Source organism: Cydia strobilella, chromosome 17, assembly GCF_947568885.1.
Source record: "Cydia strobilella chromosome 17, ilCydStro3.1, whole genome shotgun sequence".
Taxonomy (NCBI): Eukaryota; Metazoa; Arthropoda; class Insecta; order Lepidoptera; family Tortricidae; genus Cydia; species Cydia strobilella.
Window position 1 is genome coordinate 15,798,546 of NC_086057.1, and position 52,305 is coordinate 15,850,850.

General features: G+C 39.8%; 5 protein-coding genes across 5 annotated transcripts; 4 read left to right on the forward strand and 1 right to left on the reverse strand.

Annotated features, from left to right (window-relative positions):
* Positions 1–1,189: 1,189 nt before the first annotated feature.
* Positions 1,190–2,521, reverse strand: LOC134748912 (kynureninase-like). Its single transcript, XM_063683783.1, has one exon. The coding sequence runs from the start codon at positions 2,475–2,477 to the stop codon at positions 1,191–1,193; it is 1,287 nt and encodes a 428-aa protein (XP_063539853.1). The 5' UTR covers positions 2,478–2,521; the 3' UTR covers position 1,190.
* Positions 2,522–8,926: 6,405 nt separating this feature from the next.
* On the forward strand, positions 8,927–18,856 carry LOC134749115 (cytochrome b-c1 complex subunit 2, mitochondrial-like). Its single transcript, XM_063684019.1, has 9 exons — positions 8,927–9,136; positions 12,763–12,857; positions 13,501–13,635; positions 14,024–14,312; positions 15,301–15,431; positions 16,486–16,655; positions 17,008–17,127; positions 17,737–17,904; positions 18,759–18,856. Exons 1-9 carry the CDS (start codon positions 8,927–8,929, stop codon positions 18,833–18,835), a joined length of 1,395 nt encoding a protein of 464 aa, XP_063540089.1. The 3' UTR covers positions 18,836–18,856.
* A 1,025-nt stretch (positions 18,857–19,881) lies between these two features.
* On the forward strand, positions 19,882–23,378 carry LOC134749143 (uncharacterized). Its single transcript, XM_063684049.1, has 3 exons — positions 19,882–20,040; positions 20,115–20,497; positions 23,114–23,378. Exons 1-3 carry the CDS (start codon positions 20,010–20,012, stop codon positions 23,351–23,353), a joined length of 654 nt encoding a protein of 217 aa, XP_063540119.1. The 5' UTR covers positions 19,882–20,009; the 3' UTR covers positions 23,354–23,378.
* A 13,026-nt stretch (positions 23,379–36,404) lies between these two features.
* LOC134749116 (uncharacterized) lies at positions 36,405–42,275 on the forward strand. The gene has a single exon (XM_063684020.1). The coding sequence runs from the start codon at positions 36,405–36,407 to the stop codon at positions 42,273–42,275; it is 5,871 nt and encodes a 1,956-aa protein (XP_063540090.1).
* A 446-nt stretch (positions 42,276–42,721) lies between these two features.
* On the forward strand, positions 42,722–45,463 carry LOC134748950 (uncharacterized). Its single transcript, XM_063683817.1, has one exon. It carries the CDS (start codon positions 42,821–42,823, stop codon positions 43,541–43,543), a length of 723 nt encoding a protein of 240 aa, XP_063539887.1. The 5' UTR covers positions 42,722–42,820; the 3' UTR covers positions 43,544–45,463.
* The last annotated feature ends 6,842 nt before the right edge of the window (positions 45,464–52,305 follow it).

A 52,305-nucleotide genomic window follows, 5' to 3' on the forward strand; every position in this document is an offset into this window, starting at 1 on the left:
CACGTGACTCGCACGGCGAGCAAGGCAGTCTCGACTCTTAGTGCGCGTACTTATGGTACATTTCTTTTCGTCCTGAGCAGCAGGTATTATTATTAAGATTTTGTAGCCTATTATAGCGTAGGTATTTTCGCTTTTGTATGGGAATGATGTATCTGTTACGTAGTAACTATTTATTAATCTGTGGTTTGGGGCTATGTCGATCTGTGTAAGATTGTCCCCAAATATTTAAAAAAAAAATATTAAAAAAGGAAACTAATAAAAATTACAGCGTATTTCAAAACCGATGTAGTGCATAATTGTTTTTCATCGTATTTTCTCGGAAGCGTTCGTATTTGTCATGCTATTTCAGTCAACCTCGGTACTTTTTAGGGTTCCGTACCTCAAAAGAAAAACGGAACCCTTATAGGATCACCCGTGCGCCTGTCTGTCCCATCTGTCACAGCCTATTTTCTCCAAAACTACTGGACCAATTAAGTTGAAATTTGGTACACATAGTATGTTTGTGACCCAAAGACGGACTTGTAACGTAAACAAATGAATTTTAAACATGGACCACTTTTGGGGGGTAAATGAGAAAATTAAAAAATAAAGTTTTTAAAAATATATCGTGTTGAATATCAAATAAAAGAGCTCGTTATGAAAATCTCATTTTTTTTGTAATTTTTAAATCAATAGTTTAGAAGTTATTTAAGAAAATAGCCAAAAAATGATCATTCCCCCTTTGTCTCTGAAACTACTGGTATAAAGTTTTGAAAAAATTATGCAAAATAGCTCTTTACCTCTGGATCACAGGAAAACCTATTAGAAATGTGCAGTCAAGCGTAAGTCGGGCTTAATTACTTAGTTTTTGATCCGACCCCTACGGATTTTTTTTAAACATCTCACGTTTCACATAAAAAATAGATAGATAGATAAAACATTTATTTGGATGCTGCAAAACACACAATTTTAGTGTAAAGTATAAGTAGGTACATTGCAGTCAGAACAAAACTTAAGTACTAAATTAAATAATAATTAATAATAGATACATTGTTAAAAATTGTGTATTGTACGGAACCCTTGGAACGATCCTACACGTTTTTACTGGTAATGTATGAATATTTTTACAATTATTTAAGTGTTATTGATAATAAAAACTCATTTTAATATTTTTTCAATAAATGCATATTTATGGTTAATAAATCACATTTTTAAACAACAAAATTCCTCTTCGCACTAAACTCCTTATGCGCTTCCCTTTCCATGATGTCTATCAAAATAGCCACCATATCGTATACTTCTACATAGCTAGTATAAAACGCTATAGGCGCCAAACGGATCACATTCGGTTCTCTAAAATCTGGCACAACTCCTTGCGATTTCAATGCCATGCTGATCCTATAAGCTTCCTCGTGTTCCAAGCATACGTGACCGCCACGTCTCGAATCTTCCCTAAGATTGCCGATAGAAAACCCAAAAGAACTAAGCTTCCTTTCAATTAAAAACATTAAATAGGAAGTTAAGCATAGAGATTTCATACGAATGTTAGACATACCGGCTTCGTGAAACATCTTCAATGCACCTTCGATTGGAGCCATCGACAATATAGATGGGGAACCAATCTGCCACCCACTCCCGTCCTGATTATGCTCAAACTCCTGTCGTAGCAAAAACTGTGTTTCCGGCTTGTTTCCGAACCATCCTGCTAAACCTGGTAAATTCTTGAAATGCTTCCTATTTATATATAACGCGGCTGTGGATCCCGGCCCTCCATTTAAGTATTTATAGGTGCACCATACTGCGAAGTCACAGTCAAGAGACCCTAAATCAATTTCTACACAGCCTATAGCATGGCATAAGTCCCAACCGATGATTATACCACGCTCTTTTGCAGCATTTGTTACTTTCTTCATGTCTAGAACTTGTGCACTTCTGTAAAGTACTGTTGGAAGTAGAATAATTGCCACATCATCCGTCATTGCTTCGATGATTTTGTCTTCATCTAGAAACTTCCCATCTTGACTTTTTACGACCTTAACTGCTTCTGAAGGTTCGAAACCTTTTAATCGCACTTGGCTGTCGACGGCGTAGCGATCAGTTGGGAAATTTAAATCATCCACAAGAATCTTAAATCTCTTATTTGTTGGTTTATAAAAGGTACTTATCGTCTGATGTATAGACATTGTTGTAGACCCTGTCACTGCTATCTCGTCTTCGTCAACGCCAATTAAAGGAGACATGAGCTTAGCTAAGTATTTGGAATACAAGAAATACTTGCTGTCGTCCACGTTCCATATTTTAATGCTTTCTTCTTTCCATTTCTCAACCGCAATTTGAAGAGTTTCTTCTGCATCTTTAGAAGCTAATCCGAGTGAGTTACCAGACATGTATATGACGCCTTTCTGAATGTAGAAGCGTTGTCTGTAGTGCCCGAGACAATCATTGTTGTCGAGTTCCTTAGGATATTCTGAGCCTTCTTCAAATTTCAACTTGTCCATCTTGAAACCTTCAACGCTGGGCGCTGAAATGTTTCTGAAACTACTACGGCAAGCCTTCCTTTTAAATGCCACCAGTGCATGCAATGCGATGTTTGAATAGGTAAGATTGACAAGTTAATCGAAAATTGTATTTGTTCTTGGGTTTAGTTTCGCCTAATTATCATTGACATTATGCGGTTACACCAAGGTGACACACGCAAAGTCGCTGCAGACCATTTTGCGAAAGAAATTAATATCGTCAAAGTTAATGTTATAATTAATATTAAGTACTTATGAAATATTCGGTTCCTCTATGGCCTGACCACCGGCTGCTTGGGCCCAGCCCCGCTGTCGAGGCGGCACCCTACTCTACTAGGACTGGTAATAGGTAGGTAAAAGTAATTAAGGTTTTTTCCGCGACAAAGATGGGCGGACGATATCACAAAAGTAATCGGCAAAAACTGTAGCCCAGGACAGAAAGAGGTGGAAGAATCTGGAGGCATATACCCTACAAAAGGGGCCCCTATAAAATAAAATAAAATATGTAATAATTTGGTAGGTACATATAAATTAGGTATCTAATTATGTGTTTATGTATATTTTGTATTGTTTGCGTATACGGATTTTCTATTTAACTTTTATATGCATGTAATAAAACGACCTAAGAAGATAAATACTTAAATAAAGATTATAAAATAAAATTAAAATAGGTGTTGATCCAAATAATCCATATCCATACTAATATTATAAATGCGAAAGTATGTCTGTCTGTCTGTGTGTTCCCTCTTCACGCTTACACCGCTGAATCGATTTAGATGAAATTTGGCATAGAGGTTGAGTCCCTGAGAAGGACATAGGATAGTTTTTATCGCGAAAATCATCCCTTAAGAAAGTAAATAGCGGGGTGGAATTGATTTAATTAATGAAGTGTCTGCTAATTTGTGTGCATAATATGCTCAAATTGAATAATTGCTATAAGACTTTCTCCAGGCGCTATTCTTACTCTGGCTGGGGTTACTAAGTCCACGCAGACGAAGTCGCGGGCAAAAGCTAGTTTCTTATAATTTGAACCTATAATTGTACTCAAAATAGGACCTTACGTACTATAAATTCGAATAGCATATAAAAAGTTTTCAAGAGTTTTTACAAACAAAATCGTATATAATTATATAAATAAACGTCTGAAAGACCCTTTGCAAAATCATAGGGTAACCACACAACACCATTGTCCTAGGACATATTTTTTACTGAAACTAGTTTATTTTATGGAGTGCTTGCCTAAGCAAGCCATTAAAAGGGTAACTAATTACCCTTTTAATACATAATTATAAATTAAAATAGAACAAATTTTCATAATATCCTATCCTACCTAATACCATGTAAGATGTCCTCTAATATTAATTTATTTAATTAGACTGTGACAGATACTTATGGACGCGAACTGTAGAGATATTATATTCCCTTTTAGAAAGCATTTCTGGGTGGCAGATACCTACTTTTAGTGCGTTGCACGTTGTTTCATCCAGCGATTTTGGTAGGTTTTAAATATATAACGCGTGCACAGTCTTGGCTATTAAAACCTCTGCCAACTTAGCTTGGTCTAATTATGATGATTGTAGGTTCTTCAAACCAATCCCATGTCAAACGCTAATAAACGTAGACATTGTCGTACAAAAAACACTTGTCGTCAACGCATAATTTGTGACAATTATTAGTCTTTTGTTAACTGCTAATTTGCTAATAATCAATGCGTGCCGCACGGAGCCTTCAAGCTCCTTAGACTTCACTAATGATAATCTAGCTGTTTCCCATTAAAATACAATTTGATTAGAATGTAGTAGCAAACTATTTAACCTCTTCGTCCCACCCCACCGTCCTAATACTAATACTAGTCCTAATAGAAGGTATTACTGCAATGTTCTGCCGCCAGAGTGCAGCACTAGCACTTCTCGTAAATCATAAAGTAACTTATACATACCGCGCCTTAAACAGTTTTTTGACAAGTTTTCACAGATAATATGTTACGATACGAATAAATATGATATCAATTGGTGCATCAGGGCGGTTTGTTTACAGAGGGCCTGCCGCGAAACCCGAAAATTGACATTTACCTATTTTATTTTTCGAATATGCAAGTGATAGAGAGACAGATAACGAATTTTCATGTTTTACGGTAGGCCCTCTGTTTGTGCTAGTGGCGCCCCTACGCAGAGTTTTGCGTAGCTAATATTCCCTATTAGGTACCTTCAATGGAATTTAAATCATTATTTAATGGAACAGAGTTGCTTATTATTATTCAAGACGAACTGGACTTAGTGCCAGTTGCACCATCCGCACTTAATCGACAGACTGATATATTAGTCACCCGGCGCGCCGCGGCGGTTTACTATGAAACTTTCCGTACAATAAAGCGAACTCTTTAACGATGACAAACAGTTTGGTGCATCTCATCAAGTTGCTTTTATTTTATTTACTTCGATATTGGAACAAAACATTTAATTCTGCTTTTTAATACCATTGATTCAAAGACAGTGGAACACTAGGAAAAAAACTACTGCAACAGCAACTATGGACTACTGCAATGGCTGGAAAGTTTGGATCAGGGATTATTCCGGGTAAGAAAATAGATGGATTTGAACTGCCGAGGCGGACATGGTGTAACCTTAATAGATTGCGCATCGGCCACGGTCGCTGTGCCCTATATAAATATCGTTGCGGGTGGGTGGAGTCTCCTGCATGTCACTGTGGTGCCGACGAACAGAGTATCCGACATATTTTCCAAGAGTGCCCATCTACTCGATATACTGGAGGCCCCCCGGAAGACCTGATAAAACTGAACGACGAAGCTATCAAGTGGATTAATTCTCTGGAGTTAGATTTATGATTTCTCTGTATCTGTATACATTAACATAATGCCATACGATTAAATAAAATAAAAAAACAATAAATTAATAACGCATCATACTTGTCCTGAATCTCTTGAAAGTTTCAATCACATATGGTCACAACGTAGATTAGAACGTTGTTTATGACAATTATGTTATGACGCCATTATGACGCATACCTGACAATTACAGATACGGGGAATAAACTGTGATTATATCATAAAAGTGATAAGCTGTTTGCCACTTTCACCGCTATCTATCTAATTTCGCCCTGAAGCTGTATGGATACCTCTTAGTTCGATCGATGGATTGTACCTACAGTCGCCATCAAATATATCGGATTAGCCAAGGTGCTCAAAAATATCTGAACGTGCACTTTAATTTGACGTCTTGATAGCCAAGTAGCATACGTCACTATGACATCAGCGACGTCATTATTACGTCATTATGACGTGGCTGACGTCACTTTGCTACCTGGGTAATAGACCTTTGGTAGGTAATAGGGAGAGGTTTTGTTTAAATATTTGTGAACATGTTTTCGATGTCTAAAGACGAATTCTGCTGTAAAGCGCCACCATCTTCAGCTGACCAACTCAGGGCAGGTTTTTTTTTTCTTAGATTTTACACATCTATTAGGTTCAAAACATTATCCTTGACTCAAAATATACTTTGTTCACCAGCAAATTAAACTACTGGCAAAGTGAACTTTTTAGAACGAAGCTAATCCCAGAGTAAGCTTCAGAAGGCTTGTGATGTGGGTATACTCAGACAACAATATATATATATAATATACAAATACATAAATACATAGAAAACACCCAAGACTTGGGAACAAATATCTGTGCTCATCACACAAATAAATGCCCTTACCGGGATTCGAACCCAGGACCATCGGCTTCACAGGCAGGGTCACTAACTACCCACTATTAGGCCAGAGTGGCCAGACCAGTCGTCAAATTAAGTTTCAAAATATTGATATATTTCCGGTAATGCCTGACCGAAGTTTCGGCCGAAGGATCGGTTTTGGCCGAAACTAGAGCAAAACGGAACCTTCGCTTGCGGCAAAAATTACGGTTTCGGTCGGACACTGACACTATATATGTAGGTAAATAACAGCCTCCGAATCGGTGAACTTACATTTAAAAAAGTTTCCATGAATTGAAAACCTTTTTTAAACCTTTTTTGCGCTACATACTGTAACACATGAGGTAATTAATGTATTTGTATAATCAGGCAATGGCAGGCCTCCTTCACTCGCTCAAGGACACGCGCTATATGCCTACCGCTCGTCGTATCGTCGACGATACAACCGACAGAGGGCCGCCGAACGCCCGCCTGAGCGCTCGCACCGCACGTTTCCCGCGCCTACGCTTAGAAATGCCGAAACCACGTAATTAGTATTGTGCAGTAGATGGGTGTAAAGGTCAAAAAACAAAGGAAAATTTGTTGTTTTTTCATTTCCGAGAGACAAAGAAAGGTGAGTAGTATTTTAAATCTATCTTTATGAATTTTGTCACCATTTATTTCTTTGAACATAAGTAGGTAAATCGTAAATTAAGGAGTTTTTTGAGTCAGGTATTATGTTGTTTTTAAATATTTGATTGACTAATAAAAAATATGGTTGATTCGCAACATTCGTTTTATTACTATAATAGCATAAGTAACAGTACAATGACGCGTTGGCACGTGACTCGCACGGCGAGCAAGGCAGTCTCGACTCTTAGTGCGCGTACTTATGGTACATTTCTTTTCGTCCTGAGCAGCAGGTATTATTATTAAGATTTTGTAGGCTATTATAGCGTAGGTATTTTCGCTTTTGTATGGGAATGATGTATCTGTTACGTAGTAACTACCTATATTTATTAATCTGTGCTCTTGTTGTTCTAGGAAAAGCAAACACGGAATAACGTATTAATACCTAATAGATATTATGTATTAATGTACCTACCTAAAAATTGACTTAAGTAATTAACTACAATTATTACGAAACAGAACGATATAAACGTATTATATTGCGTATAATGAATTTAAAATACATCCCGACGTTTCGATTTCTTTACAGTGCAGCGTTCGTGGTCACTGTAATTTTCCATTGTTTTGGCAGATAATAATTAAGTGATTTGCCCAAGAGCCCCTGTTTCTCGCTCATGAGATCGGGATTTATTATCCGTTCCTCCCTTCCGAAGCTAAATCATGGACGTTCGGTAGGTACTATAATACTATAACTTTTTCTGTCCTATCAATGAGAATTAAGAAGACATAGAGTGCTCACTGCATACATCGGTTTTGTTACCAGAAAGACTATTATTTTCGTAGTCTACATCTAGCGTCAAGTAGCGGAACTATCAGTACTGCTACTTGACACTAGATGTCCCATGTGTCGCGACTGATGAAAAGTGTATTGCTCAACAATTAATAACTAATATTATAAGCAGAAGGAATTGAAAATAAAGTTCCGGTTAATCCGGTTATAATATTAGCTGAAAATTGTTGAGTAGTAGTAGTAGTGATGTGGTGGCGTCTCCTCTAGCTGCCACTGTCGACGTCATCGAACAGATGGCGTTAGGGAGCTAGAACGCAATTAGCTAGAAGCCTACATCGCGGTTACGAAGTTTCAAATGTCACTTACTATATATACTCCTTCTGACTAACTCTCAGTGGACTTCGGTCCCCAGGCATAACACCCGCCTGGAGAGAGTACTCTCTAGTGGCCCTCTCTCTACACCTACCACATTGGTGACCTTCCGACATTGGACAGCTATGAAGACCTCAAGATCCTGATGACGCCGCCTCGCAGCAAAAACAGTTTCCTCTCTGTGTGCCACCTTGCATGCCTCTGTTACAGTTCTGTACATATGTATTATATCCTGTAAATATCTTGTAAATATTCATGCCTGGCACTCAACTTCTCTCTCTCCGCTCGCCGCTCTGGCTCTGAGCAACTGCGCTCGTCACACTGGCTCTGAGCAGCTCCGCTCGCCTGTGACTCTGAGCATTTTCGCTCGCCACACTGGCTCGAGCACACACCTGGTTTCGCTGCACGCTTCATACGTCGTCGCTGACCCCTCCGCTCAAAGGGGGGCTGATGTGGTGGCGTCTCCTCTAGCTGCCACTGTCGACGTCATCGAACAGATGGCGTTAGGGAGCTAGAACGCAATTAGCTAGAAGCCTACATCGCGGTTACGAAGTTTCAAATGTCACTTACTATATATACTCCTTCTGACTAACTCTCAGTGGACTTCGGTCCCCAGGCATAACACCCGCCTGGAGAGAGTACTCTCTAGTGGCCCTCTCTCTACACCTACCACAGTACTGAGAGTTCCGCTACTCGACGCTAGATGTAGACTACGAAAATAATAGTCCTTTTGGTAACAAAACCGATGTATGGAGTGAGCACTCAGCTTCTTAATTCTATTTGGTGCTATAAGCAGAACTGTTCTGTGTCCATAACAAGTTCATAATAATAAAGGGCATAGAGGTAGGTATAATTGAATAACAAACTTATTCTCACTCATCAAAAGCAGTCATAGCATTTAACCTTTTTACAAACAAATCTTCTTTCACATTGACATTGACAACATCACAATGAACAAACTACGCCTAATTTCTCCTCAATTTTCCACTCTCCGAGCATTTTCCACCAGCCCCAGTCGCCAAGCCAGCTTAGGGGCATGCGGCATGAAACCGGATTACGGCCCGTTGGAGATCGGACGGTGTACTCTCAGGAACGGCATTCAGCTGGTGTCAGCGAGGCCCTTTGGGGCGCCGATGGCAGCTTGCACCATACTTTATCAGGTATACAGCTAATACCTAGGTCCTAAGTACCTAATACATTTTATTTTAATTTCAGCCTATTTGGTATCACAAGAAACTATTGATATATTGTTATCGTAAATAACACTTATGTAAGCATGTAACATGCTTATTTAAGTGTATCATTTATGTCGAAATATTTTTTGAGATTTTTTTATAAGTAACGCTATGCGAGCTGCGTCTTTCAGTGTTATTCTACAGTGTAGGTAAGTAATTTTACAGTACATATGGTGCTACTTTCTCGCACTAGTGCGTAAAAGAGCACTTTTCGTGCATATGTCGAAAGTTTAAAGGGCCATATGTAGTATATGTACTGTAAAATGTTGTACGATACACGTGCGAATAGGTAATTCGCAACTCGTGTCGATTTAAAACACTTCTTACGGTCGTGTTTTAATTTATCGCCACTCATTTCGAATTTCCTCTTTTCCGTACTTGTATCGTAAATAACTATTATTAAGTACTTCAACAGCTAAATTTTTTGTACTTTTTGTTAATAAATATAATAGTATTTTACAAGACAAAAAAGTACCTAGGTACGTACTGAATGAGTGCCTCCAGCTCCGGGCCAACCATAGACAAAGTATATACAAGTAGTTATAGACGCGCCACCGAGCGCGAAGAGCAAGAAAAGCGAAGAGAAAAAATATTCATATAAAATTTGGGCAGCATAGGATTTTTTCTCTTTCACTCTTATAAATTTCGGTATTTCGCCATCGCCTCCTACCTGTGATGCCATCCGGTCGGTGATAAGGACAAAGCGTGACACTATTTTTTCTTTCCTCTTATAGGAATCGCAATAAGACTATCTTTCTCTATCAAAGAGTGTCAGGCCCTTGGGGCCAACCCTCGAGTGCCTCGAGTTCTACCGCACTTTGAGAGTCCCACAAAATGCGGGGCAAATATTTAAGAATATAAATATCAAATAGGTATAAATTAATTGTCGTCGATTAAATGGGAATTATTCGTAAAGGAACTTATAACACACATTAACATACATACATACATACATACATACATTAAATGTAAGTGAACATAAAAACTTTTTAAATTTGTGTGGCAACGCAGGTCGCAGGAAAACCTCGGGAAAACCTCAGAATAATGACTAAAGCAAAGAAGCCGGGCAAAAATAAAAGCTTGGTAAAAGATATCGTATTCACAACACGTTATTACTTTTTGTCTATGAGTGAGTGAGACAACAATCCGCAAGTTCTTTCGTTTTTTTCAGTATTGTCATAAGATGAACTGAGGGAAATGTCAAATGGTCCTATAATATAATCCAGCCAAATAAAATATAAGTTCGTTATTTCACAGGTAGGTGTCAACTGTAACAACTTGACATAGTCGTATTATTTTAGTTGAAATATTTCGGGATGTTTCAGCGGTCATCTTGGTTTATTTTAATTATATTCTTGCTATTCCTGAAAGATTGTTGGAAAACGTGTTGAGTTTTTATTTGTAATGGTTTGAAGTTCCTTTGTGATAATGTCTTGTGTGATCGAGGGCTGTAAATCGCATACAGGAAGAAAAGAAAATACGCACGAACCGATAACCTTTAATCGGTGAGTTTTGTTCAATTTTGAAGAAATTAATTTATAGGACCTGACCCTAAACATAGAAATCGATATATTGTTTATGTAATTATTACTTGCATTCAAGTCTATATAGATTTTTGCATAAATTTTCGAACTTTTCTGCTAAGTATGAAAGGTTATATTTTTGGCATAGTGATGTATCGACCTCAGATCAATAACCTATCGACATTTACAGCTTTCTTATAGTTTGGCCTTTCTTATAGTCTCATTTTAATTGATGAGTACAGTCAAGGGCATAAATATATATACATTCCCAGTCTCAAAAATATGTGTACGCTCAGACAATAAAATCGTGTTCACATATTTTTAAGCCATTTGTCTGGATCGATATTTTTGCCTTCGACTGTACCTATAGTTTTCTTTGTTCTTACTTACTGACAGATTGTGTTTGCCAGACTATAGTTTAATACTAAAAACCGGTCAAGTGCGGGTCGGACGCGCGCACCAAGGGGACCGTACTTTTTAGTATTTGTTGTTATAGCGGCAACAGAAATACATCATCTGTGAAAATTTCAACTGTCTAGCTATCACGGTTCATGAGATACAGCCTGGTGACAGACAGACGGACAGCGAAGTATTAGTAATAGGGTCCCGTCTTTACCCTTTGGGTACGGAACTCTAATAAAAAAGACATTAATGATCATTGATGAATGTTCCTTTTATTAATATTGTTGGTCACAAAACTCAACTTTTTATTTCAGATTTCCAAAGGACGAGGAATAGGGGATATTACTGCAATGTTCTGCCACCAGAGTGCAGCACTAGCTTTTTTAGTGCACCGTATCGTAACTTATTCATACTGTTCCTTTAACAGGTTTTTGACAAGTTTTCAGGGGACCTACCGGAAAACTCGAATCCGAAATTTCGTTATCTAGCTGCCTCTTTATCGCTCGAATACGCAAGAGTGACAGAGATGTTAGATAACGAAAGTTCGATTTTCTTGTTTCGCGATAGACCCTCAGATTGTGATAGTGGCACCACCTACGCCGAGTTTCGCGTAATATTCCCTATTATTAAATAAAAAAAATATATTACACGAACATTTTTTTTTTCATTTCCTATTTGGTACAGTCAGCTGCACAGAAAAGGTACCCCACGTCCATACTAATTTACAGAACTTTGTATGCAGGGGGGGTGCCTTTTCTCTGCAGCTGACTGTACATGACTAGAAACTATACTTAGTCTTTTAGCATTAGAAAAAACGGTAAACCATTTCCACGTGTCTTTTTATTGACAAGTTTTTTTATAAATATAGCAATATTTTACTTATGAAAGCAAAAGTATGTAAATGATCGTATATTATATTTGTTGTGACTTATTTTCAAAGTGTTTTTCGATAAAACGACACGTTAAGATCGCTCGCCTTCTTTCTAATGATAAAAAAACGAGAGGTATAGTTAGACGGTTCTGAGTGGTAGACTGCAAATGAGATAAAAGCTATATTAGGTACATGCATTAATCCTCATATCAGGCGGCTCTTTGATTCCAAGGATTGCATAATTTTTATACTTTTTAATGATTTTTAGAATATGAAAATTATAAAAAGTATAAAAGTTATGCAATCCTTGTATTCCACGCATTTCATTTCATTTCAACGAGCCGCCTGCTACAGATTTCTTGAAATTGCCGCGTTTTTTCAGGTTCAACTTTCATTAGCCAGATCAATTTGCCAATTTCGTGATTATTCTTTTACACGGCACATAAACTTATGCATAATTTATCGATATAAAAAGTCGACACAGTCACATCCCTAGCAAATTATCAAACTTATGACACCGTACGTAAATGAGAAATAACAAGCATATATGCATCTCTTTTCGGCACATTATCTAATTCGTAAGGAAGTAAAGTACGGGTATACATATTTGCGAAGCATTTTTGCCCGACTTCTATGCTTTAGTCATTATTCTGAGGGGAAAACAAACTAGGTCTAATGTTGCCATACCGGCCGTGCTAGTGATGTAATCGTTTCTGAATCGGTAATATTGTAGCGATTTTTGCCTTGTCCGACAGAGCGGTTCCCGCTTCGAGTATGACGACCAGCTCGGAGCGACCCATTTCCTGCGAACATGTTCAAACACTGCTGGCTGTTCTTATACTACCTTCAGGTAAACCGGCTAAATACATTGTGACAAAACGGCTTTAACCCTTGTCAAATTTATCACCCCTTTAAAGTGCATAATATAATAGCCGACTCTCACTACGAATTCAAGCTTCCATGACGCTCGATTGTCTGTATGAATCTCGTTAGAAAAAAAAATGCAAAAAGAGGGTCATATTAAAAAAAATACGAGATTTATTAGTTGCATATTTAATATTTATGCTTCATCATTGTGGAAGAATATCATTTCATTTATTTGCATAATCAGGTACATTACAATATACAGGTGTTATTTGTAAAGTAGGACTAGGAGGATAGATGCTCGTTTATTACTGGTATTTGTACATTACAAGTAGCCGCGCCTGTGTGCGCGCGGACGCACACATGCAAATACACCACAGAGGTACATGATACCTGTTATGTATGTATATTGGTGGGTAGGGTTAAGTCTCCCCGCGCGCCCTTATTGTAATGTCACTGTCACTTGTCAGTCCGGTAATAAACCTATGTACTGAACGCACGGTCTTCTGCTCTTCCATCCCCGATAACCCTCCGTACCATCCCCTGGGCTTATATATACCAATACCCTGTCAGGGCATTTCCAAAGTCTGTCTTATGTTGATCACAACTTCTTGTTTTCTTAATTACAGTAAAACTAGAGTGCTACAGCAGCTTGGCTCGTACATAACTGTCAACTCAGACCGACAAAGCGTCGCGTTCACCCTACGATGTCCCGTCCCCGCGTTCCATGACGTTAAATACTACTTGCTGGATATCGCAGCCCGGTATGTCACATGTTACAATGACCTTTAGGATGGTCACTAATAAAACGGTTTCTTAAAAGACTGCTCAGTGTTTTGAGTTTAGAAGATTGGTAGATCTAATGATCGCCACCACCACTAACCCTCAATGACCTGATTCTGATTCAAAATTGCTTTTTCGTCCTACCACTTCCCTATTCCACTCACACACCTCTTTTAGAATGCACTTCGTAGTATTTTTAGTAAGTTACCTAATGACCTCAATCTTCATAGATCGACCGACAACCTCCTCTTTGCCCTATTGTGCCCACGCCCCTCTTGTGGCATGCCATCTTTCTGTATGCATGTATAATGTGGTGGTCGCCGACCCAGTTCTAATCATTGACTTAATTTTAATTGAACTATTTGGCAGAACGTGCTTCCGCCAACACGAGATTGACGCATACAAGCCCCAACTCAAACGGGACTTGCAAAACATTCACCCAGAAGTTCTCGTGATGGACCTGATCCAGAAAGCTTGCTGGGGCGGCGGACTGAACAACTCCGTCTTCTGCGAGAAGGAACGTATTGACAGCATGTCCTCGACTGAATTGGACGTGTTTTCGGCGCTACATATGCGCTCTGATACGTGTGCGGTGGGCAGCTATGGCTTGCCGCATGATGAGGTCATGGCTTTTGCCGAAATGATTGAATACAAACGGGTTAGTATACTTCATTATAATGGGCTTAGGTGTGCATTCGTATTCTATAATTTCGTTTGCAATAGTTTAATTTTCCGTAATAATTATGGTATTTTTTCAGCTGCCGTGCTTACCTATATTATGTCTTTGTAATTGAAATAGCCGGATAGCCGAGCGGTTCAGGCACCTGTCCGGTAAACGGGGTACGCTGGTTCGATTCCAGCTCTGGACACTGGAGGCTTTGGTCATTTTTTCCTTCGTATATGATATTTATTTCAGTTTATAATTAAAATAGTAGTGTGTCTACTTGAAAAACCACAAATTAAAATATTTTCATAGAAAATAATTTAATTTGTTCTTAGAGTCTTTGTAATTAATTACGTATTTTACATGCTTATGTCTAACATACTTATTTTCATTTAAGTAAATTATTTATTAGGTGTCATATTAATTTCTAAGGATTACCACAAAACGAATTAGTGCAAATGAAATTATGGAATACTTTATAGAACTTTCAAACAGAAGAGCCTACGGTTGACAACGTACATATGCCGTATGAAGAATTGATGCTATTTAATAGGAAGATTGATTTTAATCCGGTAGGTAATTGCTATTCACTTATTCAATCTTTAGCTTCAATCGAAAACATCACCAGTTAAAAGCTTGATTTTTATTTATACTACAATTGGTATGCCGTTTAATTTCTCCACCGTATTTCCTACAAAGTGCCAGACCAAGGTAACTGCACCGACTTGGCAACCACCAACGCAATCATAAATGTAAAATTCCTGTGCAAATATGATGTTTATACGCATTTCATCACTTCGTTTTTTTTTGTAGCCTAATTTAGTGTCCCACTGCTGGGCAAAGGCCTCCCCTCGCTTCCTCCACTCGACCCTGTTGTTTGTAGTTTCCCGACTTCGTCTTTACGCAAAATAAACTTTGCAGAAGATAAAATATTTTAAAATGCGATGAAATATTTCATGGTTCAAGTTTTCAACGGTTACAGGAGCTGCCAGTGAGCCCACGATGTTATCCACCTTCGTTCGCTCGCGGCGGCTTTGAGTACCACGACCTGGGTCCGGACTCTGATACGTGGATCGCTGTTGCCGTTCCTGGCTGTGGAAACACGGACCTCCCGTAAGATGCTCTAACATTAATCAATCATTATTATTCACAACGACGGGACTTAATCGCAGACGTCGGAGGTAAATTTAAAACTTATTTTACGCGATTAAGTCCCGTCGTTGTGAATAATAATGAGTAAAAATCGTGAAAGTTTAAATCAGTGTCATTAATCAATTAATATAGAGGTTGAATAAATGCCTATAGATTAAGTACTAATTGAAACTTAATTATGAATCGTTTGTCTTTATCTGTCATTTTGACTTATATATTTGTAAGAAAGGGATAAAATATAATTTAACTGAATCAGGCCAGTCAAGTTTTATGAATAAGGGGCTTAGTATGATAGTCCATTTTTTTTGTTTTGATACGAGCTTTGCTACTATCCTCAAGTTCAATAATTTGGCTCATAAACTTAATATTTAAACTAAAATTATTATGAAATAAAACTATGAAAACGGATTATATCGCGTATATTGAATTTATAATACATCCCGACGTTTCGAACCCTTTACAGCGTTCGTGGTTAACGGGTGACTCAATATACGCGATATAATCCGTTTTCATAGTTTTATTTCATGAGTAACTATCGCGGTAACCGAAGACAATATTAAAATTATTATTGCATAATTATTAATTATTATTTGTATAATTATTATTATAGTTGGTCAAGCTAATCTTGTCAATAGAAAAAGGCGCGAAATTCAAATTTTCTATGGAATGATAACCCTTCGCGCCTACAATTTTTAAATTTGCCGCCTTTTTTTACTGACAAGATTTGCTTCACCAACTATAATTATTTTTATTGTGTTTTCTGTATTCGCTGTTGTGGCAATAAATACATATTCATTCATTCATTCAAAATAACGTGCGGCTGTATACTCTACTCAGTTGGTATAGTGACTGATTTAAAAACCGCGCCGCAAAATTCTGATGCTGTACTTACCTTTTTTTACACATCTAATATTGTATTATAATAAAGTTATTAATTTAATACTTCTGCTTTTTAATTTAACCAAGATTCTGCAACAGCTTAAGTTAAAAAGCTTTAAATTTTGTTTGGTTCCAGCTGTCTAATGTCGCACAACATCATCGCGTCAGCTTGCGGCACGGGCAACAATTCTCGCGGGCAACACGACGAGGACCGCGTGCCGCAGCCCCCGTTAGGGGGCTACGCTACTGATGTCTCCACGATGTTCAGGGCTTTCAATATATCTTATGCGGATTCTGGAGTATTTGGTGAGTTTTCATTTAGTTAACATGACCAGGACCGTGTGCCGCAGCCGCCGTTAGGGGGCTACGCTACTGATGTCTCCACGAAGTTTAGGGCTTTTAATATATGCGGATTCTCGAGTGTTTGGTAAATTTCGACTTTAGAGTTACTTAGTTAGAAAATGCCCAAACTTCTAAAGCGTCACTCGTGAATTATTACCTAATGTAGTGACAAGGTGTGGGAGTGTCACCATAAATTTAAAATTTATATGAGAATATAACGTTTGTTGTGCCACTTCTATATATGTCAGATTTGGTGCAAAATTAGCTTCGACAGACTGTTATCATGGATTTTTTACTTTCAATGAATGTTTTACAGGTATCCTCGTGAAGACACGGTCTTGTAACGCATGCTCGGCTGCCTTAATTGCTGCGAGCTTCTTGAAAAAGCTAGGAGAACTAACAGCCTATCAGATTTGCATTGGAAAGCAGAGGCTAAGTACGAATATTTTATTTCACATGAAAATGCAATAGTCAGATACCCTTTCTCTCTGCTAGCTGCCACCTGAGTCTAAATAATTAGCTTGCACTGCAACGCTGGACGGCTACTTTAAAAATCTAAATTAGTCAAAGTCGATCTCTATCTTTATTGCACTTGCAGAAGTTGCAGATATTATATAAATAGATAGACAATTTTTGAGTTTAAATGTTCGCGGAACCCATCAGATCTCCCCCTCTACATTCTTATCAGCTGGATTATCTATATATTAAGTAGACACTGTTATGACATAATACTTACTTGGGAATACCATAACCTCGGAAATAAATCCATGGTCGGTTGATTTTAATCACGAAGACTTCTAAACCATTTTGTCCTCACGCTGAAATAACCAATGGGGTTGGAAACTGGCAAAGGTTTGCAGAGATGGCGCCGTCATAGCTTGCCCCTTTTTCTATGAGATTTGGCTTAAAGGGCTGGCATCCAGGGCATTAAAAAAAAATAAAAAATTGACACAATTCTAGGGATTGACAGGGTAAGCTATGCTGGCGTCATCTGCTAATTATTTCGACCGGCCAAACCCATTCAACGCCTTTGTTTTGTTTACAGAATTGGATATAGCTCTTCAAGAAGAAGACTGTGTAAGCATCTCCGAAGGCATGGCGCTGCAGGCGGCGTGTTGCGCGCGCCTCGACAACGCCTATGAAACCATCAAATTGTTGAATACTGTCACTGACCAGGAGGTCTTTGCTACTGCTAAGTGTTTGGCCAGCAAATGTATGCGTTTTCATGTTATTTAAACATTTTATAAGCAAACTATCTCTGCCTAATAATAATACCAGTCGTGACGATCATATCATACTCTTATCCTACGTCTTGCTTTTGGAGAGGATACAAAAAGTATTTCTCCGGTTCTTATATAAAAAAATATTCTTTATTCTTTATTGTATTGCAGTCATGTTCATAATACATTAGGTGTTACAGTTTGAGGATGCATGTTTGTTATTCGGGTATTATTCGTTTTTATACCCAACCAAATACTTGCTGGGTTCTTTAGGCTTGAACTCTTTGGAGGTAAGACAAAATTTTAAGCTCCTTACGACAGCCTGTTGTGTCTTGCGAGGTGAATCGGACTGTGCCGAACTGGTGGCGCAATTACTTCGTCTTTTTGTCCCTACGCCGACCAGAGTCAACTTCCGGCCTCGGGACCGTGGTCTACTTGTAGGCCCGATATCGCGAACCGTGTCTCGCAGAAAATCCCCACTTGTTCGCCCTTTACCCCTTCTGAATGCGCTCTTAGCATCAGCGCCCGAGTGTGATTTATTTGCTGGCAGGTGGAGCGATGTGCGAGATGATTGTTGAGGTTCTGTGAGAAGATGGATGCACGTCCTTCAACAGTTTGAATGTGCTTATTGTATGTTGCATCTTAGGGTGGTAAGGCTGCCTGTCAACTGTATAACCCGGTAATCGGTATTTCTTTCGGTGATAATGATATAATTATATGTTTTTTATAAGCAAGTGGCACGACTTCATCGGTTGGCTTAAGAAAGTATTTGTGACGGACCTTAAAATATCCACTCCATAGAATATCAACTTATAAATTCGAAATTTACTCGCATTTATTTTTCCAGGTAATAAAATGGCCGTGGCTGTCGTCGGCGACGTTCAAGCAGTTTCTCATGATAGGGAGCTACTCTGTGCTTGTTAATAACAAAAATTATGTGATATTTTGTATGTCGGATAACTTCACAACGACGATATCGGCCTGTCACTTGTTCGGAACTGTAAATTTTTTGTTCTAACTGACAGGCCGATTTCGTCCGGCGGACTAATAGACAGTGGGCCCCTTTACATTTATTTACGTTGGTTATTTTAAATGGAATATTAAAGCTAAAATATTTGAAGTTCTTCTAAGATTTTCTTTTATCTTCTACTTTTTTGGATGTCAGTTAAAATGGAGCTTTGTCGCTCCCACTGCATAGGTAAGTAAAATAATCCATTCATTAAAATCGTCCTAGTATCTTTGATTTGAATTTGAATATCATAGGTATCATATCGTAACTTTTCCTGCTGTATGTGATGTGATGTTCCTGCCGGTGAGTAAGGTTGTCAGAGCTCAACGAGGGAGAGGAGTGTTAGGGTCGGCAACGCGCATGTAACTCTTCTGGAGTTGCAGGCGTACATAGCCTACGGAGACTGTTTAACATCAGGCGGGCCGTATGCTTGTGCAGTGGAAACTGACGTAGTATAAAAAAACAAATGTGCTAAAATCCATACTATCCATATCCATACTAACCATACTAATATCAAAGATAGATATAACTCCATAAGTTACTCTATGCGAATAAATGCGAAAGTGTGTGTCTGTCTATTACCTCTTCACGCTTAAACCGCTGAACCAATTTAGTTAAAATTTGGTATAGAGATAGTTTGAGTTCCGGGGAAGGACGTAGGGTAGTTTTTGTCCCAGAAGTCATGTTTTAATGGGGTGAAAAGGGGGGGTGGAAGTTTGTATGGGGTATCGATAAAAAGTAGATTGGATACAAAATAATCTACCCAAATTACTAACTCCACGCAGACGAAGTCGCGGGCAAAAGCTAGTTCAAAACAATTCTTTTCCGTGATAGATCTCGATGTAAGTATTATATTCTTTGATCTCGATTTCCGAAAACCGAACATTTATGTTGCACAGCACTAACAGATATTTAACTGATATTATTACTTTATTACATGGCAACACTTTTCGTCAAATGTCAGATCAAACGTCACTGAGCCCAGCAATATTTCATTTACGATATTATTGTATAAAATCATTAAATAACACTAATAGTATAATGTCTTAAAAATAAATTAATGAAAAAAGTTAACCCCGATTCATCATCATGATGAATTCTCTACAAAACACCGCTAAATGTAAGTACCGTTTGAGGTTATGTCACAATCCTTATTTTTAGCGATTTGACTGAAATAACTGTTTTATATTCCAGATTTGCGGTTGATAAACATCAAAACAGCTCTAAATACGCTAAAGGAATGTAAACCATCAAATATAAAACCAGTTTCGGTGTCTAAACACGATGTTTTCCCAAAGGCTAGAGTAATTTCTTTTTCTCCAAGAGAAATCGGTGTAGAGATTAATGAAAAGCCGATAATAGCCAGGATTAAGCAGGATCCTATTCCGTACATCCCTATAATCAACCCGCGGTCAATTCTGCCTCTAGTAGAAGACTGGAGAAAGGATGAAGTGGGGCTGCCAGCGATTAAGCAAGATGAGATTCAGGCAGCTCGGCTGATTGTTATTAGGAGGAAGAAAATGAAGAAGCATCATAGGAGGAAGCTCTGGAAGAGGATGAGGCATCGCTGGGCAAGGGTGAGTGTTTTGCACTGATATTTATGGGTAAATCAACTTTTTTCTGTCACTTGTTGCCATGATTAGATTTAACTCTTTAAAACTTGATAAAGTTTTTTTTTTTTTTTTTTATTTATTGTTGGGGTGTTGTGGGCCTGTGAGTGTCACGTCGACCAAGCAGTGATCTATTGTGACGGCCCTTTAAAGTTCGTTACTAATGCCCGTTGAGTCCAGAAAATTCCAGATTCTTTGGGCCGTAATGTTCTGTACCTCATATTGTTGCAGTATGTGCCGCCCTAAGTGGATACTTCTTTTTGACATTAGTGGTCCACAGGAACAGAGAATGTGCATTGCAGTCTCCTCTGATTCCTGGCAGAACCTGCATGTCGCATCCTGTTTCTTCCCAATTCGGAACATGTGTTTGTTCAACTTACAGTGTCCAGTCAATATTCTAGTCACTGCGCAGGTTTTATATCTTTTGAGCCTTAGAAGCTCCTTAGCAGTTTTGCCGTTGAACCCTTTGATTAGAGCTTTCGAGTGTTCTTGTCCTTTGACGAACTTCCACCAATCGATTGCTCTCGTTTTTTCTATGTTGCTGAGCAGAGAGTATGCATCCCGTTTTGTGATTCCACAGAACGGTTCTGGGCCGACCAGGGGTGTGTCTGCGCCCTTTCTAGCAAGTTCGTCCGCTTCTTCGTTTCCGTTAATGTCGGAGTGCCCTGGTACCCATCTAAGTATGACTTTGTTGGAGTTAGCCAGTGCATTTAGGTTTGTTTTACAGTTCTGGACTAGTTTTGAGTTTGACTCGAGGGAATCTAGTGCCAGCAGAGCAGCCTGGCTGTCTGAGTTGATGTAGATATGATGGTGTCTTAGGTTTCTATCCAGGTTAAGCTCCGCACATTTGTTGATGGCGAAGACTTCTGCCTGGAAGATTGATGCCTGTGTGCCCATGCTGACGCTAGCTCTGAGCTTAGGTCTCTCACCATAGATCCCACATCCTACATCATTGCCTTTCTTGGAACCATCCGTGTACCAAATATGGCTTCCCTCTTCGACGTACATTTGGTCGTTGGTCCATTTGTCTCTAGGAGGGATTTCTACTGTGTACAGTTTGGTAAAATGACATTCGGTGTGCGTGTCATCAGTGGGCATGCTAAGGGTTCTATTTGCAAATACCCAGGCCTTTAGTTTGGTTAGTGCTTGAGAGCGTGATAAAGTTTAAGGCATTGACCTTCTTGTGGTAATCATATGACCAGGGCCGGATCTAGGGTAGAGCGAGTGGAGTGGCCGCTCTAGGCGCCGGATGGCAAGGGGGGCGCCAAAATAGCAAATGAAAAAAAAAATGTTTTAAAAGATGCGAGTGTGATGCAGGCCCAAAATACGGTTCGTTTTGGTTTTGGGTAAGAAGCTTCAACGAAGGGCGCCAAAACCCAATTTCGCTCTACCCTGATCTATGACTCGGGCCGGCACTGATCTTATCCCCTTTCGTAAAGGGCCATCTATCAAGTGTGTTAGTAGAACATGGTATAAAATTTCTTGTAACAAAAACTGCCCTACTTTGGTCCCCTACCTGACAGGACAGAATAACAACATGAAATACTTTTTTTAAATCTTTATTAATAAGCTTTCGCTTAACGATTATGTCGCTCCATATAATCAACAAACAATCACACTCACTTACAATTACTTAGGCATATATTTATTAGCTTGAACAGTGCTCCGGCCTCATCTGTCAATGGAAAAGCCAGGGCACTATTGCACCCACCAACATTGTTAAAAATATTACATGATATTTTCAGTTGGCTCCTAAAGGATTCGTCCCGCACACGTTCCACCAATACGTGGTACATGTCCTCAATCAAATATTATAATATTTGCCACGGTCTTATTTGTAGAGCCATAAGGCCGTGTCTCATATTTTTGCGGCCTTTGCAGAGTAACATATTATTGCAGGTGACTTTAACCCATGCTCCATGTAAATGTGACATTTTCAACTACTTTTAGTTGTGGTACCTTTGTACGACATTGTCGGTTGTTGATAAGGTTGATTTCAAATTAAATTTTTATGGAAGTAGCACCTTATTGATAAGCGACAATAAGTACCCTTTTGATTGAGAATGGCACAAATACAGAAGGTCGGTAGACCAGAAGAAGCGAAACTTTTCCTTTTTAGCTGTTTTTGAGCAAAGTCTATATACAAAATATGAAAGATTTCCGCAATTTAATAAACTTTGTAAGTAAATCTATGAAACATGATCATTGATTAAACCTAAAATCCAAAATGTATACAGGGTGGCTAAAAAATTAGTGCATTCCCATTGCCAGGAAGGTTTTGAGAATATACTGAGCAACTTTTACTATGGGATCAACCACGAAATACCGAAAAAAAATGTACCTTTCCAGCCAAAATGTATGAAATAGCCAAATTTTCCTTCGCTATTTCGGGGTTGATCCCATAGTAAAAGTTGCTCAGTATAATCCCAAAAGCTCCCTGGCAACGGGAATGCACTTATTTTTTAGCCACCGTGTATGTTATCAAGTCTGTCAAAGTTAGTTAGTAGTTAACTACTCCTCTTCTACAATGACTTTTAGGTTTTAATTTTTATTTGTACTTAAAAACTTAATCCTAATTTACAGATAAAGCAACGCCGCCGCCAAATCAAGGAGAAGGCCTTCCAAAACGAACTTCTGGCCCTCATCAAGAATGCCAACGAATTCTCAGCCGAACAGTACGTGGCCAGCAAACTGGAGAAGGCTAACCACACCCCGCTACCCACCAGGTGGCGCCACAAGCGTTTGCCTGAGTTTATTATACGGCAATTGCTTGGTATTGATAAGAAGATCAATTATAAACACAATGACAAGTATAAGGCTTGAGTGTGACGTAGTAAAATAAAGTAGAAATATATAGTAATTATAGTTTTATTTTAGACTAGCTTCTGCTCGCGACTTCGTCTGCGTGGAATGATGATGATTGATAAAAACTACCTACCGTATATCTACCTAAATTCATCTTAATTAGTTCAGCGGTTAAAGCGTAAATAAAAAAATAAAAATAAAAAAGCCTTTTATTTCCAATTTACAATTGTTTTACATTAGAAGTTTTAGCGTATTGGTTAGTAAGTTTCTTATAGTTAGTAGTTAGTGTTAGGTTTATGTATTCTATTTACTATCTAATTATTTAATTTGGACCCCTCTTTGGCTCCTCCAATTCTCTCCATTTCTGCCTGTCTTCCGCTTTGTTTAGCCAGTCTTTCCCTGCAATTTCTTTTATATCGTCCAGCCATCGTTTATATGGCTTTCCTACTTTCCTTTTGCCACTTGGGCCTTTCCATTTCGTTGCCAATATTGTCCATCTATGGTCTTTGTACCGTGCGATGTGTCCTGCCCACCGCCATTTTAATTTGAGGGCTTGAGTTAGTGCGTCTTGTAACTTTGTTTTTTCTCTTATAGATGTACTCTTTATTTTTTGTATCTTTTTTATGTTGAGCATGCTCCTCTCCATGGCTCTTTGGGTGGTTCTTATCTTTCTCTTTATTTTATCTGTAAAAGTCCATGTTTGGCACCCATAGAGCAGGCTCGGTAGAAGGCATGTATCTGCCACTATCTTTTTTAGGTTTAAGCTGTATTTGCCTTTTAGGATTTCTTGCAGTGACCAGAATTTCCTCCAGGTTATGTTGGCTCTCCTTTCTACCTCTTCTTCGTTGTTTGTTGTTGTAAAGGACAGTTGCTTTCCTAGATATATATATATATATAAAAGGTTAAAGCGTAAAGAGGTGACAAACGCTACAAACAGTACCCCCTTGAGGGATGATTTTCGGGATAAAAACTATCCTATGTCCTTCCCCGGGACTCAAACTATCTCCATACCAAATTTCAATACAATTGGTTCAGCAGTTTAAGCGTGAAGAGGTAACAGACAGACACACTCGCATTTATGATATTACTAGCTTTTGCCCGCGACTTCGTCTGCGTGGACTTAGTAACCGCAGCTAGAGTAAGAATAGCGCCTGGAAAAAATTTCATAGCAATGTAAATTTGAGCATATTATGCACACAAATTAGCAGGCACTTCGTTAATTATCTCAATTCCACCCCGCTTTTTACATGTCCTTCTCAGGGACTCAACCTATCTCTATGCCAAATTTCATCTAAATCGATTCAGCGGTTTAAGCGTGAAGAGGGAACACACAGACAGACAGACTTTCGCATTTATAATATTAGTATGGATTAGTATGGATGGATTAAGTAGAGATTTCATATTTGTAGCGACATATACAACACGAAAAAAAAAATTTTCACACAAGGTGTGAAAACTAAGTTAAGCGCCATCTATACGATGGTTGTGGTACTACTATGATGAAGCCAAAGCTACTAAGTAAGGAAGGATCCAGTTCTCCATGTTGACTACATTGTCTATAGTTACGAAAACTTACGCTAGATGGTGCAAATTGTTTAAAATAATTAGTTCTTAATTATTAATCCCTAAGAACCCGGTCAATGATTTCAAAAGCAAAGATAGGCCCGTTCATATAATTTCAACCGAACATTCTCGTTTGGTGTGCCTGGGTGGAATGCTACAATGCGAATTTAGTATATTCGATCGATTCGATACGATTTATGGATTTTTTTACGCTTGCCATTTGGTAAATAGGCAATGTATATACACGAATACCTATTTTGCACATCATTTTGAAGTTCGATATATCTGTTAAATTAACAAGTAAAATGCACAAAAAACTGTTACCCGACTACGACTTAGCGGTATAATTTTGAGTCGATTTTGTATACAATTGTATGGAAAAAATTACGAGTGCCTAAATAGTTATGAACGGTATAGTGTTGTTAATAGGTATTACCGAGGTCTACGTACCCATTTGTCCAAGAACGACACAAAACATATACCTACCAGCCGGGCTAGCACATGATTGGCGCGAGAGTATCTCGCCGCGAGATAGACTACCCGTCCCCCTTTAATTCATACAGTTAGTAAAAGTAGGGTCGTCTATCTCGCGGCGAGATACTCTCGCGCCAATCATGTGCTCGGCCTACAGACCCTATAACCGAGGTTAATCACAACTCGCGATCCCAATACCAACTTCGCTAACAAAATAAATAAACATCCGGCGAATTTATGTCGGCCAACTTTTTACGGGGCAACTTTGCCTGCAAAGTTCGCGGCTGATTTATGCTCCGCGGCAATGATTTGTGGCTAATTTCATTGCCTAAGTAGGGGAGATGAGCTCATGAATATAGGTAAAGAGAATATATAGGATAGAGGGGTGCTGTCATAGCGGAGATGTAGGTCTGATATAGGGGTTTGACATTTGTTTGTGTAGGGTTCCATATCATTTACTAAACTACTTATATATTAGGTAAATTCAGCATTATTTGAATTTTGTAGAAATTAAGATTATAGTTTATATTTATACGTGGTGTTCGTGTTTGATTTAACAATCATATAGATAAGAACCCACACCGCTAAAACAACAAATACTAAAAAGTACGGAACCCTCGGTGGGCGAGTCCGACTCGGACTTGTCCGGTTTTTTTATCGCAAAGATAGAGGGTTACTGTCATAGTAATTTTTGTAGTCACAGTAAATTTACTTGCCATCTATAGACACATGATGAAAACATAAAAATGAAAATGTATAGGTATATATGGATAATTTTTATTTTTATTTGTAAGTGTTTATTATTTTTATATGATTTTGACCCAACTTCTTTCACTGATATGTGTTGAAAATGTTAAATATCAATCGGGGTCGTCAACGCCTTCAGCCGAGAATAGGCCAAAGGTATAGGCGCCATCTGTCCGAGAATCAATTTTTCTTGATTTCCGAGGCACGTGTTTTTCTTTAGACTATGTATTCATCTTAAACGGAGTTACATAAGTCTTTGTTTATAGGTACTTTGCGGCAATGATTTGTGGCGCACAGCCTTGTCATAGGGTCCATAGGGACGACCATCCTTTTGCGGTTGTTCTGTCTTCAGAACAGACTTCGGTACCTACAAATATATTTTTAATTAAATTAATAGGAAATAGGCATGTTACAACGAATATATACTTAATACTATATATAATATAAATTTACATTTTCCTTTGTTTTTATTAACTTTGTTCGTGTTCCGGACGGACCCGGAATGATTTTCCGACAGTTATTTACCTATCTTATATACCTACCTTATGTAGGGTCAAAACACTTTGAACCTTCTCATTGTTTTGTGAATTTTACATTGTATTTTTGGCGTCATCCAATTAGTTCGACCATTAAAGTTTCTAAAGTTAATTGAAAGGAAGTAAGTAAAAGTCCGTGCAAGCTAATTAGCTCCATGCATGAATTTATTTTTATTTTTGGATTCATAATTTATATCGTTGGAACACCGGAAATGATAAAAATACTTTTGTAAACCTTAACATTATTTTATTAAAAAATATTTAAAATGTTGAAAATTTTTGAGCGGTTGAAACGCTCATAATTTTTGGCGCGAATTCGACAGAGCGTGATGACGTCACACGTTGGGCGGCCCAACTGACGTTTGCTACTAATGACACTAATCTGTCGAACGCGTGACGTCACGTGGCTTTTCGAGCGTTTCGCTCACTAGCTTTTCGCGGGCAAATTTTTGTACTTTTTATTTATAATTTGAAGTGATTAAATGGTAATTTAAAAACGGAAATGCATTTGTAACTTGATATAACGGTAACAAACATCCGAATAAAACATATTTCGTTCAAATATAAACTTCAGGCATGAGGCTAATTCTGCAAAGAGTATGATGTGATAATGTAATTGTATTTTCGTAGTAATTTGACATTTAAGAGTCCGCAGCAAGCTTGGTTCTCCATAGAAACGTAGTTACTAGATACTCTGAAACTTTGTAGGTACTTAGTAATTAGTTTATATAGCTTAAGATACCTTAAGGCCTTTCCATTCAAAAATTTAAGTTTCTCATACAAAACTTGTTTTTGCTCTATTTCGATCGTATTATAAGCTAGAGCTATAGAAACAAACTAATTACAGGTATAGATGTACTTCATGTCACTGTACATATGTGCAAAGTTTCATTACAATTCAACACGTAGTTTTAAAATAAAAACGAAACTCCGTTTGTATGAGAAGGTGAAATTCGACCGAGCTTGCTGCGGACGCTTAAGATGACACTTCCATACTTTGACGCTGCAGTCTGTGCTGAGGTAGCTTGGTCTCTAATTTTCGTTTACACCAAGCGAAAATAGGTCAATAATCATTATCTTTCAAAACCATTTCTCTAAGCTTAAACATAAAACTCTAAAAGCTCCTGCATTTAAAATCCAACCTTAATACCGTTTAAAGTCATTATTCAGAAGAAAATGCAATAATAAAATGGCTAATTCGATTGGGAATCCATTGCGGGATTGCGGGCTTCCCGGCTTCGCCCGGACCGATAAATCGGGATTGCGTACGGCGAATCACCGGGTTAGTGTTGCTGAGGAAATCCTTTCCGGTAGGTTACGACCGCGTTTAATTCAACCCCTTCTTGGAGTTTTATTCCTTTGTTGGTTTAAGTTGGGGTTTAAATAAATCAGGATGAAACGGCGTTTGTGAGGTGATTTACATTAGAATGTTGGCGGAAAAGTGTTAAATCTCTTAAATATATTGTGTGTTCGTCGAATGTGTCCCTTACTTAGTGTCCTAATCTATTGTATAGACACTAAACTGTCGTGTTTTGTAGACATATTTAGTGATTTAACTAGGTCTAACGCGATGTTCATTCATTATATTTACTGTATCCGACGTTTCGGCTGGGTTGAGTATCCGTGACCACAGCTGGTGAAACCCAGCTGAATCGTCGGATAAGGTAAAACTAATGAAATGATATCTCGTTAGATCCGGTTTAATCACTAAATTTAGTATAGTCTAGACGATTTTATAAACAAGGAGAGTAACTACCATACCTAAATATTCACTTTCCAGATATCTTAATATTAACGGTGACCGAAGAGCTGGCCGGCTTCCTCGCACAACGTATCAGCATTGCGATACGAGGAAATGCCGCCAGCATCCTTGGTACAATGCCTCAAGGGCCTATATTAGATTTAAGCTAGTTATTAATTTAGTTTAGTAGTGCCACTGTATATATATATCTTGTATTTAAATAAATTACTTTTCCCCTCACTAGCTCGGAAAGCCGTCTTTTATCCTTTAAAACAAGCGGGGAAAAACGCATTTTATCCACTAGTGGGGAAAGTAATTTGACCTTGGATGGAGCGTGTTTAAGTAGCTTGACAGATAACAAAACGTAAAACGCTCATAATAATGGTTCGTTCGATATTAATTATCATTAAATAAATGGTTTGAGAATTTAATAAAAAATACCAAATTTAGCTTTATTTACTGATTTTAAGTCATAAACCTTAAAATTCCATAAGAAACGTTTGTTTTCTAATAATGATCTATACATATAATAAAGCGGAAGACGGTCGAAAGTCTGTACATGGAAGATATTCTAAAAAAAATTGGCTGGGGATACTTAGAATCGATAACAGAACACATTCCAACAGTTTTTAGAATTTTTGTCTGTTTATCTGTTTATCTGTTTATCTGTTTGTCTGTTTATTTGACCGCGCATAAAACGAAAACGGCTGAACGGATTTTGATGCAAACTTTACTAATCTGTCGAAAAAATCCACGGCCAGGTTATAGGCTATAAAAATTTGAGAAATTTTACCCCTAAGGGGGTTAAAAAGGAGATGAAAGTTTGTATGGGGTTCAAGATTTATTTTAAGCTAGCAATTTGAAACTTCGTAAGAAGATATATTATTGAAATACAAGAAAACTAATTTCAGCGTTTTTGAAAATTCATCCCCTAAGGAGGTGAAATAGAGGTTGAAAGTTTGTATGGAGATCAATTTTTTTTTAGTGCGTTACTTGAAACTGTATAATGGGCATATTATTATAATACAGGAAAAGTTATTTTAGCGTTTTCAAGAATTCGTCCCCTAACAGGGTTAAAGGGGGTTGAAAGTTTGAAACCATTACAAATGCTTTGAAACTTCTTAGAAAGGTATGATAGACGATTACAAAAAAACTAATTTTGACGTTTTTGGAAATTTAACCCCTCAGGGGTTGAAAAGGGGATGAAAGTTTGTTTTGGGGTGCAAATTTTATTTTAAGCTAGGAACTTAAAACTTTGCAAAACGTTAATTATATTAAAAAGCAAGAATTTTTTTTCAGCGTTTTTAAAAATTCATCCCCCATGGTGGTGAAAAAGGGGTTAAAAACTTTATCTTGATAACTATATCAATTTAGCTACTAGCCCAAGTTAGGTATCGTATTTGTATAAATCGGGTATGCCGAATTTATTTATGATATCAAAATGACACCATTCCCGAGTGAAAACACAAAAATTATGAAAAAAACTTTTTTTTAATTTCTCTTTACGCTTAAACCGCTAAACCGATTTAGATAAAATTTGGTATAGAGATAGTTTGAGTCCCTTGGAAGAACATAGGGTAGTTTTTATCCAAAAAATGGAGACTGCGTTTGCATGGAGAAGCGGCCGTGCCCTTTCCTCTTAATAATGGTCACGAAGGTGGGTACTTTAAAAAAAAACATTTTTCAGTAAATGTCAAACGATTTGGGACTTATACGCGTTACCATGCCTTCCCGAAAAAAATCGAATCTTTCGCGAAAGTCTCGCAGGCAGGTCGCTTCGCTTTCGGCTGAAACGGCAAGCCAGCGCGAGTCTCGATTGTGATCCCAAATACATCGTACGCAATACATATGTAGGCGCAGATCCTGACGGAGTGTGGCGCCGGAGAAGCCGTGTTCATCCTGCGTATCCCCCTCATTCCGGGCAACTTCCCGTTCCGCTTCAAGCGCCTACAAGTCCCTGTGAGCGTCTGCTTCGCTATGACCATCAACAAATCGTAGGGGCAGACGCTACGCAGTTGCATTTCCCACTCCGAAAACAAAAAAAAGGGGCAAACGCTGCCCGCCGCCGGCGTCATGCTTAGACTGATTTGTCTGGAGGACCGATTTTGATGACATGATTTTGATGGTAACACCCAAATATTCCGAAATACGTTTTTCCGATTTTTATAACCACGACTTTCATAATCCCGATTATTTATAAGTCCGAAATATCAAAATTACGATTTTTAAAAACACGATGGAATAAAATCACGAATGTGCTATTTTCGAAAACTTTAAATCCGATTGCCACTTGACAGAAAGCTTAAAGTTCCGATTTTAGACTTTTCTGAAAATATTTTTTTCCGAATTCCTAAATTCCGAAAAATCATTGTCCGATCGGAAATAAAATAATTCGGTATTCAGAAATTCGGTTTTTTACAAGATCGGAAAAATGAAATCCGTGATATTCAAATGAAGACTCACGTTTTAGTAATTATTACGGGTACCTGTCGTGCCGCGTCATGTTAAATTCGGCATAAAATATCGTTGACATAAAAATTCGGCATAAATAAATTAGACAGAACTGCGAACCCGAACTGTTGCTAGAAGTGGGTTAGGTTAAGTTAGAACTGCGACCCCCAAGAAAACGAACTGTTGCCAGAAGTGGGTTAGGTTAGGTTAGAATTGCGACCCCCAAGAAAACGAACTGTTGCCAGAAAAGTGGGTTAGGTTAGGTTAGAACTGCGACCCCCAAGAAAACGAACTGTTGCCAGAAAAGTTGGAATATTTAAAATAGGAATCACGTTAATTCGGAATAAGGGCAATTCCGAATTCGTGATTTTGAAAATCGTAAATGTTAAATTCGGTGTTTGCCACCATCGGAATTGTTATAGTCGGAATTATGTAGTTCGGAATTTACAATATTCGGCTTTTTGGGTTTTCGGAAATATAAATCTTCATCATTCGTAATTATGACAGTGGGAATTTTGATGGGTCGAGCATTTAAAAATCGGAATGTGAAAATTCGACATTCTAAAATTCGGAATAAAAAATTTCGGAATTATGTAGTATTATTTGCATAGGTACAGTCAAGGACGTAAAAATACAAAAATGGTACTGTATCGTTCGATATACACCTAACTATGCCGTTTAAATCACGTCAAAAATTTGAATAAGGGCAAAAAAATATTCATTTTGGAGTGTAATTTTATTTAGTGGTAGCAAAGAGGATATATATTATAGAGCGGTACTGTCATAGTAAATTTTGTAACCACAGTAAATTCACTGCCATCTATAGATACACTTTAAAACTAAAAATGAAGATTTATTAAAATACGATAAAATGTATTTAAATATGGATAAATGATCTTTTTTATTTGCATTAATTATTTTTATTATTTTGACCCATGTTCTTTCACTGATATGCGTTAAAATTGTTAAATAATAACAAACGAAACCGTCAACGCCCTCTATACAAGAGTAGGCAAAAGGTAGTAGCGACATCTGATCGAGAATCAAATTTTCGTGATTTTCGAGGCACGTTTTTTCCTTAGACTGTATCCATCTATTACGGAGTTATATCTATCTTTGGTGGTAGGTACCTAATTGTAAAATATTTTATCTGGACTACAGTCCTCTAGCGTATCCATCTGTCAACTTTACTTTAAGTTCTGTCTCCAGGGGACAGGGAGATAAATTAGGGGTGAATTAGCCGCTTACTGACACAGACCGAATTCCACGCAGGCGAAGCCGCGGGCACAGCTAGTGTTAAATAACGCGCAAATTCTGCACGCACAAGTTGAGTCGACGCAATTTCAAAACGCATCATTGACATTTCATACGTCAGAAATGTCAACATTGTAAACAAAATTTTTACTTTAAAACTTCTCACGTAAAAATACAGAATTTCCAGAGTTTATTGTTATAATATCGTAAAAACATTAGTGATTCCAGTGATGAAGATGATCTAACGCCTGTGGATGTTGCACTTTCCTCGCTATAGTGACGCGAAAAGTTTTGTGTTACACACGGGTGCAAATGTATTTTACTTCTCGTGTGTTGAAACACTAGCTACGCTCAGGATTCTATTTTAGAACCACTCGCTTCGCTCGTGGTTCAACTATAGAATCCTTTCACTTGCTCGTGTTTCAATTCCACACTCGCTGGTAAAATACAACTTTGCACCCTTGTATAACAAATAACTATATTATTTTATTATCATATTGAGCTATTGAAAGATCATCACCTATACGAGTAACAACTGTGTAGAGAAAAGCAAAAGTGGTAAGCATACGAATACGAGCATTATCACTATTATTAGTTTAGACAATCATCTAGCTGTCAGTAGTAATTTACGGTTGAACTTTTAGGTACAAAAACTTTAAATTCTAGGCATAAAATCACGAGATTCTAGTAGAAAGAGCTCATTTTAATTCTTAATTTACAAAAACGAAAGGTACATAATTTACATAAGTACAGGACTTTTTTAAAACGGTAATTTATATATTTAGAACAACTAAATAGGTAGGTGAGTACATTTCCTTACCCTATTTACATTATTATACAAGTGGGAAAACAACGAAAATGTGCTGAGCGAGCTAACCTATTTCTCGAGATTTCAAATTCATCCTAGAAAGATGAAACGCCGCGAACTTTATCTAGATATTCTTCAAACTAAGACCGGGGAGGAGACGAGGAATCGAGGTTAGAGTTTGGAGTGCACAAAACTGTGGAATAAACAAACGTAATCCCGCCATTCGTAGCGGCATATCTGTGTCGAGACGCGCATCCATCGTCGAGGGGTCGGAGTTCAGTGAGAAGCGATGTTAGGGCGATAATAGTACATTTCGATGCTAGTGCGGAAAGTATGTCATTACTTCAGCAGGAGTACCGAGCTACGGCTCGTGGCAAGACTCGGGACGAGTGAAGAATGACATATCCGCACGTGTATCGAACGACGTTTTTTAATACAGTTGCGAAAAAATAAGAAAAGCAACAAGTATTAAGGAATGGAATTCGAAACTTTTTATATTATTAATTCTGTGACATCATTGACATTGACATTATGAAGAGGTGTTTTTCTAGCTTTTATTCGACTAGAATAGATTATGTTATTATTATTATTGAACCCACTTCAATGAAAGTTTTTTTTTTTTCAAATGCATGTTCTATAAGACAGAAACAATTGTAAATATTAAAACATTGTACTATTATTACCTAAATATCGCTATTTACGATTATTTGTGTATCGTATATTTATAAAAACAATATCGAATGTTGCCTTTGGAAACTTAAAACATTTTTGCAGTAAGAAAATATGCCTCTTCTTTGACAGGCGTTCCGTTCCATTCAGCCAACTTATTAAGAACGGTTTTTCAACATTAAAAAATAAACGTGTTATAATACTTATAATGATGAAGAGGTAAGTAATAAAATATGAAATATGCATATTTTTCGTATTCTTACATTAACAGTAGGTTTTTATGTTGATTACGACGTTTAAAGGAAACTAATATAAACACTCATCAATCAAGTAGTCATGAATAGGAACAAGTATAAATTTAAAAAAATTGGAAAAGTAAAAAGCACTAGTTCGCGAAAACCAACTTTCCGCACGCTAAACAGCCACGAAAAGTAGCACTTTTTGAGCAACTGTACTGTATTAAAAAGTATGCTTTATGTAATATTTCTTCTGGACTCGTGAACGAAGTCTGTACTCTCAAATTCTTTGAACATAGGTAATGCAGAAACTGGAAATGTTAAAAAGGCACACAGCGATACAGATGTAGTACATAATCCTTTACCATCGTATTTTTTTTACTGTTAGAAGTATTAGAACAAATTAATTTTTTTCTGAAAATACTTTAATTTGTTTCTAGTAGAAACACTACTATACTATATAAATTATAAACTGAAATAAATGTCGTATACTAAGAAAAAGTCTGGAAAAGCCTGCACCGGAGGCCTTGGTCAATTTTTCTTAGTATATGACATTTATTTCGTTCGTAGGTATTTGTCATGCTTCTTTAGTCAACCTGTTTTTTTTTTTTAATACCACGTCGGTGGCAATCAAGCATACGGTCCGCCTGATGGTAAGCAGTTACCGTAGCCTATGGACGCCTGCAACACCGGAGATATTACACGCGCATTGCCGACCCCCACTCCTCTCCCTCGTTGAGCTCTGGCAACCTTACTTACCGGCAGGAACACAACACTATGAGTAGGGTCTAGTGTTATTTGGCTGCGGTTTTCTGTAAGGTGGAGGTACTTCCCCAGTTGGGCTCTGCTCTAGATCTGGAATGACATCCGCTGTCCTGTGCCCTACCACACAAAGCGAGATGTCATTCACAGTGCCCATACCTCTCTTTTCGACGTAGTACTGAGAATGATTAAAAAGCATAAAACGTTCATGCGTTTCCGTTAAAATACAAATGAACTAGGTACAACTGAAACTATCTCCAACCCGATCTTATTGAAAAGGTGACCAAACTGACCAATATTCAGTCTCAAATTTGCCGTGATAAGAGTGTGACGATTAAGGACAATGGGATATACAGACATATCTTCTTAGGTGCCTGCATTTAGGGCCACCCCACACTAGCGTCTCCTGAGTGTCTTCGTTTAGTCTCTATGGCTGCTGTTTGGCGCAAGGTTGGCGCAACTGCGCAGCGACGCCATTTTCCATAGCGCTGACTATTAGACGCCGTCGCTCAAAAAACGCTGTGCTGGGGTGGCCGAGTGTGACATCGTTTCAATAGGGAATATTACGCGAAACTCTGCGTAGGTGGCGCCAGTACCACAATCTGAGGGTCTGTGGCGACAATTATTAGTATTTTTATAAAGAATATAAATGTAATAACATTCAAATACCGTTGCGGTTTCGCGCGATGCGAGCGCGGCGTACAGGTACTTGTCTTATCGCTCGGTTAGTTCCGCCGTAGATCGGCGGCCCGATCGCGCATTCGTGCGCGCTCGGAAATTCCTGCCAGTCGGCAATTTACTACTCTCGAGGCTGGACGCATGCGCTCGCGCCGCTCGAGCTAACGGTTATTGCTTACGCGCCGACTCGCTTGCATTATATTCGGTTTGCGTGCGCGCCGAATACGCTTATAATTTTAGTTTTTATGTACTTTCTCTTTATGTGCTATTTCAATCTTCTGTGTTTCCTCTGACTCTCTCTTCAACTATACTGTGCTGTGCTTTATACACTTACTTCTTTTCTTTGTGCTTGTGACTCTTGTGTGCCGCTATTTGACAATATAATAATTAATGTGGAACTAGCTGTTTCACTTATCTCCTTAGGCTAGTTCACCACATTATTGGTGACCTCTGTTGTATTGGACGGTTGTGTAACGGACATTTTAAAATTTTACCGTATAACGGACGTTTTTAAAATCTACCGTGTGACGGTCAGTTTTAAATTTTAAATTATAACGAACGTTCGTGTTTTAAACTTTTATAGACTTTATTGAGTTTTGTTTTAACAAGCATTTAGTAAAAAAATCAGTGCAGTTTTAAAGTTTTAAATAGACGTTAAAATTATTTTAAATTGAAAATGCCTGACATTCCTGACTGTTGACGCTAGAAACTCATACCTACCTGTCTGGGACAAAGCTCGTAATACTTTGTTAAGAACTTCCATAAAAAGCGTTTAAATACTTAAAATCTACTATAAAAAAATAATAGTTTATATATACCTATACATATATAAATAAACACACATATATTATGAAAAAAATATAATATAAATACTAATGTTTCTTACCTGTAACGCCATCTGTGTACCTAGTTAAGGAAACAGTTTTTTATAATAAAGCAAAATGTGAAGGAATTGATATGCATGTGTGCACCGTTTGACCGCTAGTCGCCATTGCACCTTATCGAAGCACACACGTATACCGTTCGCTCCCATTTTTGGCAATTATCGTCTCAAAATCTGTCTTCTCATTCCCGCACCATACCTACAATTGACAAAGTGGTACTTCGACCGGATCACGGGAACAGAACCTGTAAGCAGGACTAGTTATCGATGTCAACGCCGCGCAGTGTTATTCAAACGCGACGCATGAAGAAAAAAGCATCGTCCAATCTAGTGGAGAAGGATGGAGAACCGTCAGCTCACCAACCCCAGCCTATGCCTGAGCAGCAATCTGAAAATAACTTGGAAGCCAAGAACGAGCTTGTGAAACCGCACCCTCCGCGCAGTAATAAATCGGTATCCTCGTCGGTTTTTATGGCTAGAAAAATGCAGTTAGAACTAGAGGCTGCAGAGAGTAAGGCTAGAATCGACAAAGAACTAATTGATAAAAAATTAGCTTTGGAGATCGCAGCTCTGGAAGTGCAATCGAATAGAAGTGACAGATCTGCTAGCTCTAGTTATAAAAAAGTTGAAGAATGGCTCGTGCGCAGTGGTCAAGTTACAGAACAAGAACCACATCAAGAACTCGAAAGCCACGTTAACGGCGAGCCGACTGCCGTCCCCGCCGATAAGCCGGGCGCGCCGTACGCCGACTACCTGGCCACCAACGCCGCTCGCGCCGACCACCCGGCCGCCGCCGCCAGTCCCGCTAACGAGCCACTCGCGTTTCGCACCGATGAACTAGACGCTGTTCACGCCAAGTTGATCGCCCCTCACGCTGATAAATCTACCGCCGACAACACCGACAAGCCACCGACTAAGCCGGCTCCGCAACCCGCGGCTCAGCCAACTCTGCAGCCCGCAGCTCCGACAGAATCCCAGCAGTCTTCGCGTGACCCGAGCGACATCGAAAAATTGGCTAACGCTCTGCAAAGTGTCATTAGTGCCTCAACTTCGAAAGCCCAAAACCCAGAATTAATAGCCAGATTGGTAACATCTAAGGACTTGCCGTTGTACTTCGGAGACCCCATGGAATGGCTGCAATTTAAAGATGCTTATGAAGAGACAACATTGCGCTGCAAATTCAGTGACTCAGAAAATGTAGGCCGATTGCGCAAATGTTTACGTGGCGATGCTAAGGAGGCAGTTGTATCGATGCTTAGCGGCAAAACTGATCCAAAGATTATTATGCAGACCCTCGGACTTCGTTTTGGACACCCGGAAGTGATTATTAACAAAATAGTCAACCAGATCAAGAAACTGCAACCGTTATCTCAAGCTTACCACAATGAAATTGTTATTTTTGCTACAAAAATAAAAAACTTTGCCGTAACCGCTCGCTCCATTGACCAAGCTGATTATTTACGGAGCCCGGAGCTAATAAACACCGTGCTGTCTAAGTGCCCAAGTGTCCTTATAAATCGGTGGGGTGACTACGCGTACGAACATTTATATGAAAGTAAAAGGTCAAAGTTCGAACATTTATCGGATTTTTTAGAACGAGAGGCTGTAAAGGCAGCCACAGCAGGAGTGTCTCACATTTATAGTCAAGCTGATAAGAATAGAAAACAGCATGAAGAGCGACGAGGTACCCAACACCCCGTTCTACTAATGACTGACACAGAGAAATGCAACTTCTGCAAAATATCTAGCCACCCACTGCCCGACTGTCCACGGTTCAAGCGAGCGATGCGGCGCGATCGCTGGCGTTATATACGTTTTAGTAAATTATGTTTTAAATGCTTAATATCACAGCATGATAAGCAGACCTGCCCCGCCGCGGCCTGCAACGTGGATAACTGCGGCCAGGATCATCATAAATTACTACATTGGATTCCAAAAAACAACAATGGTTTAAGTGAGAACTATGTTAACGTGATTGACAGTGAATTTGCCGTACAATCTAACGAGAGTGAAACCGCGGACTTGAGTGATTATGTAAATAACATAAACAATAATAACAAGACTGTGCTATTAAAAGTAGTATCGTTAGTGGTGCACGGACCTAATGGAAGCAAGCGAGTCTGCGCGTTACTCGATGACGCGGCATCGGTATCTCTGGTATCAGCTGATCTCGCCGACACATTGGGCTTGCGCGGCTACAGTAAAACGTTACAAGTTCAAGGCGCTTGGAAAAATACAGAATTACAATGCAAAAGTGAAATTGTAAACTTAACCATTACAAATAACACAGGTGAATCATTCGAACTGTGCGCGCGTAAAATGAGTGATCTTGATTTGCCAGTACAAAAACTATCCAGTGTTAAATTTGAGAGTTACGAACGATTAAAAGACTTTAAGCAACTTGTATTGCGCGTCGACGTTAAACCACAATTGCTAATTGGCCAGGACCATTATCATCTGGTTGAACCTCGTACAATAATACGGGGAAGCAAAAATACGCCTTATCTCACACGCACACCGCTCGGTTGGTGTGTTCATGGTAACATATGCGCCGCGCCCGGCGCTCGGCTACGGAATGACGCAGCACCTTTGTCAACGCGAGCGCAGCCACTGCATGACCTGCCGCCCGCACCCCTCGCCGCCGCGGCCCCCGCTGACTCATTGCCGATGTCTTATCAGCTGTTACCGTCGTGCATAGATAGTGTGAATTATTTACAAAATGATGTCTACAATAACAACAAATCCGATCCGGAAACTGTCGCACTTATTCATAATATGGATAATTGGGAATCGCAAGAGGAAAATCAAGCCCTAAAAAACTTAACTATGATGGTACGTCATTCATTTGCATTAGAGGCGATCGGTGTTACTACGAAACCTCGACAAAGCAAAGACGAGTTACAGGCGATTTCAATTCTCGAAAACACCGCCAAGCTAGTTAATGGAAGATGGGAAGTTGGCTTGCCATGGAAATCTGATGCAACCCTGCCGGATTCGTATTCTATGGCCTTAAAAAGATTACTTTGCCTCGAGAGAAAATTTAAAAAAGACGTGGATTATTTTAATCGCTATCGTGAAAGAATAAACCATTTGTTTACCAGTGGTTACGCTCGAGAAGTAAACACTTGCACAATTACGGGACGCATATGGAATTTGGCTCACTTTGGAATTGATAATCCAAATAAAAAGAAACTAAGGGTTGTTTTCGACTCAGCGGCGACCTCTGGCGGACATTGCTTAAACGATTTTTTATTACAAGGTCCAGATTTACTTCAATCGCTTTTGGGAATTATGTTTCGGTTCAGGGAGGGTTCCATCGCTTGGGCCGGAGACATTAAAGACATGTTTCTTCGAGTAAGGATCAGAGAGGAAGATCAAAACGCGCTGCGGTTTTTATGGCGCGAAAGTACCTCAGAGCCTGTGAAGACATATGCCATGACGGCTTTGATTTTTGGCGCGAACTGCTCACCGTTCGTTGCACAATTTATTAAAAATAAAAACGCACAACGTTTCGAAACTGACATGCCTGACGCCGTGAACGCTATAATTAAATCCCATTATATGGACGACTACTTGGATAGCCACGACGACGAACAAACAGCTGTGAAAATTATTAATGACGTTCTGAAAATCCACAAGGATGGCGGATTTGAAATGAGGAATTTAACATGCAACAAAACTGAAATATTAAGACGCATGCCAACAGAGACCTTGAGTCCGAGTGCAATAAGGTTCAAAATCGGTGGCGAAGATCTGTGCGAGCGAACATTGGGATTGCTATGGAATCCCGTTATCGACTCGCTCGGGTTTGATCTGTCGCTCAAGCGCATTCCTGATGAGATATTGTCATTTAAGCAAGTGCCTACGAAACGAGAAGTGCTTCGTATTGTCATGTCTATTTTTGACATATACGGCCTACTCGCGCCCTTCACAATAAAAGGAAGAATAATTATACAAGCGACATGGAAATTAAACATCAGCTGGAACGACCAACTACCTGAACAATTATTTGCGGCATTTCGTGAATGGATAACACAAATGAAGACTATCAAGGATTTGAAAATACCTAGGTGGTATTTCCTCAGCCCCACCCAGGGTCATACACTGCAGCTGCACATTTATTGTGATGCTTCACCGAGCGCCTTCGCATGCGTTGCTTATTGGCGAATAGTCGACAACAATAATAGCGTACGGGTTGCCTTTATTGCGAGCAAGAGCCGTGTGTCCCCAATTAAATCTACGGTGACTGTACCTCGTATGGAGCTCCAAGCTGCGGTGTTAGGATGCCGCCTAGCAACAGTCATAGAAAATGAACACAGAATTAAACCTACCGCACGTTTTTTCTGGACAGATTCTTCGACAGTTCTTCACTGGATTAGAAACGAAAACAGGAACTACAAAGTGTTTATTGCGAACAGGCTGGGTGAAATTGACTCGCTAAGTAAAATACCAGAGTGGCACTACGTTCCTACAAGTATGAATATAGCAGATGCAGCTACCAAAACAAACGCGTACAAATTAGAGGCAAACAGTGAATGGTTCTGCGGCCCAGCTTTTCTATACTTACACCCCAACGAATGGCCATCCGCATCTGAAAACATTGATCACGTGGATGAAGCAAATCTAGAGAGAGTACTCACCATAGACGAGACCTACCACAACGATTTACCGGTTCCAGATCCTAGCAGATTTTCATCCTGGCGGCGTCTTTTGGGAGCTATGTCAACCGTTGTAAAATTTGTGAACAAATGCAGAAGATTACCTGAGCAGACCGAGTATGACATCATGAAACGGGCAGAGAGTCTAATAATACGCCAAGCCCAGCAAGACACATTCGGTAAAGAATTAGCTGCCCTTAAAACCTTCAAAAATATAGAAAAAAGCAGTAAGCTAATTAAACTATCGCCGTTCCTAGACGAGTATGGCGTTCTACGTGCTGGCGGGCGAATTGGTGCAGCCTCCGAAGTCCCTGCGGATACTAAGGAGCCTGTCATTCTGGACGGCCGCCACCCAGCATCAAGATTAATTGCCAGACATTATCATATCCGGGCAGCTCACGGAAATCAGGAGACCGTGGTGAACGAATTAAAGCAAAAATATTGGCTCATAAAACTACGACCTACTGTAAAATACATATCAAGCAAGTGCATGCTATGCAGACTTCGCAAAGCAAAGCCCCAGATTCCTAGAATGGGCGATTTACCTGCAGCCCGCATGGCACACCACCAGCGCGCCTTCACGCACTGCGGCGTCGACCTATTTGGCCCAATGGAAGTTACCGTCGGGAGACGCAGGGAGAAGAGGTACGCCGTATTATTTACTTGCTTGACAGTAAGAGCGGTACATATTGAAATAGTCTGTTCGCTCACGTCAGATTCTCTCATAATGGCTCTGCGTCGTATGGCAGCCAGAAGAGGTTGGCCGTATTGCCTTTACTCCGACAACGCCACGAATCTTCGGGGGGCCGACATTGAATTAAAACGAGCAATTCAGGACATCGACACCGAGGCACTGAAAAAAGTAGGAGCGGCACACGAGATAAACTGGACGTTTATCCCTCCTCTTAGTCCCCACTGGGGAGGCACCTGGGAGCGACTAATTGGGGCTACAAAGAGATCGCTTAAGGTAATCCTTAAAGAGCGTGCGCCTCGCGACGAGACCCTCGTTACTGTAATAGCCGAGGTGGAGGGGATAATTAACAGTCGCCCTTTGACCCATGTTGCAGTTGAGCCGGGGAGTCAAGAAGCTATTACCCCAAATCACTTCCTGATTGGCTCATCTTCCCTGCTTCCAGTACCGGGGGCATTCAACGACTCAGAGTTCTTCCTGCGTAAACAATGGCGCATAGCGCAACGCCTTGCGGATATGTTTTGGAAGAGATGGGTCAAGGAAGTACTACCCGAAATGATACCACGAACCAAGTGGAACCAAGAAGTGAGGCCGCTACAGGTGGGAGACATAGTGTTAATAGTTGACCCTGACGGCCCCAGAAACGTATGGCCACGAGGCGTAATAGAAGAGACATTCCCAGGCAAAGACGGCCGAGTAAGGGTTGTTACAGTGAGGACAAAATCTGCAACACTGAAGCGACCTGCCACACGCGTTGCACTGGTTCCCATGGGAGATGAGTGCAGCTAGGGCTGCACTAGGGGGGAGGATGTTGACGCTAGAAACTCATACCTACCTGTCTGGGACAAAGCTCGTAATACTTTGTTAAGAACTTCCATAAAAAGCGTTTAAATACTTAAAATCTACTATAAAAAAATAATAGTTTATATATACCTATACATATATAAATAAACACACATATATTATGAAAAAAATATAATATAAATACTAATGTTTCTTACCTGTAACGCCATCTGTGTACCTAGTTAAGGAAACAGTTTTTTATAATAAAGCAAAATGTGAAGGAATTGATATGCATGTGTGCACCGTTTGACCGCTAGTCGCCATTGCACCTTATCGAAGCACACACGTATACCGTTCGCTCCCATTTTTGGCAATTATCGTCTCAAAATCTGTCTTCTCATTCCCGCACCATACCTACAATTGACACTGACAATGAAAGTACACTGCCTGAGGTAACTGTACGAGTCCCTGGGGAGGGGGCCAGTAATAGTGAGTCATCCGTTAGCCACATAAGTGTTAAGCCGCCGCCATTTTATCCGGATAAGCCGACTATGTGGTTCGCTCAGCTGGATGGTCAGTTCAGCTTGACAAAGATTACGAGTGACACTACCAAGTTTTATCACGCCATATCCGTCTTGGAATATAAATATGCGGTTGAAGTGGAGGACATTATAACCAACCCGCCGGCGAGTGATAAATATGGTACGCTTAAGCGAGAACTTATAGCTCGTTTGTCAAGTTCTAAGCAAGAGCGTTTAAAGCAGTTGATGTCGAAAGAGGAGCTCGGTGACAGGAAGCCGAGCCAGTTTCTGCGGCATATTCGGAGCCTAGCGGGTGCAGATTATCCGGATGATTTTATTCGTCACTTGTGGATGAGTCGATTACCTACGGTGTTGCAGAGCATAGTCGCTTATCAGGATAATTTACCCTTGGATACCGTGGCCCAGATGGCGGATAAGGTGCATGAAGTTACACCGCCCGGACCAGGTTATCAGGTGGCCGCGGCATCGTCATCGAGTGTTCCAGGGTCTGTGATCGACCAGTTGCACCAGAAAATTGACGCATTGGCGTCAAGGCTTGACGCGATGTCCACCTCCCGGGGCCGCCAGGGCCAGCCCCGGTCGAGGTCCCGCGGCAAGCCACGTAATCGTTCCAGGAGCCGGCCGCGGGCCAGCAAGCCCAGCGGCGACGACCAGCGTCTGTGCTGGTACCACTACAAGTATGCGGACAAGGCAGATAAGTGCATTTCCCCCTGTGCGTATTCAAAAAACTAGTAGATCGGTCGCTCGTAGCGGCCAGTGAAAGTGTTCCAGTGTCAAAGCGTTTATTTGTTACTGACGCAAAAACAAAATTGCAGTTTTTGGTGGACACCGGGTCCGATCTATGTGTTTTCCCGGTTAGTTTTATGCGTGCGCAACGTCGTCATGTTAAGACTGATTATGAACTTTACGCTGCAAATAATACTACTATTAGCACTTATGGCTGGCTTACCTTGTCGCTTGATTTTAATTTACGCCGTATGTTTTGTTGGCGCTTTGTAATCGCTGACGTGAGCAAACCTATTATCGGGGTGGATTTTCTCTCGTTTTATAATTTGCTTGTCGATGTTCGTTATGCTCGTTTAGTCGACGGAATAACTTTGCTCTCATCAGCCGGCGTAGATGCTTCAGCTTGTGCTTGCGCACAGATTAAAGTAATTTCTGGTAGCACGCCGTTTCACGCCCTACTTGAGGAATACCCGGACATTATTAAGCCTGCCGGTAATCCTCAAGAGCGTAAATGTAAACACCAGACGCAGCACTATATCAAGACCACGCCAGGTGCGCCTGTGTTTTCAAGGCCACGGCGTTTGGCACCGGATCGCCTCAAAATCGCGAAGCGGGAATTTGAAGATATGGCGCGTTCGGGTATAGCGCGACGATCGGAGAGTCCTTGGTCGTCCCCGCTGCACTTGGTACCTAAAAAGGACAACGGCTGGCGTCCTTGTGGCGATTATCGCGCTCTTAACGCACGGACTGTCCCAGATAGGTACCCAGTGCGGCACATCGCTGATTTCTCGCATAATCTTTTTAAATGCAAGATATTTAGCAAGTTAGATTTAGTGCGCGCATATAATCAGATCCCCGTCGCGCCTGAGGACGTTCCGAAAACGGCAATCACGACACCCTTTGGACTTTTCGAATTCCCATTTATGAGTTTTGGTTTGCGCAATGCGGCGCAAACATTCCAACGGTTTATGGATGAAGTCCTTAGGGGTCTTGATTTCTGTTTTCCGTTTATCGATGACGTTTTAGTAGCCTCAGTCAACGACTCAGAACATGAAGCGCATTTACGAGCGGTTTTTGAGCGTTTCAATGACCACGGTATACTGCTTAATGCTAACAAATGTGTATTTGCGGTACCTGAAGTAGAGTTTTTAGGTTACCTTGTTTCGTCGGAGGGTACTAAGCCTATAGGATCTAGGGTAAAGGCTATTCAAGATTTTCCTAGGCCTAAAACGATTAAGGATCTGAGGCGTTTCCTAGGGGCACTTAATTTCTACAGGCGATTTATTACTGGTGCTGCTAAATTGCAAGCTCCTCTCCATGCACTGCTATGTGGTCCAGGGGTGAAGAGCAACAGCCCGGTCGCCTGGACTCCGGAGTCGGAGGAGGCTTTTAATGCTTGCAAGACAAGTATTGCAAATGCCGCTCTTCTGGCGCATCCGGACCCTTCCGCTCCGCTAGCGGTAGTTACAGACGCTTCAGATTTCGCGATTGGTTCTGCGATTCAGCAGCAGGTTGAGGGACATTGGCAACCATTGGGATTTTTCTCTCGCAAGTTGACACCCGCTCAGACGAGGTATAGCTCCTACGATCGCGAACTTTTAGCCATTTATGAGGCAGTGAAGTACTTTAGGTACATGATCGAGTTAAAGCCGTTTTTTATACTCACTGACCATAAACCTATAGTCTCCGCTTTTAAAAAGTCTCTCGATTCGTGTTCTCCGCGGCAATTCCGATATTTAGATTTTATTTCGCAGTTTACGTCGGATATCAGGTATATATCGGGCGAAGAGAATGTCGTCGCGGACTCACTATCGAGGATTGGTGCCATCACAGACGGACTTGACTTGCAGCTTTTAGCTGCGTCGCAGGCCGCGGATACGGAGCTTCGGGACTTAATTAATGGCGGTTCATCACTGAATTTAGAAAGAGTTTCATTTGAATCTGTCAAATTATTTTGTGATGTGTCCCGACCAGCCCCGCGTCCCTTCATTACATCGGAGTTCCGGAAGCAAGTTTTCGATTCCCTCCATGGACTCAGTCACCCTAGCGCTAGGAATACTATCAGATTGGTGACTGAGCGTTACGTGTGGCCAGGAATTAAGAAGGATTGTAGGATGTGGGCGCGTGCGTGTATTCCGTGCCAGCGCTCTAAAGTTTCACGCCACGTGCACGCCCCGGTTCATGACTTCAAGCCACCAACTGGTAGGTTCTCGCACGTTCACGTCGATCTAGTTGGTCCTTTGCCTGTGTCGAATGGGTTTAAATACTGTCTCACGGCTGTAGATAGGTTTACGCGTTGGCCTGAGGCAGTACCCTTGCATGATATCACTGCGGAAAGTGTTGCCAAAGCTTTCATTTCGACGTGGGTTGCGCGTTTTGGCTGCCCTCAAAATATCACTACTGACAGGGGCAGGCAATTCGATTCAAATTTATTCCGTCAGATAGCAACAATGACTGGGTCGCGTCACTTGCAAACTACTGCGTATCACCCCGCAGCGAATGGCCTCGTGGAACGTTTCCACCGTCAATTCAAGGCTGCTATAATGTGTCACGCAGATGAATGTTGGACTGAAACCCTTCCACTAGTACTTTTAGGAATACGTAGTGCATGGAAGGAAGACCTGTCTGCTTCGACCGCCGAGTTAGTTTACGGCGAGCCGTTAAGACTTCCCAGCGATTTATTGCAACCGACACCTGACCAACTCACGGACTATACCGATTTCTTATCGCGTTTGCGTCAGCACATGAAAAAGTTGCAACCGACAGCGGTTACTCGTCATGGCTCTGCCAAAATTTTTATCTATAAGGACTTGGCAACTGCAACGCATGTTTTTGTAAGACAAGATCTTGTTCGTAGGTCACTTCAGCCACCGTATGCTGGCCCCTATAGGATACTTGAGAGGTCAGATAAGTATTTTAAGGTTGACGTCGCTGGTAGGGAAGTATCAATTTCTATTGATAGGTTAAAACCTGCCTATATCTTGACAGAACCGTCTGGCCCTACCAAAACGTCATCGACCGTGTTGCCTAGCTCAGTTACCGTTCCTTCTGAACCTAAGGTGTCTCGTTCTGGTCGCCATATACGTTTCCCCGATTATTATCGACCTTAAAGGTCTCGGGGGGGCTGATGTGGCGACAATTATTAGTATTTTTATAAAGAATATAAATGTAATAACATTCAAATACCGTTGCGGTTTCGCGCGATGCGAGCGCGGCGTACAGGTACTTGTCTTATCGCTCGGTTAGTTCCGCCGTAGATCGGCGGCCCGATCGCGCATTCGTGCGCGCTCGGAAATTCCTGCCAGTCGGCAATTTACTACTCTCGAGGCTGGACGCATGCGCTCGCGCCGCTCGAGCTAACGGTTATTGCTTACGCGCCGACTCGCTTGCATTATATTCGGTTTGCGTGCGCGCCGAATACGCTTATAATTTTAGTTTTTATGTACTTTCTCTTTATGTGCTATTTCTATCTTCTGTGTTTCCTCTGACTCTCTCTTCAACTATACTGTGCTGTGCTTTATACACTTACTTCTTTTCTTTGTGCTTGTGACTCTTGTGTGCCGCTATTTGACAATATAATAATTAATGTGGAACTAGCTGTTTCACTTATCTCCTTAGGCTAGTTCACCACAGGTCTATCGCAAAACAAGAAAATCGAAATTTCGTTATCTAACATGTCTGTCACTTGCGTATTCGAGCGATAAAAAGGCAGATAGCGAAATTTCGGATTCGCGTTTCCCGGTAGGTCCTCTGTAAGCAAACCGCCTTGCATCAATGTCATATTTTATTATCTCTGAAAACTTGTCAAAAACCTGTTAAAGGTACAGTATGTATCAGTTACTCTATGGTTTACTAAAAAGGCTAGTCCTGCGCTCTGGTGGCAGAACATTGCAGTAATATTCCCTATTCAAACCCCTTTATAAAAGGTGGCTTAGCAAGTTACCAGCAGTGTCGTATACCCCAGTATACTTGTATACGTCACACATTAACGTTTGTAACTAAAGTTTGTACCATAATATCGTTTTAATCTCGTTCCTCATAAAACCAACTCGCTGCGATATCGGCAACGGTCCCAACGCTGCGATATGTCTTCGCAAGCCGTAGTTTGTCTCGTAATCGTGTTACGTCTCGGCCTAATGAAAGAACTGGATCCAGACCCGGCGGTGTCTGGATTTAGATCTGCAGCAGATACGAATAAGTAAAAAAATCGTTTTGGGATGTTTGGTGTTTGCTGCACTGAGGATCATTACTTGCTTTTAAAATTTAGAGCTCCCTAAGATCACCTAAGATTCTAGAATACATTTTGCAGTTTTGAAATTAGTTCAAAATTCAATCTCGATAAATACCTAAATCTTTCCGTTTCTGAAGTCTATTATTTAAGACGAATTAATTTTAAGGTTTATGACTTAAAATCATTAAATAAAATTAAATCTGGTATTTTTTATTAAATTCTCAAACCATTTATTTAATGATAATTAATATCGAACGAACCATTATTATGAGCGTTTTACGTTTTGTTATCTGTCAAGCTACTTAAACACGCTCCATCCAAAGTCAAATTACTTTCCCCACTAGTGGATAAAATGCGTTTTTCCCCGCTTGTTTTAAAGGATAAAAGACGGCTTTCCGAGCTAGTGAGGGGAAAAACAATTTATGGACACTTTTTAAAAGCTTTGACGGATCAATTGCGTATATGTATATGATAAACTAGATACATATACATACACTCTTATATTTTTTAACGAAACGAGATCATCTTCATGATGAGTTTTTGTACAAAATTAACAAATAAAATGAGTTATTTCTACTATAGAATCTCGTTTCGTTAAAAATAAAAAAGAGTTTATGTACCTAGTTTATCATATATACGCAATTCATCCATCAAAGCTTTTAATGTGTCAATAAATTGTACATTTTTTCTTTTCTTTTTAATCAAAATTAACTTCACTTGGTATAGAAAGACTTAACCCGTTTTTTTAAGTTTACAAAAAAAGCTTTGTCTTGAATATTAAACTAGCGACCCGCCCTGTAGGTATTTGTATCATCTGGCTAAGGTGGGTAGCATCATACTCGCATACAACCAGTCTCAGCTCGGTGCCCGTGTTTGATTCACGACTCCCAAACTGCGTACCTTGACACGCCCCGGCTTCGCGCGGGTGCAATGAAAGCATGTATTATACATATGAACCTTCCTCTTGAATCACTCTATCTATTAAAAAAACGGCATCAAAATATGTTGCGTAGTTTTAAAGATCTAATACATAGGGACAGACATCCATCCAGACAGCAGGAAGCGACTTTTATACTATGTGTAGTGATAGTGATAACCCATTTTTTTAAGTTTACAAAAAAAAAGGTTTGTCTTGTATATTAAATGCCTTACCGTATTTAATAGTAAATGTTCTATACTATTACCCAGTGATTTTACTCGCCGGGCCCTCGTACGCATCCATTAGAACACTTGCGCGAGAGCACACAGTATGCAGCCTGCAAATGTGCCGGATGCGGCGCCGCGCAAGCCACGAGCCACAGCGGACGTTACTGGAAAATGAAAATTACGCATTTAAGTACCTACTTTATTCGAATTCAAACTATCGTGAGACATATTAACTTAGCCAACTTTGCAGTTTCACTCACGTATTTTTAATGTTTGAAAAAGTGCGTGAAAATGGAGACCTAGGCTATCCTAAACATGTCGCGCGAGTGAATAAAAATACGTGAGTGAAACCGCTAAGTTACGTAGCTAACCTACTTTTTGTATAAATACAACTGTACTCTTTATGAATTAATGTGAATTTTGTATGGCAACCGCAGCCGAATTATTTACATCGTTATTGCTACAAAATTGACGCGAGTAATGTTTAATTAATAATATCCAATATTTTAGGTTATTTTTCCGTGTTTATTCAAGACTATAGAAAATTGTACTCGGGCCGGTCGGGGGCGTGGGGCACGCCGCCGGTCGGGAGCGCGCCGGTCGGGGGCGCTCCGGCAGGGCTGGCAGTTCTGTTTGTATGGCAGATTTTGGACTTTATTGCTGAGTGAATGATTTTACTTTATGCTCTAGAACATACTAAGCAACTTTATGTTGTCTACGCACGACTTAATCGAACTTTACGAGCATGACAAGTGAAAAAATATCTTAGCAGAGATCAGTTTTCAAGTCAATGAAAAATTGGGCTCTAGCTACTTCATTCGAGAACAGAAGAGATAATTTTTGTTGTGTTTGTCTGTTTAAATCGCGGTAACCACTTATCAGGCGAGCCGAATGCTTGTTTGAGTTGTTTGTCACAAACGGGCTGAAGAGTCTGATATCGCTAGTCGCTACCGCTTGTGACTCGGCCGCACTAAGAGCCTCTCGAAGTTCAATCCGCCTCTGTGCTAACTCGACCGCTGCACGCATCTAAATGGCTCCGAACAATAACGGCTGAGGTTTGAGAACCACTCTGTTGCACACTGGACATTTTAAGTACTTGCCTTTTCTAAAAGGTATGGTGGGGTAAGACTAACATAGTTTATTTTGCTCGGGGAAAGACTAACAGTACTGTAAAACCTCCCAACTATAGACAAAAACTCTAAGAACAAATAATTTTTTTTTCTATGAAAACCCGAGTCACCCGAGTTGATCCAGTTAGAAGGTCGAACCATACTGTTATACGTTAGAGATGGCCAGGGGGCGCCACAAGCCTTCGGGAAATTGTCATATACTTGGAAATTTCGACCCACGCCACCGTGATCGGATAGCCGAGCGGTTCAGGCACCTGTCCGGTAAACGGGGGACGCTGGTTCGATTCCAGCTCTGCTCCTATGTCCAAACTTAACTCTAATATTTTCGTTTAGGCACAGGGCGGACACGCTATACATCAAAAATCACTTGCGTTTCTATGTGTGAACGGCACGTCTGTACACGCGTCATGCGTCATAGTGTAAGTTGCTTAAAAACAGTTTTGAGAGGCCGGCAAACGGCCGTCAATCTGGTGTCGCGGGGCGAGGTAATTCGAGTCGGGGCGGGGCTGTGCGTGGCCGTTCTGTATGATAATGATAATACTATTACTTATTCTGTGGTTTAGGTGTGACTACTTGATTTTTTTATTTGTAACGCAAAATAGTTTTACATTGATAATCTTACCCTGTGTACTTACGTGATAGTCTTACCCCGTTGATAGTCTTACCCCACCTTACCTTATGATGATTTTAATGTCGAACCATTCTGAGAGCTGAATATGTATGTAGGTCATACTGGACAATTACTATAGAACTAGTCATGAAATCATATAAAATAGACATAAAGTAATGTATAAATGAAAACTGACTTTTTTTCGATTTCAAAAACATTCATGCAATACCTAATTTTCTTACAAGCGGCACATTCGGCTGCTGCCATTATGTAGGTAATAAGTATGTTTTGTCTTAAATATTGCGAATCTTTTGCAATCAATTGAAAACATCTAAGGATTCGCTCTACTTTGAGAATCAACACGTACCTAATTTACACGCAAACTATCATTATCACACATCTTATCAAATCCGTATCGCTGACACATCCGAAACGTCCCATTGCCTTTAGATCTAGATCTAAAACGACCATTATACAACTGGCATACTTCTGGCGCCCTCAAATGACTCACAAACATAGATCACTAACTTATCACTACTAGATGGAGCGATAAACTGAGGTTGATTCGAACTCCATAACGGGGGGTCGTAACGTATCGTATAACGGGGTGGTTTTTGGAAAATTTGATAGTTTTAAAACGGCCATAAAATTACCATTATTCATTATTTACTGAAACTGTTCGTGTAACTAGTTAGATTACTATATATTGATGTTCACCTACTGCAAAAAATCTCTCATAAAAATATATTTATGGCTTAAAAACTATATTTTCAGTCGCCCCTGCTAAGTCTCATTTTGGGTAGCTGAGCTAACGGAGTAAGTAATAGATACAAATAAGTTTTAGAGATGTATGTTCGCTCTCCAATCGCTAAAATAAACTTGTATGAAAAAGTGTTTCGCGTCAGGACTATTAACGCGGGCTCTACCCGAAGGTAATCTATTCACATGACCTCTATATGGAAGGTCCGTCGATTTGTCACCTATTAATGTTTCCGCTGGAAAACAATTATCCCTCACCCTGTTTTAACGGTATCGCTGTCCTCTTCAATGTACCTACTGTGAGCGAGAGGGGGATGGTGAGGAAAGTATTTGATGAATTGGGTTGTTTTTTTCATTCGACAGTATCTCGCATGCGAGACAGACTACCCGTCCCTCTTTAATTAATACAGTTTGAAAAAGACGCGTAGTCTATCTCGCGGGTGGGATACTGTCGCGCCCTTTCATGTGTTAGGCCTACTGGAATAAAAACAATGATATGATTCAAGAAGGAATACAAGCTTATTATTCATACAGTTGTGTAAGACTTTCCTTATACATTTAATCAGTTAGGAATAAGTTTTTTCTTGATTCGACTCGACAACTCGACTTAAGATTTCTATTGGTACAGAAGGCTGAGAGAAGGGAGAATACAATAGAGAATAATGAGACCTGACATTTAAAAAAAAATCTATTAATGAAATTCTGTATTTTTTATTCTTAACTTTTCTTTAAGTGAAATGTATATACCAATGACAATGTATGATTATTACTGAATAAATGATATGATATGATATGATATGACTGCCTGAAACCCAGCCACGCGGCCATGGAAAACCACCCGCCACTTGGCTGACGACGGTCACAGAATAAGTAATAGTATTATCATACAGAA

What these genes read in the sequence shown, in the direction of transcription:
- LOC134748912 (XM_063683783.1), bottom strand. Translation starts at nt 2,477, where the DNA reads ATGGACAAGTTGAAATTTGAAGAAGGCTCAGAATATCCTAAGGAACTC.
- LOC134749115 (XM_063684019.1), top strand. Translation starts at nt 8,927, where the DNA reads ATGAACAAACTACGCCTAATTTCTCCTCAATTTTCCACTCTCCGAGCA. An exon ending in TTGCTGGATATCGCAGCCCG is followed by an intron (nt 13,636 to 14,023) that starts GTATGTCACATG and finishes ACTATTTGGCAG; the next exon opens with AACGTGCTTCCGCCAACACG. An exon ending in TAAGTGTTTGGCCAGCAAAT is followed by an intron (nt 17,905 to 18,758) that starts GTATGCGTTTTC and finishes TTATTTTTCCAG; the next exon opens with GTAATAAAATGGCCGTGGCT.
- LOC134749143 (XM_063684049.1), top strand. Translation starts at nt 20,010, where the DNA reads ATGATGAATTCTCTACAAAACACCGCTAAAT. An exon ending in TCTACAAAACACCGCTAAAT is followed by an intron (nt 20,041 to 20,114) that starts GTAAGTACCGTT and finishes TTTATATTCCAG; the next exon opens with ATTTGCGGTTGATAAACATC. An exon ending in TGAGGCATCGCTGGGCAAGG is followed by an intron (nt 20,498 to 23,113) that starts GTGAGTGTTTTG and finishes CCTAATTTACAG; the next exon opens with ATAAAGCAACGCCGCCGCCA.
- LOC134749116 (XM_063684020.1), top strand. Translation starts at nt 36,405, where the DNA reads ATGTCAACGCCGCGCAGTGTTATTCAAACGCGACGCATGAAGAAAAAA.
- LOC134748950 (XM_063683817.1), top strand. Translation starts at nt 42,821, where the DNA reads ATGTGGTTCGCTCAGCTGGATGGTCAGTTCAGCTTGACAAAGATTACG.